General features: G+C 50.2%; 2 protein-coding genes and 1 long non-coding RNA gene across 7 annotated transcripts in view; all 3 read left to right on the top strand.

The window, feature by feature from the left end:
- LOC140717585 (mitogen-activated protein kinase kinase kinase kinase 5-like) overlaps nt 1-10,558 on the top strand; it is a 16,483-nt gene extending 5,925 nt beyond the window's left edge. The window contains exons 4-9 of the mRNA XM_073031159.1: nt 1,677-1,854; nt 4,802-4,870; nt 6,748-6,834; nt 8,127-8,197; nt 9,646-9,701; nt 10,321-10,558. Of these exons, the coding sequence (XP_072887260.1) occupies nt 1,677-1,854; nt 4,802-4,870; nt 6,748-6,834; nt 8,127-8,197; nt 9,646-9,701; nt 10,321-10,408 (549 nt within the window). The 3' untranslated portion in view covers nt 10,409-10,558. The remainder of the gene's footprint in view (nt 1-1,676; nt 1,855-4,801; nt 4,871-6,747; nt 6,835-8,126; nt 8,198-9,645; nt 9,702-10,320) is intronic.
- Nucleotides 10,559-20,276: 9,718 nt separating this feature from the next.
- Nucleotides 20,277-45,494, top strand: sf1 (splicing factor 1). 5 transcript variants are annotated; one of them, XM_073031250.1, is made up of 12 exons: nt 20,277-20,514; nt 23,273-23,404; nt 26,710-26,785; nt 33,000-33,152; nt 34,716-34,805; nt 35,963-36,146; nt 37,002-37,117; nt 37,610-37,717; nt 38,421-38,601; nt 41,061-41,280; nt 42,735-42,908; nt 43,811-45,202. In XM_073031250.1, exons 1-12 carry the CDS (start codon nt 20,454-20,456, stop codon nt 44,158-44,160), a joined length of 1,845 nt encoding a protein of 614 aa, XP_072887351.1. In that variant the 5' UTR covers nt 20,277-20,453; the 3' UTR covers nt 44,161-45,202. The 5 variants fall into 5 exon arrangements, with proteins under 5 accessions (XP_072887351.1, XP_072887350.1, XP_072887352.1 ...); XM_073031249.1 differs by having other exon boundaries at nt 42,735-42,912; XM_073031251.1 differs by lacking the exon at nt 42,735-42,908 and having other exon boundaries at nt 20,278-20,514.
- Nucleotides 45,495-68,089: 22,595 nt separating this feature from the next.
- LOC140717462 (uncharacterized) overlaps nt 68,090-70,936 on the top strand; it is a 12,660-nt gene continuing 9,813 nt past the window's right edge. Inside the window, exon 1 of the long non-coding RNA XR_012096554.1 lies at nt 68,090-69,513. This is a non-coding gene — a long non-coding RNA (uncharacterized lncRNA). The remainder of the gene's footprint in view (nt 69,514-70,936) is intronic.

Below are 70,936 nucleotides of genomic sequence, written 5' to 3'. Positions count from 1 at the left end.
TGGTCATTACAGATTAGAGGGAGCATTAGTCGCCACAAGGACGGAGGGTCTCGGCCCGAAACGTTGACTGCTCGTTTCCACAGATGCTGTCCGACCTGCTGAGTTCCTCCAGCTTGTTGTACGGGTCGTGACATACAGAACTCTAAGATTGGTTTTCCTGCAGCCGTGCTCAGCGAATCTATAGAATAGTAACTGTAAACAGGACCCATGAAAGTTCAACCAGGGTGCAGAAGACCACAAACTGTGCAAATGCAAATATAAATAAACAGCAATAAATGACGAGAGCGTGAGATGAAGAGTCCTTCAAGTGAGATCATTGGTTGTGGGAAGACCAGAAGTAGAATGAGTGTAGTTAACCTCTTTTGTTCAGGAGCCTGATGGTTGAGGGGTAGTAACTGTTCCTGAACCTGGTGGTGCGAGTCCTGAGGCTCCTGTACCTTCTACCTGATGGTTGAGGGGTAGTAACTGTTCCTGAACCTGGTGGTGCGAGTCCTGAGGCTCCTGTACCTTCTACCTGATGGTTGAGGGGTAGTAACTGTTCCTGAACATGGTGGTGCGAGTCCTGAGGCTCTTGTACCGTATACCTGACGGCAGCAGCGAGAAGAGAGCGCGGCCTGGGTGGTGGGGGTCCCTGACGATGGATGCTGCTTTCCTATGTCAGTGTTTCATGTGCTCAGTGATGTACTGGGTCGAATCCACTATCTTTTGTTGGATTTTCCGTTCAAAGCCATTGGTGTTCCCGTACCAGGCCATGATGCAGCCAGTCAATACACCAGTAATTATGGAGGCCAGGCAGCATCTATGGAAAAGAGTAAACAGTCGACGTTTCGGGCTGGGACTCTTATCAGGACTGGAGAAAAAGATGAAAAGATAACTGACTTTTCATCTTTTTTTTCCCAGTCCTCATGAAGGGTCTCTGCCAAAAACGTCAACTCTTTACTCTTCTCCACAGACTCTGCCTGACCTGCTGAGTTCCTCCAGCATTTTGTGTGTGTGTTGCTTTGGATTTCCAGCGTCTGCGGACTTTCCCGTGTTGGTGACACGAGTATTTATTATTGATATGTTGTATATTGGACATGTCGTATCATTGTGCGATTGCCTTATTGGATACAATGGGAAAGGCACAGTGGCATACTGGTCGGCGCCAGCAATCACCGGCCGGGGTCCGGTTCCTGCCAGGAGTTTGTATGTTGTACGAAACCCACGTGGGTTTCCTCCGGGTGCTCTGGTTTCCTCCCACGTTCCAAAGTCATACGGGTCAGGGTTAGTGGGTTGCGGGCGTGCTACATCGGCGCCGGAAGCACGGCGCCACTCGCGGGCTGCCCCCAGCACATCCTCAGACTGCGTCGGTCAATGACGCAAACAACGGGTTCCACTGCGTGTGACAAATACAGCTCATCTTCAGATCTCTGGACGTTTGTTACTAATCATGTGTTCAACAATTGAATTGTTATCAGTAGTTATTTTTACTAATGTCATATTTGCAATTATTACTAGACATAATTAATAAGTAATTGTATTGTTAATTATTAGAGATCAGTGGGGAAACAGTTACAATGAGCTGCCAGTTTATTATAGGATGGGTTAGCAGGCTGGAGGGCCTGAATGGCCTCACTCTGTTGCTGGCTATTGTCCTACCGCATTCCTGCAGTGAGCCAGCCCTCTCTTCCTTTCAGCAATTCAGCCTGAGCCTGCCGAACCCTCTGCACATCTTCGAGCTGCTGGTGTTCCCGGACGAGGAGTACCCCCGGGTGTGCCTGGGCGTTCGCGCCCCCACACTCCCCAGCCAGGTCCTGCAGTTCGAGACGGTCCAGCTCATGTCCTCCGGAACTCTCCTTCGCCACTCACGGCCAGGTGGGCGGCGCCGGCTTGCGCTGGGGTCGGAGTCGGAGGGCCGGCCGGTGGGGGGGGGGACGCCTCTCACTCCTTCGCCAAGTGGAGTGACCGCCTAGCTCAGCCTTACTTACTTACTTTATTGTCACCAAACAATTGATACTAGGGCGTACAATCATCACAGCGATATTTGATTCTGCGCTTCGCGCTCCCTGAAGTTCAAATCGAAGTAAATATAATAAAAATTTTAATTATAAATCATAATTAGAAAAGGGTAAGTAAGGTAGTGCAAGTCAGGTCCGGATATTTGGAAGGTACGGCCCAGATCCGGGTCAGGATCCGTTCCGCAGTCTTATCATAGTTGGAAAGAAGCTGTTCCCAAATCTGGCCGTACGAATCTTCATGCTCCTGAACCTTCTCTCGGAGGGAAGAGGGACAAAAAGTGTGTTGGCTGGGTGGGTCGTGTCCTTGATTATCCCGGCAGCACTGCTCCGACAGCGTGCGGTGTAAAGTGAGTCCAAGGATGGAAGATTGGTTTGTGTGATGTGCTGGGCTGTGTTCACGATCTTCTGCAGCTTCTTCCGGTCTTGGACAGGACAACTTCCATACCAGGATGTGATACACCCTAGAAGAATGCTTTCTACGGTGCATCTATAAAAATTAGTGAGGGTTTTAGGGGACAGGCCACATTTCTTCAGTTTTCTCAGGAAGTAAAGGTGCTGGTGGGCCTTCTTGGCAGTGGACTCTGCTCGGTTAGACCAAGTCAGGCCATTTGTGATATTCACCCCGAGGAATTTAAAGCTTTTGACCTGTTCCACCTGCGCACCACAGATATAGATGGGGTCATACGGTCCGCTACTCCTTCTGAAGTCAACAACCAATTCCTTTGTCTTGCTGATGTTGAGGGATAGGTTATTGTCTTCTCACCATGCCACCAGGTTCTTAATTTCCTCTCTGTACTCAGACTCATCATTACCCAAGATACGGCCTACAATTGTGGTGTCATCAGCAAACTTATATATTGAGTTTGATGGAAACTTGGCTACACGATCATGGGTGTACAGTGAGTACAGCAGGGGGCTGAGTACACAGCCTTGTGGGGCACCGGTGCTCAGAGTGATTGTAGAGGAGAGCTTGTCCCCTATTTTTACAGCCTGGGTCCTGTCTGTGAGGAAGTTGAAGATCCAACTGCAGATCTGAGGGCTGAGACCGAGGGTCTGGAGCTTAGGAATCAGTTTATTTGGAATGATCAAAGTTGAGTTTATTGTCGAATGCATCACGGCTCACAAACAAGCCCTTCAGCCCACAATACTAACCCTTTAACCTACTCCAACATTCAATCTAATGTCCATCATCAGAGATCCCCACCATCCGGGGCGGGCCACGTTCTCCCAGCTCCCATCGGGAGCTTGAAGTCCCACACCTCCAGGTTCTGAAACAGCTCCCACATAGCCCTGCATCTTTATTTCACCCTCATGCCCATCTGAGAGTCACTGAAATGTCCCAAATGTAGCTGCTTCTACCACCACCCCAGCAGCAGATCCCACATACACTGTGTGTGTGTGTGTGTGTGTGTGTGTGTGTGTGTGTGTGTGTGTGTGTGTGTGTGTGTGTGAGAGTGTGTGTGTGTGAGAGTGTGTGTGTGTGAGTGTGTGTGTGTGAGTGTGAGAGTGTGTGTGTGTGAGTGTGTGTGTGTGTGTGTGTATAAAAAGAAACACCTACCCCTCACCTACCTCCACCACTATGCTTTTCACCAAAGACCTCACAATTATGTCCCTCCAGATTAGCCACTTCCGCACTGGGAATAGCTCCCTGGCTGTCCACGTGATCATCTTGTACCTCTGTCGGGTGATGAAAATCTGTAAAAATTGCGATGAAAAGCCTCCTTGCAGCCGCGTCACATCCTCCAATTTCCCTCCTCCCGCTCCCTCAGTAGCCGGACTCTTCCCATCCCTTTGGAGTTCAAGACCCCCTCAGACCCAATGCAAAAATGAGGTTTGTGTGTGTGCGTGCGCCCGCCCCATGTCGGCTACCCCGCAGAGTGTTATACGGCCAGCTACCTCGTGGTCGACACTCAGCTGGAGAGTCGAAGAAGTGCTATAAGGATCAGATGAAGTGTGCTTTAAGGAAGTGCAAGATCGGACTGGAGGACGTTGCTGCTGACCGTATCACTTGGCGACGGCTGTGTAGGGTCGTGGTTCATATTCTGGAGATGGAAAGAACAACCAGAGGAGAGCCAGGAGAAATGCAGCCATGGTTGCCATCACCACCACCACCACCACCACATATACATGTCCCACCTGCAATAGAGCTTGTGGGTCTGGGTTAGGACTGTATAGTCACCAAAGATCTCACCGTTAAAGGAGTGGGCGTCGTCATCGGATGGACAACCGAAGAAGTGTGCATTCTGTTGCTGTAGCCCGTCCATTACAAATTTGTATGTTCTGCGTTCAGAGATACTCTTCTGCACACCGCTGTTGTAACACGTGATTATTCGAGTTACCGTCACCTTCCTGTCAGCTTGAACCAGCCTGACCTCTCTCATTGGCAAGGCACTGAACTGCCACTCTCTGGATGTCTTTTGTTTCTCATGCCATTCTCTGCAAACTCTAGAGGCTGTTGTGCGTGAAAGTACTGGGAGATTCTAAGATCCTCAAACCACCCCATCTGGCACCAACAATCACTCCACGGTCAAAGTCACTTGGATCACATTTCTTCCCCCATTCTGATGTTTGGCCTGAACTTCGTGACCGTGCCGACGTGCTTTGATGCATTGAGTTGCCGCCACGTGATTGGCTGATCTGATGCTTGCATTAACAAGCAGGCGTACCTGATGAGGTAGCCAGTGAATGAATATCTGTGGGTGACAGGGAAGTGGGGCTTTGCTGAGGGAGTGGGGTCTGGGGAAGTACTGATCTTACGGACAGTGCAGTTTGACTACTTTCTCTCCGCCGTTTTTTTTTTGCAGAGACGTCCCTACTGAACGCAACTCATGTATCTCAGCTCGACAGGGACAATGTTCTGGTCTGCATCGACAGTAAGTGCTTCACATCGCTGACTGCTCGGACTGGTACCGTTACTGGGAATGCCTTTACATTATCCCTGGCCAGGGACAGTTAAATAAAATACAGAATATCCCTTTAAGCATACTCACCGTAAAGAATGAAGCTCCCTCCACACCATCCCATCACACACTCCCGGGGTCAGACACAGAGTGAATCTCCCTCCACACCGTCCCATCACACACTCCCAGGGTCAAATAGAGAGTGAAGCTCCCTCCACACCGTCCCATCACACACTCCCGGGGTCAGACACAGAGTGAAGCTCCCTCCACACCGTCCCATCACACACTCCCGGGGTCAGACACAGAATGAAACCCCCTCCACACCGTCCCATCACACACTCTCGGGGTCAGACACAGAGTGAAGCCCTCTCCACACCGTCCCATCACACACTCCCGGGGTCAGACACAGAGTGAAGCCCCCTCCACACCGTCCCATCACACACTCCCGGGGTCAGACACAGAGTGAAGCTCCCTCCACACCGTCCCATCACACACTCCCGGGGTCAGACACAGAGTAAAACCCCCTCCACATCGTCCCATCACACACTCCCGGGGTCAGACACAGAGTGAAGCCTCCTCCACACCGTCCCATCACACACTCCCGGGGTCAGACACAGAGTGAATCCCCCTCCTCACCGTCCCATCACACACTCCCGGGATCAGACACGGAGTGAATCTCCCTCCACACCATCCCATCACACACTCCCGGGGTCAGACACAGAGTGAAGCTCCCTCCACATCGTCCTATCACACACTCCCGGGGTCAGACACAGAGTGAAGCCCCCTCCACACCGTCCCATCACACACTCCCGGGGTCAGACACAGAGTGAGGCTCTCTCCACACCATCCCATCACACACTCCCGGGGTCAGACACAGAGTGAAGCTCCCTCCGCACCGTCCCATCACACACTCCCGGGGTCAGACACAGAGTGAATCTCCCTCCGCACCGTCCCATCACACACTCCCGGGGTCAGACACAGAGTGAATCTCCCTCCGCACCGTCCCATCACACACTCCCGTGGTCAGACACAGAGTGAAGCTCCCTCCACACCGTCCCATCACACACTCCCGGGGTCAGACACAGAGTGAATCTCCCTCCACACCGTCCCATCACACACTCCCGTGGTCAGACACAGAGTGAATCTCCCTCCGCACAGTCCCATCACACACTCCCGGGGTCAGACACAGAGTGAATCTCCCTCCACACCGTCCCATCACACACTCCCGTGGTCAGACACAGAGTGAAGCTCCCTCCACACCATCCCATCACACACTCCCGGGGTCAGACACAGAGTGAAGCTCCCTCCGCACCGTCCCATCACACACTCCCGGGGTCAGACACAGAGTGAAGCTCCCTCCGCACCGTCCCATCACACACTCCCGGGGTCAGACACAGAGTGAATCTCCCTCCACACCGTCCCATCACACACTCCCGTGGTCAGACACAGAGTGAAGCTCCCTCCACACCATCCCATCACACATTCCCGGGGTCAGACACAGAGTGAAGCTCCCTCCACACTGTCCCATCACACACTCCCGGGGTCAGACACAGAGTGATGCTAAATTTGTGCTGCCCCAACAGTCACCCCCTAGATCCCTCGACATAAAGGCAGCACACTATATCAATTAACACAGTGTACAATTTCTCCTGAACTGTGGTGTCAAACACTCCCACAGCACAGTTTAAGATCCAGGTTTACTTATCGCATGTATGTCGAAAGATACAGTGGAATGTGGTGTTTGTGCCAAGAAAGTGCAAAGCTCCCCTGTGGTTCCAGTACAATTGTGTGGGATGGTCGGAGTCTCCGTATGCCCCGGTATCAGGTGGGATTGTGTTGTTCTCCCGCAGACTGTGTGAAGATTGTGAACTTGCAGGGAGAGAAGAGCCACAGGACGACGGCGGACCTGAGCTTCCAGTTCTTCGTCCAGACAGTGGGTGAGTTCGTGTGGGCAGCGTGCAACTTGCCCCCCATCCTCCGCTGAGGGCTGTTGCCTACTGCTGTTGGAGGAGTTCGCGGGCCGAGTGCAACTTTTTGTTCTGCAATCTCTGTCCCGCGGGGGGGTGGGGGGGGGGATATAATCCTACTATTATCGGTGGATGCTGCTGCAGTTCAAGTGTTTTGGATCAGTTTTATTTCTCACCTGCACGTCAGAACTTACAAGTCTGTTAGACACATGGGTTATGGCCAGAGGGAAAATGGGAGGAGCCACTTGACACCGTAGCGCAAAGCTGCTTATTAAGTGCATCAAAAGTGAATCTTAGAAAAATCCACGAAAATAGCAAAAGGAAAACTGCCAATATCTACAAAAAGGCATCGAACAGAAAACATAATAACAGCTCCAAACTTTGTCCCGTGTGAACACCTGGCAGCCCCGATCTCTCTCTCCCCTACCGAGAGCAATGAGCCCTGTTTAGGCACCAGGACGCACCATCTTTAATTACCAACAAAGTTAACTTCAGACTGCACAGGAATCAGACTGTGATGCACCCCACAATGTAGTTACAACCGTATCACACAACAAACAGAACTATCTGGAATACAGTATGCAATCAACATAGACACATCCTCAGTACTAAACAAATTGAATATTCTGCCATGTATGGCAGGAAAGCCACCGTACTGCCAAAACCAGCACATCAGCTTTGTTTCGGACCCATTTCGCGGAATATACTGGGGAGGACATTGAACTCCGCGCACTCAGAGCAAAGATGGCAGAATGATGTTTGCGTGTACGTGTGTCTGTAAGGAGTGCGCTTACTGTCGCACAACGAAATGCGTCAATGACTTAACACGGCCCAAGGGTCACCCAAGCTTCTGGTGCCGGCATACATACCAACAGCTTACTAACCGGTACGTCGTTGGAACATGGGAGGAAACCGGAGCACTGGCAGGAAACCCACGCGGTCATGTACAGGACCCCGGCGGGAATCGAACCCAGGTCGCTGGCGCTGTAAAGCATTTCGCCACTTCCCGTTCATTTCACAACTCCTCCCCCCTGCCCCCCACTACATCCCTGCACCAGGAATAATCCTCCTCTTGTCGGCAGACTCTGCTGCAGTTCGGGAACCGTCCCCACTAACTCCTGCCGCTTGTTCTCAGCTTCCTGCCCGGTCTTTAATGGCTGCGGCGATCCAGCCTCGAGGCAGAGGTCGGACTGAGTGTCAAAGGGAGAAGGGTAAGGGCAGGGACAGGAGGGCACGCTGACTGACTGGTCTCCATTGTGCAGTTTGTCTGCAGGACAGTGTGCTGGCGTTTTGGAGACATGGAATGCAAGGACAGAGCCTCCACACAAACGAGGTACAGTACCAGTGGGGCCAGGTCTGTCGCTGTGTAACACCAGGGTAAGGTACCGGTGGGGACGGGTCCGTCGCTGTGTGACACCGGGGTACGGTACCGGTGGGGATGGGTCTGTTGCTGTGTGACACCGGGGTACGGTACCGGTGGGGACGGGTCTGTCGCTGTGTGACACCGGGGTACGGTACCGGTGGGGACGGGTCCGTCGCTGTGACACCGGGGTGCGGTACCGGTGGGGACGGGAACACTGGGGTACGGTACCGGTGGGGCCAGGACTGTCGCTGTGTGACACCAGGGTAAGGTACCGGTGGGGACGGGTCTGTCGCTGTGTGACACCGTGGTACGGTACCGGTGGGGACGGGTCTGTCGCTGTGTGACACCGGGGTACGGTACCTGTGGGGGACAGGTCTGTCACTGTGTCACACCGGGGTATGGTACCGGTGGGGACGGGTCTGTCACTGTGTGACACCGGGGTATGGTACCGGTGGGGACGGGTCTGTCACTGTATAACACCGGGGTATGGTACCGGTGGGGATGGGTCCGTCGCTGTGTAACACCGGGGTACGGTACTGGTGGGGACGAGAACACCAGGGTATGGTACCGGTGGGGACGGGTCCGTCACTGTGTAACACCGGGGTACGGTACCGGTGGGGACGGGTCCGTCGCTGTGTAACACCGGGGTACGGTACCGGCGGGGACGGGTCTGTCACTGTGTAACACCGGGGTACGGTACCGGTGGGGATGGGTCCGTCACTGTGTAACACTGGAGTACGGTACCGGTGGGGATGGGTCTGTCGCTGTGTAACACCGGGGTACGGTACCGGTGGGGATGGGTCCGTCACTGTGTAACACTGGAGTACGGTACCGGTGGGGACGGGTCTGTCACTGTGTAACATCGGGGTACGGTACCGGTGGGGACGGGTCCGTCACTGTGTAACACCGGGGTACGGTACCGGTGGGGACGGGTCCGTCGCTGTGTAACACCGGGGTACGGTACCGGCGGGGACGGGTCTGTCACTGTGTAACACCGGGTTACGGTACCGGTGGGGATGGGTCCGTCACTGTGTAACACTGGAGTACGGTACCGGTGGGGATGGGTCTGTCGCTGTGTGACACCGGGGTACGGTACCGGTGGGGACGGGTCTGTCGCTGTGTAACACCGGGTTACGGTATCGGTGGGGACGGGTTGGGCGCTGTGTGACACCGGGGTACGGTACCGGTGGGGACGGGTCTGTCGCTGTGTAACACCGGGTTACGGTATCGGTGGGGACGGGTTGGGCGCTGTGTGACACTGGGGTATGGTACCGGTGGGGACGGGTCCGTCGCTGTGTGACACTGGGGTATGGTACCGGTGGGGATGGGTCTGTCACTGTGTGACACCAGGGTATGGTACTGGTGGGGACATGTCTGTCACTCTGTAACCACAATTGATTCGATGTGTCCTTTTACAGATAACTCAGGAGATCACGGATGAAACTCGGAAGTTCCGTGTACTGGGCACCCAACGGTGAGACTTGAGTGTGAGAGCGACAAAGCGCGCACATCCTCCTATGCCCCATCTATCCGTAGCTCATTCTGGCCCTTTCACCCCTCCCTGTGTCTGTAACCCACTCCAGCCCCTACTCTCCCCATCTCTGTAACCCCCTCCGGTCCCTACACTTCTCCCTGTCTCTGTAACTCCCTCTGACTCCTAAAACCCTCCCCATCTCTGTAACCCCCTCCTGCCCCTACACCCTTCTCTGTGCCTGTAACTCCCTCTGGCCCCTACACCCCACCATGTCTCTGTGACACCCTCAGGTCCCTAAATCCTTTCCTCTCTGTAATAAAATGCGATATTCCTGTTGTCGGGGCACTCTCCCCCCTACGCCACATCCATCCATGCCCGATAATTCCATTCAATCTGATTGGATTCCCCCATCAGATGGCCATTTAAACCACGGATCACCCGGAGTCCGTGTGCCGGTCCAAACCGCCATGTCTGCTGTGTCTGAGTGATTTGGACAGAGGGTGGTGGCGAGGCTCTTTCCGAGGGCTAGCAGGGGCCAGAGGGGCCAAGTGGCCTGCAACTTCTCTCGGATGATTGTGTGCTGTTGTTTGGTGACGCTGTCTTCCTTTGCCGCCTGCAGGGATATTATCTTGGAGAGCACGCCCACCGATCACCCGGAGGCACACAGTAACCTCTACATCCTGACGGGGCACGAAAGCAGCTACTGAGCCCGCCAGGCGGGGAAGTGGGGCTCGAACCCACCCCCACCCAGCCACACTCTGTACAATTCAGGAGAGAACCCCATGGAGTTTGCAGGAGATTGTTGTTAATTATTATTTAAGTGGAATTGTATAATAAAAGTTTCATTTTAATCAGAACGGTTATTGGTGGTTGGATCAAGCTAGTTTCAAAACATTTGCAATCCCCTCCACCTCTCCCTGTCTCTGTAACTCCCTCCAGCCCTCCCTACACTCCTCCCTGTCTCTGTAACCCCCTCCAGCCCCTCCACCCTTCCTTGTCTCTGTAACCCCCTCCAGCCCCTACACCCCTCCTTGTCTCTGTAACCCCCTCCAGCCCTTACACCTCTCCTTGTCTCTGTAACCTCCTCCAGCCCCTACACCCCTCCTTGTCTCTGTAACCCCCTCCAGCCCCGACACCCCTCCCCGTCTCTAACCTCCTCCAGCCCCTACACCCCTCCCCGTCTCTAACCTCCTCCAGCCCCTACACCCCTCCCCGTCTCTAACCTCCTCCAGCCCCGACACCCCTCCCCGTCTCTAACCTCCTCCAGCCCCTACACCCCTCCCCGTCTCTAACCTCCTCCAGCCCCTACACCCCTCCCCGTCTCTAACCTCCTCCAGCCCCTACACCCCTCCCCGTCTCTAACCCCCTCCAGCCCCGACACCCCTCCCCGTCTCTAACCCCCTCCAGCCCCGACACCCCTCCCCGTCTCTAACCTCCTCCAGCCCCTACACCTCTCCTTGTCTCTGTAACCCCCTCCAGCCCCTACACCCTTCCTTGTCTCTGTAACCCCCTCCAGCCCCTACACCCCTCCTTGTCTCTGTAACCCCCTCCAGCCCCTACACCTCTCCTTGTCTCTAACCTCTCCAGCCCCTACACCCCTCCTTGTCTCTGTAACCCCCTCCAGCCCCGACACCCCTCCCCGTCTCTAACCTCCTCCAGCCCCTACACCCCTCCCCGTCTCTGTGACTCCCTTCGGCCCCTACACCCCTCCCCGTCTCTAACCTCCTCCAGCCCCTACACCACTCCCCATCTCTGTGACTCCCTTCGGCCCCTACACCCCTCCCCGTCTCTAACCTCCTCCAGCCCCTACACCCCTCCCCGTCTCTAACCTCCTCCAGCCCCTACATCCCTCCCCGTCTCTAACCTCCTCCAGCCCCTACATCCCTCCCCGTCTCTAACCTCCTCCAGCCCCTACACCCCTCCCCGTCTCTAACCTCCTCCAGCCCCTACATCCCTCCCCGTCTCTAACCTCCTCCAGCCCCTACACCCTTCCTCATCTGTCTAGCTTTGTAGGGGAAGTTTTAAAAAGGTATTGGTAATTTTTGGTGATACAGTACTGATTAGGCCCTTCGACCCTTCGAGCCTCTCTGCCCAGCAACCCCATGACAACCGGAATCTAATCACAGGACGAGTTTACCAGGGCACTGCCTGGGTTAGAGGGCGTGAGGTTGGATAAACATGGGTTGTTTTATCTGCGGAGGGTGAGGGGAGAATCGATAGTGGTTTATTGAGAGTCTGAGATGCATAGGTGGGATAGTCAGACAGCAAATTGTTTTCCCAGAGGCAAAATGTCTTGTACGAGAGGGCAAGTATTGGCGAGAGGGGGGTAAATTCAAAGGATATGTGCGGGGGCAAGTTTCTTTTTACAGGGAGAGTGGTGGCTGCCCACATTGCGTTACTGGGAATGGCCAAGGAAGCAGGTACCGTAGAGATATGTGACTGTGCAGAGAATGGAGGGGTGGGGACATTGTGTAAACTGCAGGGATTAGTCTACCAGAGGTAGAAGGATTCTTCACTGCTGTTTCCATAACAGTTTTGTTTGACCAGTCAGGGTTGTTAGCCCTGAACTGAAACCCCCGATACTGGGAGACCGGTAGACAACTCTTAGTCTGGCCTCTGCCCTTTGACCCTGTCTGGCATGGGCGACCCTACCAAGAGCCACAGCACAAAGCCCTGACTCCAGCCAAAAATAGATCTCCGGGTCACTGAGGCACGCAAGCCTCCGAACGGCAAGGCTGTGGTCCTTTTGGAGGAGGGATTAGTTTAGTCAGGTGATTAGATTGGGAAAACATTGTGGGCCTGTTCTTACGCCGTACCGCCTTGTGTTCTGAGTTTGGGAGTCTTCTCTCAAACCCTCTGCCTCACAAAGTTCAGTGGTTAAAAATGGAATAGATTTAAGGGAGATTCCTGATAAGTAAGGGGGGGGGGGGGAGTTAAATGTCACTGGAGTGTCGATTGAAGTGTTTTTTAATATATTAATTTATTGGGGTACAGCACAGAACAGGCCCTTTTTGCCCCTCAAGACACACTACCCAGCAACCCCCCCTGATTTTATCCTAGCCCAAATCACAGGACAATGTACAATGGGCAAATAACCTACCGATCGGTAGATCGTTGGACCGTGGGAGGAAACCGGAGCACCCGGAGGAAACACGCGTGCTCACAGGGAGGACGTGCAAACTCCTTACAGAGGACGCTGGAATTGAACTATGAACTCCGATGCCCCCAAGCTGTAATAGCGTCGTGCTAAAGTTGAGGGTCCAATCAGATGGAGTAGGCCCGAAGGGGCTGAATGGCCTACTTCAGCTCCCAATTCGTACCGAGCATCAAGCCTCGTATCACACCGGTGTTTGCGGGATCTTGTTACAGCGTTTCACGCCTCGCTGTTCCCTCATGACTTGGCTGCCCCCCCCCAGTGGTGAAAAGTGAAAGACGCAGACTAGGTCGATTTGCTTCAGCGTATATCTTTCTCGAAGTGACACACTGAGGTCAGCAAATCAATAAAACTCTGATTATCTGTTAGACGTCCGAGGTGAAAGTCGGAACCTGCCGAGAAAACACTCAACGGGCTGGGGCGGCGCCTGCGGAGGGAGAATCAGTTAGTGGTTCATCGGACTGGAGGTGCTCCACACCGCCACCCGCTGGCCGGAGGCCCTCACTACGTGGCTGCAAAGGACCACAGCAACACACACACACACACACACACACACACAAATGCTGGAGGAACTCAGCAGGTCAGGCAGCATCTATGGAGGCGATTAAGCAGCCAATGTTTCGGGCCGAGACTCTTCTTCAGGAGTGGAACGGAAGGGGGAAGGGAAGGAGCGCAAGCTGGCAGGAGAGGGTCCTGTTGAAGATAGTGCCACCGACCAATGAGACTAATGGCGACACCCTGCAGACTCTTCACAAACTACTCCTCCTCCTTTTAAATATACTCTGACCGCTAACCTGTGTGTGATTGGACCCCGTAATTTACATTTTGATGGTGTGGTTGTGATCTGGTCCTTTTGTTGTCTCCAGGGGAATTCAATGTGGATGAGAAAGGCTGGTGCGGGCCTAATGGTGGAGCACGAACCCACAATCAGCTGATCAACGAGGATGAGAGTGGAAGGCGGGCAGGCGTTCGGTGGTGTCTGCCTGCGTCAACTGATCTCCCTCTCCCTTTCGCTCGCTCGCTGCCATTGGAAGATGCAGGAGCCTTGGGTCCTGGGCAAGGTTTGATAGTCCCGCTGTTCCCGTGTATAGTTGAATGCCAATCAAACATAACTTGAACAGCGCTGTAATGAGTAGATATTTCAGTTACAGTCGCCTTCCTGTCAGCTTGAACCAGTCCGGCCATTCAACTCTGACCTCTCCCATTAACAGGGCATTTTCGCCCACAGAACTGCCGCTCACTTGGATGTTTTATTTTGTTTTTCACACCATTCTCTGTAAACGCTAGAGACGGTCGTGCGTGAAAATCCCAGGAGATCAGCAGTTTGTGAGATACTCAAACCGCCCCATCTGGCACCAACAATCATTCCACAGTCAAATCACTCAGATCACATTTCTCCCCGCCCCCCCCCCCCCCCCATTCTGGTGTTTCATCTGAACAACAACTGAACCTCTTGACCGTGTCAGTGTGCTTTTATGCACTGAGTTGCTGCCACGTGATTGGCTGATTAGAGCAAGGGTACTAACAAAGTGGGCCCTGAGTGTAACCATTGAAAAGTAAATAGGAATAATATCCTATAGTCTGGGAAAATCAATGTTACAGTCACAAGCTTTGCCGGGGTTTGAGAGCTTTATTACAGTTGCTTTAACACAAGAGATTCTGCCAATGCTGGAATTTCAGAGTAACACGCACAAAACGCTGGAGGAACTTAGCAGGTCAGGCAGCGTCCATGGAGAGGAATAAACAGTCAGCGTTACTAGCCGAGACCCTTCATCAGGCCTGGAAAAGAAGGGAGGGGAAAGTGGTGTCGTTACAAGGATTTACCCCTTAGTGATAATGATCAGGGAGGCACAGAGAGAATCTATGTTTACCGACAAGTACCTTTATTGTCTTAACAGAAGAGAATGTGAATTTTCACAATCTGTGTGCACACCTACCAAGTTTTCCTGATGCCCTAGGAACAGTCGAAGAATAGAAAAGGTAATACCCGGAATAGGAGTCTACGTTGGCCGAGTGTTCCTTGTGGTCCTGATCTAACCTTGTCTGTGGGGTACTCCCCATCCGCAATGGTTGGTCTCCGGAGAGTTGCCGCTGCTTTGCATTCAAAGCCTCTGCTTTTGTACGCTTTCCTTACCAGATGAAATGTTACATTTTAGTCTTGTTGCCGGTGGGTAACCTATTGGATCTGGTCCAAGCCAGCATCTATTTATTGCCATTCTGCCATAAGTGACAACTGGTAATTTATGGCTCTTTGTTCTAATCAGTAACCAGCTTGAATCAGACACAGACCACTCCATTCACAAACCTACATGTTACATCTAACCAAAGAACGCTTCACAAATAACTTATTTGGAACTGATCTCCAGTCCAGCAGATTTCCTGGAGCATCAATGTGTCTACTTTAAATCACTGGTTCAGCCAAGCAAAACCAGTTCACAAAATGGAGGATGCAGAGCAGCTTCACAAAATGGCAGTCTCCATTCCTTTGACAATTGGTCTGCCTGCTTCCACTGTCCTGGATTCACCTGAATTCACTGATTTTAGACTGTAGTCTTTTCTCTAGCCAACAGTGTGAGAAGGAGTGCAAGCTAGTTCAGCTGAGGGGGATGGTAGGTGTGTGGGAGAATGGGGATGAAGTGATTGGTGGGAAGGCTAAAATGAAGGAGGAATCTTATAGGAGAGAATGGACCATGGGAGACTGGGAAAAGAGGAGGAGCCCCAAAAACAAAAGTCAGCTTAAGCGGAGTGGCCATTGTTGGACTGGACAGGGTTTGAGTGGGGAAATCAAGACTTCGGCTCAAAAGGCTTTGGTGAGTAGACTGGGAGGCCAAGGCTGTTGCTTATCTTTCTTCCTTTATTGCACAGCCAGACAAGTGAGTATAGATCCCAGGGCAGTAAAATGATCCTTTTGCATGATGTGGGATGTTACGGGAACTTTGTGTTCCCGATGAAACATAGAAAACCTACAGCACAATACAGGCTGAGCGGAACATGTGCTTACTTTAGAAATTACCTGGGGTTACCCATTGCCCTCTATTTTTCTAAGCTCTACGTACCCTTAAAAGACCCTATTGTATCCGCCTCCACCACCGTCACTGGCAGCCAATTCCATGCCCTCACCACCCTCTGCGTTTAAAAAAAAAATTACCCCTGTAAGTTACTAAAAGCTTCCTCTGTACCCACTTATAAGCACCTAAAACTGTGCCCTCTCATGTTAGCCATTTCAGCCCTGGGGAAAAGCCTCTGACTATCCACACGATCAATGACTCTCATCATCTTATACACCTCTATCAGGTTACCTGCCTATCCTCCCTCTCACACTGCCTACAAGTTTTCCTTTATATGTGAGCCAAAGCCAACTGCCCCTTCATCCATCTCTTCAGTTTGGTTCCCACCCCTGGCAATTCTAGTTTAAACACTCCCCATTAGCCTTAGCAAACCTCCCAGAGGGGGATATTGGTGTAACCCGTCCTTTTTGTACAGGTCACCCCTGCCCCAAAAGAGGTCCCAATGATCCAGAAATCTGAATCCCTGCCCCCTGCTCCAATCTCTCAGCCACACGTTTATCCTCCACCTCACTCTATTCCTATTCTCACTGTCCCGTAGCACAGGCAGTAATCCCAAGATTACTACCTTTGTGGTCCTGCTTCTCAACTTCCTTCCTAACTCCCTGTAGTCTGTTTTCAGGACCTCCTCCCTTTTCCTGCCTATGTCGTTGATACCGATATGTAAAAAAACATAGAGACATAGAAAATAGGTGCAGGAGTAGGCCACTCGGCCCTTCGAGCCTGCACCGCCATTCAGTATGATCATGGCTGATCATCCAACTCAGAACCCTGTACCTGCTTTCTCTCCATACCCCCTGATCCCTTTAGCCACAAGGGCCATATCTAACTTCCTCTTAAATATAGCCAATGGACCGGTCTCAACTGTTTCCTGTGGCAGAGAATTCCACAGATTCACCACTCTCTGTGTGAAGAAGTTCTTCCTCATCTCGGTCCATGTACCACGACCTCTGGCTGTTCTCCCTCCCACCACAGGGTATCTTGGACACGATCTAAAACATCCCGGACCCTGGCACCTGAGAGGCAAACTACCATCCGTGTTTCTTTCCTGCGTCCACAGAATCACCTATCTGACCCCCTAACTATAGAGCCCCCTATCACTGCTGCCATCCTCTTCTTTTCCCTACCCTTCTGAGCCACAGGGCCGGACTGTGCTGGAGGCACGGCCACTGTTGTTTCCCCCAGGTAGGCTGTCCCCCCCAACAGTACTCAAACAGGAGTACTTATTGTTAAAGGGGACAGCCACAGGGGTAATCTCTAGTACCTGACTCTTGCCTTCTCTCTCCTGACTGTTACCCACTTATGTCTCCTGAGTCCCCGGTGTGACTACCTGCCTATAGATCCCCTCTATCACTTCCTCACTCTCGCTGACCAGGCGGAGGTCATCGAGCTGCATCTCCAGTTCCCTAACATGGTCCGTAAGGAGCTGCAGCTCGACGCGCCTGGTGAAGTCTCCCGGACATCCCACATCTGACACCCAGTACAGAACACCGGCCTCACGGACATACTTCCTATTCCTATTCCTCACAGGTAACTTACCTCGCCTCGAGCCGTTATGGCCAGTAACGACCAATTATGACTGCACCTGCAAGAAGTGCATCTGGCTGCAGCTCCACGCGGGCTGTGTTAGTGAACTGGAGCTTGAGCTGGGTGGCCTACTGCTCATATGGGAGCCAAATGAGGCCACTTGGCCCATTGAGAATGCTCCACCATTCGATCACGCCTGATTTATTTCCCCTCTCAACCCCCATTCTCCTGTCTTCTCCCTTACGGATCAAGAAATTCCACTTTAAATATACCCCATGACTTGGCCTCCACAGTTACCTGTGGCAATGAAATGCAACCATCCTCAGCTAAGGAAATTCCTCCTCATCTCTCTTCTATTCTGAGGCTGTGTCCTCTGGTCCTAGACTCCCCCGCTACAGGAAACAGCTTCTCCACATCCACTCTATCTGTGCTCTCTGGTCCTAGACTCCCCCACTATAGGAAACATCCTCTCCACATCCACTCTATCTGTGCCCTCTGGTCCTAGACTCCCCCACTATAGGAAACATCCTCTCCACGTCCACTCTATCTGTGTCCTCTGGTCCTAGACTCCCCCGCTATAGGAAACATCCTCTCCACGTCCACTCTATCTGTGTCCTCTGGTCCTAGACTCCCCCGCTATAGGAAACATCCTCTCCACGTCCACTCTATCTGTGTCCTCTGGTCCTAGACTCCCCCGCTATAGGAAACATCCTCTCCACGTCCACTCTATCTGTGTCCTCTGGTCCTAGACTCCCCCACTATAGGAAACATCCTCTCCACATCCACTCTATCTGTGTCCTCTGGTCCTAGACTCCCCCACTATAGGAAACATCCTCTCCACATCCACTCTTATCTGTGTCCTCAGGTCCTAGACTCCCCCACTATAGGAAACAGCTTCTTCACATCCACTCTATCTAGGCCTTTCGATATTCCATATTTGTCAAGGAAATTCAATAGACAATAGACAATAGGTGCAGAAGTAGACCATTCGGCCCTTCGAGCCTGCACCACCATTTTGAGATCATGGCTGATCAATTCCTTATCAATACCCGGTTCCGGCCTTGTCCCCATATCCCTTGATTCCCCTATCCATAAGATACCTATCTAGCTCCTTCTTGAAAGCATCCAGAGAATTGGCCTCCACTACCTTCCGAGACAGTGCATTCCAGACCCCCACAACTCTCTGGGAGAAGAAGTTTTTCCTTAACTCTTTCCTAAATGACCTACCCCTTATTCTCAAACCATGCCCTCTGGTACTGGACTCTCCCAGCATCTGGAACATATTTCCTGCCTCTATCTTGTTCAATCCCTTAATAATCTTATATGTTTCAATCAGATCCCCTCTCAATCTCCTTAATTCCAGCGTGTACAAGCCCAGTCTCTGTAACCTCTCTGCGTAAGACATCCAAATCGTTAACGTAAATGGTAAACAGCTGTGGTCCCAATACCGAGCCCTGTGGCACCCCACTAGTCACCACCTGCCATTCCGAGAAACACCCATTCACCGCTACCCTTTGCTTTCTATCTACCAACCAGTTTTCTATCCATGTCAATGCCTTCCCCCCGATGCCCTGAGCTTTGATTTTACCCACCAATCTTCTATGTGGGACCTTATCAAATGCCTTCTGAAATTCGAGGTACACTACATCCACTGGATCTCCCCCATCTAACTTCCTGGTTACATCCCCCTTGTTTTTCTAACCGCAGCAAGTACAGGCCCAGAGCCATCAAACGCTCCTCATACATTTAACCTTTTCATTGCAAGGATCACTCTTGTGAACCTCCTCTGGACCGTCTCCAACGTCAGCGCGTCCTTTCTCAGATACGGGGCCCAAAACTGCTGACCGTATTCCAAGTGCGGTCTGACCGATACAGCAAAAAAAAACACACATCCTTGCTTTTTGTATTCCAGTTCTCACAAATCCAGTCCTCCTCCCCATCAAAAAAAAACCCACAGGGACATAATATCTGACGCTTGACATTCAAAAGCAAAAGAAAATTAGTTTTAAATGACTCAAAAAAGAACACAATAATACTAAATTTTAGTGGAAGGTGGTCATGAGGTTCAATAGGTACATTTAATGTCAGAGAAATGTATACAATATGGATCTTGAAATTCTTTTTCTTCACAAGCATCCATGAAAACAGAGGAGTGCACACCACCAGCTCCCCCATCCCATGCACAAGGGGATTGATGATAGATTTGGACACATACTGTACATGGACAGAAAAGTGTTTATAGCATGGACCCCTTGCTTAATAGTATTGGTCCCTGGCATAAAAACAATGTTGGGAACCCAACATTGATCAAGTACTGGGGTTAGATTGTCGTTTTGTTAAGATTCCAATCAATATTTCATATTAAAATTGGAATTAAGAATTATTTTTTTCAAATAAAGCTTTCGTCAACAGCATCAGACACCAGACTTAATTGTAGGTCACGGTCAAACTGACAATGACCTAATTAAATAGGGCCGGCCCCCTGCTTTGAGAACCTCGTCCTTTCATTGGCGGCTGCGGTGAGGGACGGGGGTCTAGGCCAATAGGAAATAGACACCTGAGGGAATGAACGTTTCAGGCGGCGAACCGGCAGAAGCCAATGAATGCGGAAGGTAGGCGCTGGGGCGGGGTGAATTTCTCTTACGTCATGGAGAATTGAGTGACCGGCAGCATGTGTAGCCAATGGGAGGGAAGGAGTAGGAAATGGACTAACTGTATTGGTCCAGAGTTTGACCGACGCGCAGAGTATCCAATCCCCCGCGGGAACCGACTTTCTCCCCCTTTGACCAATGAGTGGAAGGAGAGTGGGCGTTGATGCATAGGGAGCAGGAGTGCGCAGATGCAAGGTCTATTCTGACGTGCGCGGGGGCGCCAAGATGCTGAAGGCGCAGTGAGGAGAAGGCCGAGGCGGACAAACGTGCTCCGATTACTGGGCACTGTCGCAGTGATTCACGATTGCCGGAACTCGCGCCGTCAGTGCAGGCAGGACGACGACTCGACTCACCGATGGAGGAGCCGAGCCGTTTCTACATGATGTCTTCGTTCGGTCAGGCGCCGCGCGAGCGAGGTGGGGGGTGCTCCGAAGCCTTTTTTTTCCCCCTTTCTCCCCCTTCCTTCCGCCGCCTGAGTGATAGCGGCGCTGGCCAATCGGGGGCTGAATCGTCTTTGACTGACGTGGGTTCCACCAATCAGGATAGGCAAGCGGGGCGGGTGTAGTGGCTGTCCCTCCCATAGCCGCCATTTGTCTTTTTCTGGCCGCCATGATGAGACGGCGACGCCAGTTATTAATCAGATTCTCCATATCTTCAATAATGGGGCCGGGCCGCCTATTCCCCTCGATCCCGCCTCCTCTATCGCGCCCTTTGCCGCATAGGGAGGGGGAGCCGATTAAAATCGGCTTTTTTTCCCTGGTTCAGCGAGGGCCCCCGACATTCATGGTGCCCAGGAAACGCCGTGGATCGAACCAGCACACTAGGCCCCCACTTGTCTCCTCAGAGCTGGTTAAATGTCAAAGCTTGGCTTAAATCGGTGATGAGTCCTTCCCATTGTGACCCCCAGATATTTTCTAGTTAAAATTAAGTTGTTAAAATGAGGTCTGGCTGGGAATTAGGGATTATATCTTTTTGGGGGTGATAGCTGACCGGGGGGGGGGGGGGGTTGGGGTGAGATATAACTGGGTGGAGAGTTGGGGGGTGGGGTTGGAAATTTTATCTTGTTTGGGGTGAGATATGGCGGGGGAGGGATGTTGGGGGTGATATCTGACGGGGGGGGGTTTTGGGGATTATATTTTACTGGGGGTGATATATCTGGTGGAGGGGGAGTTGGGAGTGAGATTAGGGGAAGGTGTGGGTTGGTAAAATATGCAGTCTTTAAGATGTCCTTTATGAATTGGGAACTTTGGAGGACTTTTCAGTATGTTAGTGTTTCTTCTCCACCTGAGCCACCTCCATTCTGTATTCAAATGTTTGTCCTGTAGCCTTTCTCCCATTTCACTCATGTACCTTTCTATTTTACTCGGATATTTGCCCATAGCATTCTCACCACTAAAGACAGAGTTCTGAATTCCTTACAGCTATCTTACATCTTTGATCGTGCCCAAGTCTGGAAGCATTCCTTGCATTAATGATGGTAATAGTTAGGTTGTCCCTCTGCTGCCTGTCCTTAAATTCTTCCTTTCCTAATGTATTAGAACCCTGTAATGTGTAACCTTGGATGTAGCATTGCCTCATTACGGTTTTGTGATGTGACAATCTGAATTCCTTGTTGTGGCCAGCCAAGGTTCAAAAGTCAATTTAATGTCAGAGAAATGTGTACAATAGACATTCTGAAATGCTTCTCAGATAGCAACCATGTTCCAGAGCTACTAACAAATCCAGTTTATGTGCTTGTGCTTGCTCCATCCTCTTTTCAATAGCTAAAGTTATTGCAACTGTAGTCTCACAACTTCTTTCAGATGCGAAGGAGTAGGAAATCTTGTATCTTCCTTCTACCTGGTGACAGCAGCGAGGTACAGCACGGTCTAGGCAAGGATCTTTCATGATAGCTGCTGCTTTCCTATGGCAACGTTTCATGTAGATGTGCTCATTGGTTGGGAGGGCATGTACAGGGCTAGATGATCTACCTTTTGTAGGATTTTGGTGCTCCTGTGCCAGGCTGTAATAGAAGGGTCTTGGCCCGAAACGTTGACAGCGCTTCTTCTATAGATGCTGCCTGGCCTGCTGTGTTCTACCAGCATTTTGTGTGTTGTTTGAATTTCCAGCATCTGCAGATTTCCTCGTATTTGATCTACTGTAATTTCCAGTTTGCTAAGTATTGTGAAATGCTTATGCAGGATTTTGTCTGCAAGTCAAGTTATTGCATCATCAGTGTTTCATATTGAGGGAAGGGTGGTGAATCAAGGCTTCATTTTAGGAATTAATGCTCTGAGATTTAAGTTTTGAAATGTTGGAAACAATTTTTCAATTCAAAGTAAAATTTATCATCAGTACATACGACCCTGAGAATTTTTTTCCTGTGGGCATACTTAGCAAAGCTGTCGAACAGTAACTGTAAACAGGATCAATGGACAACAAACTGTACAAATGTAAATATAAACAAATAGCAATAAATAACAAGAATGTGAAATAACAAGATGAAGCATCCTTGGAGTGGGTGGTGATGCGAGTCCTGAGGGACCTGTACCTTCTACCTGGTGACAGCAGCGAGGTACAGCAGGGTCTAGGCAAGGATCTTTCCTGATAGCTGCTGCTTTCCTATGGCAACGTTTCATGTAGATGTGCTCATTGGTTGGGAGGGCATGTACAGGGCTAGATCTACTACCTTTTGTAGGATTTTCCACTCAAAGGTATTGGTGCTCCTGTGCCAGGCTGTAATATAGCCATCAGTACGCTTTCCACCACATGTCTATTGAAGTCTGCCAAGAGACAGTTGGATACATGTTTATGGCCAAGACCTTTTTATTGTATCATTGTTTTCAAACTTCCAATTTTAAACAAATCTAGTCTTGGGAATGTGGAATTGTGCATAACCTCATAAGCGAATTAGATTCTGCTCAGTTTAAACAGGCAGGAAACTCTCAGTAATGGCAAAAACATCTTTTTAATTGTGCTGAAGGCATCTTGGATCCACAAAAAAAGCTTAGTTGATTTATTTTTTCGACATGTTGCTAGCCATCATACTTGGAGAATTTAGGTAATTCCTGACTTTACAAGTTGTAGCTGACATCACGTCTTGTTGAGAGGAAGAACTGAAGATGATGCCAAGTATTCTGTCAGTGATTGCCAAGTCGTTATTCTGATCCATTTTTTCATATATCCCTTTTTAAGATGACTTTGGGCAGAAGAGGAGGAAGAGAAGTCGCTGGAGCAATGAGACATCTGATCAAAAGACGGTGATTCCTGGAATGCCGACTGTGATTCCACCAGGCCTTACCCGTGAGCAGGAGCGAGCTTATATCGGTAAGAATACCCACTAGCATCACTTCTGATAAACAGTTCGCGTCATAGGGAAAAGGAAATTAGCAGCATCTTGGACGGGCGTGTTTCGCAATGTTCATGTGCAAAACTTCATAGTTGGCGATATGTTTATTGCAATCTCTTAAAGTTATTGAATATATTGGGGGTGCCACAATAATTAGTTATATCTTGGTGAACTATATGTTTATTGAACATTTGCCTTCTCATCTTTACGCTCATGGCTTCTGCTTTTACAGACATTTTTAATATAACTTTGTAAATGAAGCTAGATTCTGTGCGATGTTCTGTTTGGATCGGCTCAGTAAACTTAAATGTGGTGGGTGTATGAGATGCTCACGTTCTATCTTACAATTACAAATTGCGTCTTGCCCAAAATTTGGCGAGGGCATTTCGGAGCTGTTTAACATGTAGCCTGCGTGCCTGCCGGGGCAGGTGGATCTGCATGCATGTCGGGACAGTGCAGCTCTTGGCAAGGTAAAATCCTGTACTGTACTGCTGTAAAGAAACGTGCAAAATGCAGCAGCGATTCATGTTAATCTGCAACTTTTGAATTCAGTACCTAGAGGTCCATTGCTGTAACATGTGGGTACTTGGCCAAGTAAATCAGTCAGCGTTTCACAATAACTCCAAATGTTTATTGAATTTTTCTTAATTGTATTAATGTTTTCCATTCCCCTCGCCTCCCTCCATGTCTCTTCAATTTGATTGCCATCGAAAACATTGATCAGCCTTGCATTTGGTTATTGTTTCGTGTGCATTTGCTTTTGCTTGCACAGGGACCTTTATTTCTGGCTGAGCAGACAAAACCAGGATCGGAGAAGTTGAGAGTCCATGAAGTGTTAGTTAGTTAATGAGCAAAGGCCGTTGTCTTACTTAACATTATATTTCCACTTTGGTAGAAAATTTCACATTGCCAGGAGTACGATTTCAAAAATTGATGAGTAGACTCTGAAAGCTCGAAGTTTGAAATAGTGCTGATTGTTTCTGCTTTGTATGTATTTTTTTGTAGTTGTACGTTGTCTGTAACTTTCATGATGTATTATCGAACAGATGCAATTCATAATTGGCTGTCATGGGCTTGATTGGATTATGCTAATTGGCATATCATTGATTAAGCTTGCTCAGTGTCCTGCCTTGTAACTAAACCCCGAGTCAGCTATCTTGTGGAGCCTTTATCTAGTGGTAAAAGTTTACAAACAACACCAGCAGGTGTTGTAGGTTCAGCCTCTGGAAAAAGTTGTCCCATCTGCTTCTGTGTAGCCCTATGGGTGTTGTTGCTTGATGTTTGTGCTATTCCCCAGGCTGTGGTTTGTGACACATTCCTGTGCTGTTAGCTCCTGTTTATATTGTAAATTCAAGTATGTTGTGTACTTGTGTACCAATGAGGTGACAAAGATCAGGAGGCCGGTGAATTCTTAAACAAAATTAAATCAGGAAACGACAATTTCCTCTTCCTTAAGAAGTCTGGTTGTTTCCTGTCTTGACAGTAACATGGCCTGCAGTTAGTTGAAGGTCACTTACTGTTTGTATGCAAGTATCACACGTGAAGAAAGAGAAGTTTATATTCCTGGGAGCAAGCTGCTTATAATGTGACTGCTGCCTACTGCAGTTCATGTTCCCTTTGCATTCACTTGAGGGATTTAGTTCATTTCTCTTCCCAATGTTGTAAGGGCAGCCAGGTTGCAGATTTGGAGCAGGAGTGGGCCTTCTATTTTTGTCCTTAAACCAGGGAGTATTTGTAGCCAGGTGTTTAATTTGTGTCGCACTACAGCTTAGCAAGATGGCTAAGGGGGTTTAGTGGAAAATTGTGGATCATATCCTGAGTGGTTTGGTCTACTTGACAGATGTTGATGCTTGCCTGTCTGGAAGATAACTATCATCAGATTTAGCAAAGCAATTTTTACTGAAAAGGAAATAAATTTTGGGTAATTGATGAGCACCAGGCCAAGATACTGGATAATAATTCTAGGTTTAGACAGTAACTGAACAAGTTACCATTCGAGTGTTTGAAGAGAATAGAGTGAGGCTCCAGAATACCATTTTTCTCTTAATCTGCAGATTTACTGACCATAGAGCAGGTGTTTCCCAGTGGAATAAAAAGGGTTGATGCCTAGTTTCTCAGAAAACTATTTCTGTGTTTCCTTACGTTTGCAGACTCTTGCCCTTGCTGTGTCCCATAATGCGTACCTCTACTGAGAAGTTTTTGCACACAACGAGCAATTCCTCTCCGTGTGAGGATTTGTGTAGCAGCAATGAATTGATCTTGTTAGCCAGCCGTTTAGCACTGCCCAGCCAAAGCTGAGGTGAAATGAGTTCTTCACTCTAAGCTGTGTTGTTCAGGGCTGTCGCTCTTCACTGGATCGAAAACAAGAAACTGCAAATTTCAGCACTTCATGACAGAGACTTCATTATTTGGGCTTGTAATACACTTTTCCACCTTCTTTCTTCCCCTGTCACCTTCTTCCCTTTTCTCCCATCACCCCAAAGGAAAATACATTTTATTCTCTGTAGGGTTTTGATTATTCTGTCTCGACTGCTGAGTCTGCAGATTTAACCTGTTAATTTGTTCAGTTCATTCTCCCTATTAAATCAGATATGTCCGTCTGTACCCGGACTTGAAATTGGGCCCAATAGAGTTCCATGGCCAGGTGTTAACATCAGCAGGGCTGGACGAATCACATGGCCCCTGAACTCAGACTAAATTACTAGTCTGGAATCTAGATTGGCCTACAAGTGCTAACTTCCAGCCTGTTCCAATTATGTTTGGAAAATTTTGTGATACAGAAATGGTTCTGTTTGAGGTTTGCGAATGTTTATTTTGAGCTTGTTGAAGTCCTGCTAAAAATGTAAAAAGGGTGGAAATTGGCTTCCCTTGATTGGATTAAGAAAAAGGCTGGTGACTTTTTAAATTAAATCAATTCTTCCAGCCCTGAAAGAGCACTTAAGCTGCCGACTTAAATCAAGCTTTTTAATTTAATGTTTTTTTTTTCATATTGTGGCAACCCTAATATTTACTAGTTGTAATGTTAATGTTTTCCTTTGACACAATTACAGAGCTCGTGTTTTAATGGTATCCATATTAGGATTGTGTTGCAACTTGGGCCAAGCCTCTGTTCAATGTTAATGAAATGCCTCATTTCTTGATTTTAATTTTTTTGACTAATATTCATGCTGTTGAAACGTTCATTGCACTGTCTCCAAGCTCCGTGCTGTGTGTTGATAACGATTTGAGAATTTATGTAACTTTTCTTTTCCGTCCTTTTTTTTCCTAACCTGGTTTCTTCCAGTGCAACTACAGATTGAAGACCTGACTCGCAAACTGCGTACCGGAGACCTTGGTATCCCCCCAAACCCTGAGGACAGGTTGGGAAAGTTTTAAACCAGCTGACAGTAACAATTTTCCTTTTCAATACTTGGTGTCATCGCATAAGAAATGTGTGATGTGGTTTTATTGGAATTGCTAATCTCACAATTGTGGTATCCTTTACCTGACGCTATTTTCAGTACAGGAATGGAAATGGTCACCTTTATTACTTTTTTAAATCTCTTGAAGTTAAACCATATTAACTTAAGTTGGATAGGGGACAGCTGTGGTCTAAATTCATATTTTTTGTTTTTCTGATGAAGGTTAGTTAAGAAGTAAGGCAGTGAGTTAATGTGATAAGCACAAGAATGAAGGTCTGGGAGCATCTTGTCAGTAACTACTGGCGGTAGTGGCAAAACTTTGATCAATGTGCCCTTGAATTCCAGTCCTGCTGTGGTTAATGTGAAGGCTCCACAGCTTTGCAGAGAGGTGTAATGTCCTTGTTCAGCCAATTGCATAGTCTTGCCTCCATTGCCGGGCTTGTGGCAGATAAGATCCGATGTCTTTTCTCTCCCCACCTGGTCCATCTCAGCCTTGCTCTATCCAGCTACCTCTTGATCCAGATCAGAGTTCTTCTTTCACTTCAACCGTGGCAGGTCTTCTCTCGCTGCGCCTGCTTTGCTTTTAACAAGTGGCCCCTATTTCTTCTGATGCTCAAAGTGCACAAGGAAGAAAATGTGTTTCATCACTACTCGACTTGTCCTTGCTCTGAAAAGGTGAAAATAATTCAGGCCATCTTTGCAATCTGCTGGAATTTGAAAGCCCATTGTTTGATTTATCCAAGCTAGTTAATTTTTATTTGTCAGAAGATTCGTCGTGTCCAATATATTTTTGCTCTCTTTTTCATTTCAAGAATCCCACTTCTTCCAGGTTGGTCATGAATATAGCAGACAAGCTGTCCCGAATGGCTGTTAACTGCATTTGTGCTTTAAACATGCCAGGTCCAGTTGGACAACTTGCCTCAAATTCGCTTGAGGCACTTTTGCCATGAAGTTTGCAATAAATTGGGTAATAATCTATTTCAATTAAACCTTTTAGCACCTACTATTTCCAGAGCACAGGTTGATGTGAACTTGCAACAATAAATGCTTTTAGTGCTGAACAGAGCAAGTCTTAACCATCACTGAGGTAAATCTTAGGGTGGAGTGCGGTGTGGTGCCTTGTTCATAGGCCATTTCTTAACATTACTCGAGTCTTGTTCAACAGGCTAATGTGAACTTCTCTTAATTCCATCACAGGAGGGGGAGGGGGATCTCTTTTTAAACTAATGTATATTATAGACAAGACTGATGTGGTTACAAAGCAGTACTCTTGTTGCTTGCCTGCTAGCACAAATGATCTAAGGTCTTCCCACATAGACTAGGAAGTGTGTGGCTTTTTAAATCAGTGATGTGGCCTGCCTATTCCTGCTGACTTGCCCTGGGAATGGTAATCATGAGGGTGTACGAGAGAGAAATTTTGAAATGACCGTCTTATTGTGTCCTTGCCCATCTCTTTATCCCACCCCTAAGCCAGCCAGAGTATGACTGAGAATCTTTGCTCATGCACAATGTTCTGACTAAAATGTAAGGTCGCCCTCTTAACAATTCTATTTTCTCCTGGAATTAGCTTTTACTGTGTTTAGTGACCGTAAAACCATCTTAATACACGTGTTCTACATTGGTGCATGGTTGCCAGGAGTTTACATTGGGACCTTTAAATGCTCTTTGTAACCAATATTCTTTTTTAATATGCTCCATTGCTTATTTAACCATTTTATTTTCCATTTAATAATTACGTCACAATTTGAATCCCATAGTTACATTCTTTCAGTTTGAACAGTTTAAGGTGCTGGTTTTGGTTGATCTTTTTAACCTGCTGAAATTTTTTTATTTAGAATACTTTCGGTTTGCTGCCTTTTTTTTAATGGTGACATTAGGAGGTGACCACAGCTGTCCTTCAGTAATTGTTAAAACTGTAAATAAGTATTTACTGAGTAACAAGCTTTTATTTTTATTGTAATGATGAGAGGAGAAACTTGCTTTCGTATCTGCATGCCGATAGTCGAAAATGTTCCATTTGATCAGGAAATCCACTGGTCCTGTCAGCCAAACATTTAGATACTAGTGTTGGAAGTAGTGACTCATTTGATGGAAAAACTCAGCTGCTGGGACAGCCAGCTTAGCACATGTTCAGTAGTACAGATATTGAGGCAAACACTTGCAATAGTAATGCACCAGAAAGGTTTTCACTTCTGGGAGGTAGCAGGTGCAGGATAATCGGTTGGGAGCCTTTATCGTTGCACGGAAAGACCCAGGAAATGGCGAACTTCAAACTATTCTATGGCATCTTGGGCACGGAGGACCTTTGGGTTCCATCGTTGAAGTGATGGGGCTGATGCACTGGGGTGTAGAGACCTGGCTGGAATCTGACGATCCAGAATTTCTTTTTTAATTATAAAAGCCTGGAGATACAGATTACATTGAGCCATAGTGCAAAAAATGGAATGTCACTGCAGAGAATTGTTCATAGGAAATGGAGAAAAGTTAGTAGTTCTAAATAATTACTTTCTTTTTCTGCTAACAATAGTAGGTGAGGGGTTAGAGGTGGGCAGGGGCATAAGATATAGGAGCAGTATTAGGCTATCTGCCCCATTGAGTCTTTGCTATTCCACCATGGTTCGTGTATTTTCCCAAATTCTCTGCCTTCGCCCTGTAACCCTTGATGGCCTCTACCACCACTTTAAATATACCCAATGTTTTGACCTCCCCAGCAGTAAATTCCACAGTTCACCGCCCTCTGACTAAAGAAATTCCTCCTCGTCTCTGTTCTAAAGTGCATTAACCAACTTTAATGACTGATGCTAGAGATCTGAGGGAGGCAAATGGCAAATTAAAAGTAATTTCTATCACTAGAGTTAAATGTAGCAGCTGACTGCCCTGATGGTCTGCTCACTCTGGTTTCAGTGAAGTACTGCAGAAAATGTTGAATGCATTGTTTGTAATCTATCAAAATTCTGCAGAAATGGCAACTAACGTCAAGACAGACTGAGAGGCAATAGATAACATCTGTATTTAGGATATTTCTTAACCAAAATCAAGTAGAGTTAATGTTCTATGAAAGGGAAGTTGTATTTTTACAAATTTACTATAATCCTTTGAGGGTGTGACAGACGAGGTCTGTAATGTGGATTTCTGGATGGTATGAGCACAAGGGTTGGGGCACGAATAACTAACGGAAGTGGTTTGGATAAATGTAATACTAGGGTTGGAGCATGTGCGAACGAGACTGAGTGACAAGATACAGTGAAACGAGGAGGTGAGAATGGAGTTGCCACCCTAGAGAGTAAATGAGGTGGAATCTATTCAAGGTGGAGATTGAGCGATAAGAATAAATAGCCCATAATCAAAATGGTGCAGCTGCTCGACGGGAATAGTTGAGCTGACTAGGATTTGTCCTCTAGTAAGAAAGGAGCCACACACCACTTCATTAAAGTTTTCTGTCAGCGCTCACACATTAAGTGGCCGCCATTAAGTGAAGAGGGGACAATTCACCTCAAATCTTGTGTGCAATTCCCTGTCAACAGCTTTAATTTGGTGATCACGACTTTAATTCTTTATAGAGTAATTACTTGTGTTTTTGTTGGGGTTAAAACTAATTTACATCTGGCCTTTAATTTAAATTTGAGAGCACCAAGATGAGGCCCTTAGTTTTAATTGGGACTTGTGTTTTCTATCCTGTCAGATCAGACAAGTGAGTGTTTGTAGTGAGGAGCAGAGGACTGAAATGGCTGCAGGACCAGTTGCTTTCTATTGGCTGTTTGCAGCACAGGGCAGACTGATTATGTTTTCTGTTCTGCATTATGTCGCTGCTGTCCAATTAGTAATTAGGTGGTCTCAATCATTTAAAAGCATGTTTGGATTCTGTGGGCTGAAGCTGCACAGGCTGACTTGTGAAAGTATTTGTCCTTGAGCCTTCAGCACATGGTGTCTAATTAGCCAAAGTAACTAGTATTGAAAAATGTGCCTCCGAGTTCGTAGGGTTGTAACGATGTGGATCGCAGCAGATTCATTCTGCTTGCGCGCTCACAAAAGGAATGATTGAATTCCCGATTTTTCTGACTGAATCCTTACGAAAAAATGGATGTGAACAACTGAAACAATTGATTCCATTTCGAAACTCCCCATCTTCCATTTGGATGTTGTATGTGTTCAGATTAATCTTACAAGACTTGTTACAACCCTAGCAACGACGAGGCCTGTGTTTATAAGAATGAAATGTTTAATTCTACGTATATTGACCTACAAACCCCTGATTTCCTTTTAACCAAAATCCCCCTTTGACTCCTTTCTAAAACAAAACTTTTAAAATTTATATTTAGACAAACTAATAGCAGGGTTTACAGGTGCACTGCGTGGGACCCAACCTGCAATTCATGGTTTGGAGAGAAGCTGAGCTTTTCCTGACCATTTTTTTTCTTCATTTACTTCTATACAAAACAAACAAAAAGAGGGGCCAGAGAGCAGCCTGGGACTGCCAGTAAGGCTTAACACGTCTCTTTAGTACCGATCTCAGAAGTAGCAGCTTTAGTTCAGTAGGTGCAGGAGAGCTACATTCGACATCTGAAGAAACCGGAAAAAGGCCATTCTATCTTGATTAACTGCCGATGGTACCAACCACCAGACAGCTCCCACCCCCCATCTTCTCCCACCCCAACCCTCCCACAAATCTGTTTAGTGCATAACTTACCTTGAGTTCTATGCAGGTTAATGTTTTTTTTTGCTCAAAAGGTTTGTAAGATGATAGCTGAAAGTACAATCTTACAACGTCACCATAGAATAAGAAAGAACACGCTTTTACAATTAATGAGCTGTGTGGTAAATCAGTTTCCAAAATCCCCTTTCCTTGTAGGGGCTGGGAGGGAAAGCACCTCTTGTTGACTGAGTCTGCGTTCAAAGTTCAGAAGACATTCAGTGGGACAACACAATGTATTGGGGGTCAAACTCGCACAGAAACTGTGCCAGTGGCAGATGTAGAGTGTAGAAATCCCTCGTTCGATGCATCGAGTGGTTTGTGGAGACCAGAAAGGATATTGTTGTTTATTAGTAGAAGGCAGATGCCTTTGCAGTCTGGGCTTTGCTCCTCTGCACAGAGTGCAGCCGTGCCCCCTGAGGATGTTCCTACTGGGACTCCTCATCCCACGCCTTGAAAATGTTATCTCCGTGTACCTGTTATTTGGGTTGATGCAGTTAAAGCCTTTGGCGTTGGGCATCTGTGTTTTCTCTCTGCGGTTGGATTTACTTTAACAAGTTCTCCATTTTATAGAATAATGGGACTTGAACTTGAGATTAGGTTACAGTAGGAATAAAGAAAATGGGTACTGGCACGTTGCACGCTTTGAGTTTGTGCCACAGACCCTTGGAAGATTCTTGACCATTTATCAGTTTATGCCTCTTAAAGAGCTGAGGCAGCAACATCTCACCGAAACTGGTCAGGTCCACCCTCAGCTATGATGCATGATTGAATGGACTAGAACAGAAGGGCTTTCGAGAGCGCTGCTCTTCACGTGCCACTTTACTCTCAAAGGGAATGAAACTAGAAGGTTGGTCACTGGAATGAGCAAAGGATTTGTCCGATTCAGAGCATCTCCAAAGCATTGCTAAGCCCAGTTCCACTTTGCTCTGTTGCTGTCACAGTTGTGCACGGGTGGGCCAAGTCTCGGGGCATACAGAACTTGTTTGTCTGGGTGGGGGACTAGATGGTATTTTTCTGTTTGAATGCAGTCTGCTTAGTCAACAAGAGTGCTGGCCCTGAGTGCTCACGTGACCTCAAGCTTGTTCTATAGTGTAAAATGTTATTTGATATTTTCCTAAAACTGTCTCATTAAATCCCTGTTCACAGCCTTAGCACACTTCCAAATGACTAGCTAACCTAGCTACTGCCTCTTCAGTCAAAGGCGTGACCACTGAGTGTTCATTGTGTTCCAAGTGCAGACAGTGACGCTAACCAGATTAACTGTTCAGGAACCATAATCAGCTCAGGTTAACAACTTTCCTCATCTTGGCGCCTCCAATCAATTGCGATAGCCATGGTAACACACTTTTGAGAATAAGGTGTTTCAGTGAACTAGGAAAATGCAGGAGAGGTGTTCTTAATTAAAAGATGCAATAGAGCTACTAAGGTGAACCGGTAACTAGTGAGGTGAACGTGACATGTTTGTGATTTCCTGCACAGGTCTCCTTCTCCTGAGCCCATTTACAACAGTGAGGGCAAGAGGCTGAACACCCGCGAGTTCCGAACTCGGAAGAAGTTAGAAGAGGAGAGACACAATCTTATTCAGGAGATGATTGCCCTGAATCCTGATTTTAAACCCCCAGCGGACTACAAGTACGTTAAAATCATTTAGTAGGTACAGAGAAAGCGCATTTAAAAAGTCCATTATAAATTTAAAACGTTCCTCCAATGATCTAAAGCCAAAGGTTCTTTAGGAGAGCAGGAAAAATCAGAAAGGCCTCGTGTGGAACTGAACGTGAGAAAGGGTGGTGAATGCGTTGCCCCAGTGGTTCTGAAAGGAACACAAGCCCGTAAAGATGCCAGGCAGCACTTGTTTATTGATGAGCAGGTGTGCTTAAGCAATCAGGTAGTGTACCACATTACAGCGCCAGCAGCCCCTGTTCGATTCCAGCCCCACATTCTCCCCAATTCTGCATGGGCTTCCTCCGGCATCCTGAAGATGTACTGTTTGTAGGGGAATTGGACACATGGGTATAACTGGGTGGTGTGGGTCTGTTATCCAGCTGTATCCCTAAATAAGTAACAAATAAAGGGGGGGGCAAGATCTTGAACTGTCCCTTAACAACTTGAAAACTGTAATTAATTGAATGAAACTGTTGCAGTGTTGCTGCCTGGATTTGCTAAATGCTCCATATCACCCCTTGTTTGAAATACCCACAAAAAGGTGCAGTTCCTACCTTGTTCAGAATAACCCTGAAGCGGCTGGCGTGACTATTGTTACTGGGACCTTTTTTTGGCTGCAGGTTGAGGAACAACAGTGACAGCAGTTCATGTCAGGCAGCGTAATGCCAGTGCCCTGGGTTCAGCTCTGCTGCAGTATGTGTGGAGTTTTTAATCCTCCACAAAGGTAATCCTCTACATAGCACCATCCAGAGACAGAGAAGCAGTTTCAGCGACAGGTTACTATCGATGCAATGCTCCTCAGACAGGATGAAGAGGTCAATACTCCCCAATGCCATTAGGCTTTACAATTCAACCGCCAGGACTTAAGAACTTTTTAAAAGCTATTATTAATGCTTTTTGAGATAGTGATTTAGATGCATATCATTTTTTACTGAGTTAAGTATTGTATGTAATTAGTTTTGCTACAACAAGTGTATGGGACATTGGAAAAAAGTTGAATTTCCCCATGGGGATGAATAAAGTATCTATCTGTCTATCTATCTAATGTTCTCCCCCTAGTCACATGGGTTTCCTCTGAGCGCACTGGTGTCCTCCCACGTTCCAGAGATGTACGGGTTAGGGTTAGTGAGTCGTGGCATGTTCTGTTAGCGCCCAGAGCGTGCTGGTACTTGGGGGCTGCTCCCAGAACGGCCTTGGATTGTAAGTGTTGGTTGTTGAGGCAAGTGGGCGTAGTTCACTGTGTGTTTCGATGTTTATGTGACACTCAAGCTAATCTTTGATGCAGAGATGTGCATCATCACATTGAATGTTAGGGTCAGCTTGAGGGGCTAAGTGGCCCACCCTTGCTCCAATTTCAGATGAAAAGTGGCGGGCGGCTCCAGGCCAGGTATCAGATCAGCACATGAATGTGCAGCTGGTCTGACCCATTACTGCTCCCTGCCATCCTGATCCCACAGACCCGCCCACCCGCTCGCTGCAGCGGCAGCTTTTGCGTGCTGGGTTTTAACTCACGCTCCGTTTTACTTTCCTCAGGCCACCAGCCACGCGTGTAAGCGACAAAGTGATGATACCGCAGGACGAGTACCCGGAGATCAACTTCGTCGGATTGCTGATTGGACCCAGGTAAGGAGCTCCCCCGGGATGAGTACACCCTTGTGGTGTAATGGGCTGATTGATGCTTCTGTGTTCTATATGGAAGCGCCAAGCCGTCGGTTGTGAGGTATGGGTGCTACCTGTGCACTCCGACACTCACCACCTTGTCATGGTGGAGATGCTTGTGAATTCTGAGGTCCTGGGAGTAATGCTGTCTGGGGCTTAGCTCCTGCTACAGTCACCCATGGCAGTAAGGTCAAGGGGGACGTTGCAGACAAAGAGTGATCTAATCTTTTGGAACTGTAGTTGCTGTTGCGGAGACCAAGGTGACAGTTGAGCAGTTTGCCTGGTTGTGGTGATGTTGTTTGAAATGTAACCAAGGCTCTAGGAAATTACTGGCGGCTCCTGTTATTAGAAGTCCCAGCAGTAGAGATTCTGCAGATGCTGGAAATCTAGAGCAATGTGCAAAAAATGCTGGAGGAACTCAGCAGGTCAGGCACTGTTTATGGACACAAGTAAACAGTTGACGTTTTGGGCAGAGCCACTTCATCCGTCCTTGGCCTGAAACGTCAACTGTTTATTCCTCTCCATTGATACTGCCTGACCTGCTGAGCTCCTCCTGTATTTTGTGTGTGCGTTGCCTCAGCAACAAGGTGGTTTAGCCTTTCCCCATTGAATTGACTTTATTACTTACATCATTTATAAACATGAGTAAAAATCTTTACGTTACGTCTCCATCTCAATGTGCAATTTATAGTCATTTATAATAGACAGTATGTACAATATAACAGAAGTACAGTTGTGTCAGCATGATTTAATCAGTCTGATGGCCTGGTGGAAGAAGCTGTCCCGGAGCCTGTTGGTTCTGGCTTTTATGCTGCGGTACCGTTTCCCCGGATGGCAGCAGCTGGAACAGTTAGGGTCGGGGTGACTCAGGTTCCCAACAATCCTTCAGGCCCTCTTCAGCACTGGCTTGTATTATAGTCTCATCCTGATTGAAACAACTAAAATCTTGTTTTGGACAAAGGGTTTTGGTACTGAGGCACTTTCAGCTTTGAACTTCCCACCATGCAGGTGACATTGGTTTCCCTCTTCAAGCCTAAACGTTTTGTGCATGTTGTAACTTAGTATGCCTCGGCCTGGGTGTCCTGGCTTGTTTCTGAGCCCTCTCTCGCTCTCTCTATCAGGGGCAACACGTTGAAAAATATTGAGAAGGAGTGCAACGCCAAGATCATGATCCGAGGGAAAGGCTCAGTGAAGGAAGGGAAGGTGGGTCGGAAAGATGGACAGATGCTCCCCGGCGAAGATGAGCCACTGCACGCGCTGGTCACGGCAAACACCATGGAGAATGTGAAGAAGGCAGTGGAGCAGGTAAAGCACCCCCCTCAAATTGCCCTTTCCCCTTGCCTGCTTATCCACATTCAAGCAGAGATGAGAGCCCATTGGGTGATTGGATTCACTATAGCCCATTTTACAACATAGGTCAAGGGCTGGTCATCAGTAGTGGTTCGAAACCGGCTGGCTCCTTTCCATCCACGCTAGGTTGAGCGTTGAGCTAGCAACTCGGCCTTTTAATAAAAGAACAAACAAATGGCCCAATCAGTGCTGTTGCCCACCCGGTTTGCGATTGGGAAGGCTTGAGTGCTGCATTTGCTGAAGTGACAGTAAAGCAGCTGCTTGTCGATTTGGTAGCTTAAATTCCAACTACAGGATTAAAGTTTTTGAGTCACTGCTCTAAACAAGGGATGATGACCCTCTATTTGATAAATAGGATTTGCTAAAAGATCAGAGTCGGTTCACTTTGATGTACAGCCATTCTCTTGTTCAAACTGCAACTTGCGTTGGAAAATTAGAGTGGTTTGATGTACGTTGACAAAGTTAATTTTTTAACATGCTTCACAACGTCTGGCAGAGTCTACAAGGACTCATTAGGAAAGTGACTAAAATCTTGTGAAGCACACCGAAAGAGATGGAGGAGTTCACAAGAAAATTCTGGAGCTTGGGGTCACAGTCAGCTTGCTGAAGGTGCACAGGAAATTAGAATGATGGAATTGAAATGAGTCCTCTTGTCCCACCTCATCCATGCCAACCAGGACTCCTGTCTTAGTTCGTCCATCTTTCCGCTCTGTGGATATGCCTGGGATCGCGGTAATGTGATCTCATACCAGCCGGCTGGCGTAGGGAAGGGTGCGGCTCTGACTGAAGCTGCTGCTTGTTTCTGTGCAGATCCGAGGTATCCTGAAGCAGGGGATTGAAACTCCCGAGGACCAGAATGACCTGCGGAAGATGCAGCTGAGGGAACTGGCTCGACTCAATGGCACCCTGCGGGAGGACGACAACAGGTACCGCTTTCTGCATGGATGTAGTTAGCAATTACGGTGAGAGGGCGATAATGATGGAGCAGACTCAACGGGTCAAATGGCCTATCTGCTTCTCTTCTTGGCATCAACAGCACTATCTATGTTCACTATCTTAATGCTCAGCAGCATATTGAGACAGACTCCATTTTCATTTAAAAGAAAAACACACTCACTTCTAACTGGTACCTCAAAGCCTGGAGACAAGGTCATAGAGCCTAGAGGACTACAGCTCGGAAACAGGCCCTTTGGCCCATTTATTCTGTGCTGAACTATTAGTCTGCCTAGTCCCATTGACCTGAACCTGAACCATAGCCCTCTGCACCACCCCCTCAGGTTCATCTTAACTATTGCACCTAGCTGATAGGAAAGTGGCTTTAACAGAGTGAGGGGTCTGTGCTTTCTGTGTGAGCTCCTGGGTTTGTGTCTTCCAAGATGAAACGACGACTTCATTGTGCTTCCTGTTTTCCTGAGCAGGATCCTGCGGCCCTGGCAGAGCACGGAGCCCCGAAGCATCACCAACACGACGTTGTGTACGAAGTGCGGTGGGGCTGGACACATTGCATCTGACTGCAAGTTCTCCAGGTGGGTAACTGTTGCTCTGAACTCGCGGAAACTGGGGGTGGTTGTCTTAAACTGGTGTTACAGATGGTGTTGCTTGTCTGTCCTACCCAACAGTGACAGGAAGCAGGTGCTGTTGAGTTTTTAAAAGTGGAAAAGCTGTTGCACTGGGGCGGGTTCACTCTCTCCACTTTGGAAATCTGGATCACTGGTACGATTAGTCGTAACTGCGGTCTTCCTTAGTTGCAATGGGTGACCGTGACGTCTTCTGTGTCTTGTCACATCCTTCACTCTCCACGCAGCATTACAGAAGTACCTTCCCGGTTGTTGGATCTGCATGGAGCTGATTTTACATGCTAGGACGGGTATGTCCTTAATCTCCCCGGGTTATGAGACCCGCCAGCTCCCCTCAGCTGGTTTAGCCCACCTTTCAAAGTGTTGTACTGGGCTGGAGCCAATATCACCTGTAAACAGCTACTTCAGGCCACTGCTGAGAGTTGACTGGGGAGCCACCCTAAGTTGACCCTCCCTGGACAACTTAAAACGCCCCTACAGAAGGTAAAGATACAAGATTTCTATGGTGCGCACCTCCCATTTTGTGAAGATTGAACATTGATTGAGAGTTGAGGTGGGGGGGTTGTAGAGTGATTTGTTGCATTAGTATTGTGAACACTTTGCCTCCGTTTGGCATCTAGTTACCTTGTCTCTTCTTGTTGGCCTTCAACAGGCCAGGCGACCCACAGTCAGCTCAAGACAAGGCGCGGATGGACAAGGAGTATCTCTCGCTAATGGCTGAACTGGGAGAAGCGCCGGTTCCAACATCGTCGACATCAGTGGGACATCCAAGCACATCGCAGCCCAGCGTCCCGCGCACCACAGTCCCCAATAACACCCAGCCGCAGATTCCAGTGAGTCCCAGCATTTCCTTCTCCTTGGTGTGTGGTCTCATTACCTTTCCCGTTTCTCCTCCTCTTGGATAATAAAAGGGGACATGGGTAATTGGAGGAAAAAATGGGGGAGGGGTGGGTGGGTCTTTTACAGAGAGTGGTGGGTGCGTAGAACACCCTACTAGGGGTCATTATAAAGGTAGGTGGATAAAGGACACTTGAGTACGTGGATGATGGCAAAATGGAGGGCTGTGTGGAAGGGAAGGGTGAGATTGATCTTAGAGTAGGAGAAAGGGTTAGTATTACATTGTGGGCTGAAGGGTACAGTACTGTGCTGTACTGTTTTATGTTCTTAAAACCTCACTGATCCTCGACCCCATCTTAAAGAGATGACCCTTCTCTCTTTAAGCGGAACCTGGCTGTTCTCTATCCCTCTTTCCATTGCTTGTTCTTACCCACTCATTATAATTTATGAATTTACATGATCCTGTTTCCAAAGTATAGTCTAGATCATCAGTCATTCTGGGTGCAAAATGAGCCCAGTGTCAAACAGCCTACATACCCGAGAGCCAATGTTCCCTCTAATTTGTAATGACCAGTGTGCGCAAAAAATCTTGCGCTATGTGATTTTTATTTTTTGCCCTGTGACTATGCATGCTGAATAATTTCTTCAGTAAAAACGGTCTAAATAAGCTAGTTCTAAACTCTGCAGACAAATCACCGGAAACTCCACATTGTCAACACCGTCCGCGTCAGAAACCGGATAAGGAAATGTGACTGTACGATTGTGAAATATACTTAACATGCCAACGAGGCAGAGGGTGTCAACCTTCTGTGCGTAGTTTGAATTCCTTTGTGCACTAGTAGTGAGAGGTGTGTGTGCATGCACAGCTTAGAGGGAATATTGCAAACAGCCCACCCACCCCAGGAGTCCAGGAGGCCTGTAATGATAGTCTCATAGCACAAAAGCTGGCCCTTTAGCTTAACTCGTCCATGCTGACCCAGATACCCACTTAGGCCCAGAACCCTCTAAACCTTTCCATTCCACCTAGCTCCCAAATGTCTTCTGAATGCTGTTATGATTCCTGCCTCAACCACTTCCCCTGGCAGCTCGTTCCATGTATGCACCCTCTACATGAAGAAGTTGCCTCTTGGGTCTGCTTTAAATCTTTTTCTCTAGTAATTCTCTTGTATTCTCTAGTTTTTGGTTTCTTTTCCTTGGAAAGTAAGTTGAGCATGATTGAATGGCAGAGCAGATTAGGTGGGCAGAATAGCCTAATTCTGCTTCTATGTCTAATGGTTTAAAAAAACAACATTGTGCACGTTCACCTGTGTGTCTCTTGATTTTTTTCCACCTCTCAGACCCACACACTCCCAGGAAAAATAGTCCGAGCCTGCCCAAGCTCTTCCCAGTAGCTCAGGCCCTTGAATCCTGTCACCATTCCTGCAAATCAGTGATTCCACTTAAAATCAGAGAAATGTATATCCTGAAATTCTTCTTCTTTGCAAACAATCATGAACACATGAGATCCCCAGAGACCTCCCTACTCCCCCCACGCACAAAGCACAGCAACGACCCTCCCCTTTCCCTACTCACTTCCACAAAAAAGCATCAGCACCCTCCACACAGCAAGCAGTAGCAAAGCCCCCAAGAAAGACCACGATCTGCAGAATAAAAACTAATCTTTTCCCCCAATAATTTGATGTAGCACAGGCTCGCTCGCTCTCTCTCACCCCATAATAAAAGGAAAAAGGGGTATCCCTTTCACAACGAGAGGGGAGACGTACCAAAACAACTCACTATACAGCGCTGAAGGTCTGTCGCGCCAGTGTTTTCCAAGTTCTCTGCCCGGAGAATCAGCAACAATCATTCCCCCACCAACTAGAGAGAGCGCACAATTTGCCAAGTACACAGGGCTCTGACAGCAGATCCGCTGTTCCCTATGTTCCGCTTTCTCCCGCGACGTTTCAGTCAGCGGCATAGGCCTGGAATCAGGGCTGCAAGACCTTGGAACCCTGAAGGCGTGCTCCTCTTCTCGGCCACATCCTTGGGATATGGTCAGGTGGTTGCTCATGAGCCCCCAGGAGCGGGTGCCACCACTAACCCCAGGTCAGGGTCTTCAGAACCCAGTCCACCCTGAAAAGGACAAAGAAAGACATGAAAGGTAGAAGTAAGGCTACGTCCACAGATGGACACAAAGTAGTTGCCATTGTAACTCCGACTCCAACTTCTGCTCTTACTCCATTTTACCAGGGTGGCAAAACTATATGATTTTATGGCCCTCCTCCGCCACCTCACTGCTTTAACGTGGGGTGGATTCTGAGCCGAGCGGGAGGGTTGGGGGGTGCTGTGGATCGCATGTCAGGTCTGCACACACTGGGAGCTCGTAGCTGACTATCCGAGGCTTAAAAACGAGTTAGCTGGACAACCTACGATGTGGGGGTGGGTCAGAGGGTGACGTTCCTCTCCCGTTTTACAGAGCAGACCTCCGTGGATGAACTCTGGCCCCTCAGACAGCTCTAGACCTTACCACGGGATGCACGGCGGCCCAGGAGGGCCGCACCCTGGCTTCCCGCCCCCGATGCCCAGCATGAGTGGACATCCGATCCCGCACAACCCCAACGGGCCTCCGCCGCCTTGGATGCAGCCGCCGCCACCGCCGATGAACCAGGGTCACCCACCCGTGCACCCACCTATGAGTAAGTGTGAATCTCCTTGGCTGCGTGAATCCTGGGCCATGTTCAGAGGGCCCAGGCGGGGGGTGGGAGGGGTGGTTGGTGGGTTCTTTGTTCCAAGTCAGAACTGGAGCCTTTGACCAAGCTGGTTCAAAGGACAAGGCTGCTATCACTTAAGTAATGCAAATAAAACGAGCATACTGTGCAACTCGGTCAATAAACATAAAAGTAACGCGTAGAATACAAAACTGACACACAGATAACTGCTTGCTGCCATCCTCTCGCCTGTGTTTAGTGGGCAGCGGAGGCAATTGGTGTGGATAATGTCGGTACCCTGCGCGGTACTGCTTTTATGAGCAAGACTCCTCCAGCAGTGGGAGAGAGGACGGGCAAGCAGTTGGGTGATGTGTGGCTTGGAGAGAAGAGACTGAGAGTGTGTGTGTGTGGGTCGGGGTGGGAGGTGGTACCGCGGGTCTCAACGGCAAACCGTGTTGCTGTGGCTGTGATTCGTGCTGCTTGGCGTGGCGTGGGGAGCACTGAACAGTTCTAACCTGGAACCAAGACACAGGCACTGTGCGGATTTGCAATGACGTGGCCACAAGTGAGAGGTTTGAACCGACGGGGAAGGCTGAGCAGGCTAGAACAGGAGAGGGTGAGGAGGTGAACAGGCAGATCTTTAAAATAATGAAAGGATCTGGTCTGTTAATAAGGCAAAGCCAAAAGAATGAGCTGGCAATGTAAGTGGTCCCGGATAAACCGGGGCCTGAATTCAGGAGAAATTTCTTCACTCCAAGATTAGGGTGAGAAAATGTAATAAATTTAATCACGGGTTGGTCTGTTGGCCTCTCAAACCTGCTGCTGCCCTGCACAAGATCAGCTTGCCATTTCCCTCGTCCGCCTTCCCACCTCGCCTCCGGATTTTATAAAAGAACACTTCTCCACAAGTCTCTGCTGTGAGCGTAACAGCCGCTGGGCATCCACGGCCCCGTGGGTGTGGCGGAACTGAACAGCCAAGGAGTGTTTCGGCGGAGGGGTGGGGTGGGGGAGCCATGGGCGGTGTTGCGGTGCTGGGGGGGGGGGGTGCGCGGAGGCTGGTGTGGTTTGTACTTCGGCTGCATGAGCTGTGGTTCCCTTCGTCAGTGTGGTGGGAGGGCAGGATTGCCCCTCCATCACCCCCTGCCCCACCCCTACCCACCTCTCTGCCGACAGCGTGGGTCACCAGCTCCACTACCGCATCTCCCCTTGCAGGAAGTCAGGCAAAGCTAATGTAGCGAGAAGTAAACTCGTATTCCGCTCCCGCCCTCTTCGCCACTCCCTTTTTTTTAGAATGTAAGGGAGTTGACAGTCATTTCTGCGCTGAGACCGTGAGCCAGTGACTTTATTTCTGTACAGGCGACTCCTTGTCGTGTCTGTTTGCAAGGGTTTAGTGAAGCCTGCGCCTCCACCTCATCACAACCTCCTTTCTGTTTCTGTGACAGACATGATGCCCCATCCGATGGGGATGATGCCTCCACCTCCCCCACCGCCAGCCAGCCAGCCTCCGCCCCCGCCCACCGGCCCCGTCCCCCCTTGGCAGCAGCAGCAGCAGCAGCCACCGCCGCCACCTCCCAGCAGCAGCATGGCCTCCAGCGCACCCTTACCCTGGCAACAGAGTGAGTAAGGATGCATTTCTACACTTCGTTTGTTATTTTGGAAAGCCTTCAGTAAATGCTTGTTGATGGGCAGTGTCATCAAAAGAATCGTTCACTCTCAAATCACGCTGGATCGCTTGCTCCCTGTGTCTAGTTGTTGAGCTCCGTCCCTGTGTCTCTGTCCAGTTGTCCAGCTCTGTCCCTGTGTCTCTACCTAGTTGTCCAGCTCTGTCCCTGTGTCTCTGTCCAGTTGTCCAGCTCTGTCCCTGTGTGTCTGTCCAGTTGTCCATCTCTGTCCCTGTGTCTCTGTCCAGTTGTCCAGCTCTGTCCCTGTGTCTCTACCTAGTTGTCCAGCTCTGTCCCTGTGTCTCTGTCCAGTTGTCCAGCTCTGTCCCTGTGTGTCTGTCCAGTTGTCCAGCTCTGTTCCTGTGTCTCTGCCCAGTTGTCTAGCTTCCTCCGTGTCTCTTAGTTGTCGTTCTCTTTGTGTTTCTGTCCAGTTATTTAGCTCCCTCCGTATATCTGTCTAGTTGGTGAGCTCCCTCCCCGTGTCTGTCTAATTGTTTAGCTTCTTCCCTGTGTCTGTGTGTCGTCCCTTCCCTGTCACTCTTCTCTCCGCCCCCCCCCCCCCCACCACTCCTTGCTCTTGTCTCTGCTTGTCCCAGTTTCACCTCCGCCTCTTCTCTCTGTCCCCTGTGCTTCAGCTTGGCGAACTCCATGCTGACCCCCGACTGACTCAGCCGCCCTCCCCCGGTGCCGGCCCTGGGCCGCACGCACCCTGTGAAGATCTCCCGGGCAGCTCCGCTCAGTGCAGGCGGGATCGACCTGCCTCAGTAACAGGCCTGTCCTGGAGCTGAATGCCCAGTTTGTGCGTAGCACTCACTTTCCAAGTGACTGCCTCTGTGCCTCTCTTGCTTCTCTTGCAGATACCAACACCACGACGACTACTGCGGCGACAGTCCCTCCGTGGCAGCAGCAGCAGCAGCAGCAGCCGCCTCAGGCCCAGCCCACGCCGGCCTCCAGTGCGGCCCCTCCTCCGCCGATGCCTGCCGCCCCTTCTATGGTTCCCCCTCCCCCTGGGGTCCAGCCTCCCCTCCCCCCCGGAGCCCCACCTCCACCACCCCCTCCTCCACCCGGCACGGCCGGTATGATGTACGCTCCCCCACCCCCTCCCCCCATCGACCCCGGCAACTTTGTGATGATGGGGGTAGGCGTCCCGGCAATGCCCCCCTTTGGAATGCCCCCCGCTCCGCCCCCTCCCCCTCCCCAGACTTAAAAGACCCCTTCCTTAATAACCCGTACCCTCGAAACATGTACAGATAAGGACATTCACTCTAAAGCCAGTGTCATGACTGACGCAGGAACTCGCCAAGACACGCTTTTTGTGGAATTTTTTTAAAGATTTTAGAACAAAACAAATAGTAGGCACAACTGTAAATGCTAGAGAGCAGCCTCTGTGTCTCAAGGGGACAGAGAGCCTGCCATTGTGTCCGGCTCGGGGAAGTATGGGAGTGCAGTTGGTTGTCGATGAGGGGGTGGAGTGAGAGGGAGGATGGTAACGCCGCAAGCAGTTTCTCATAAATACACCAAGTCTCTGAACTGCGTCCGGCTGTGGCCAGCTCATGATCAGGCGAAGGGGTCGGAGTGACTCTTCCCCTCCCCTTACCCCCTCCTTTTCCCTTTTATTGAGGGCTTGCGTGCGTGCGAGTGCCTGTGTCTTGTGCATTCCTGAATCTGCCAGAAGCTGCATCAGTATTCTGGAGGTTAACAGGCTCAGCGTCTGCTGGAGGAAGTTGCCTCCGGTTGAACCAATGCCCACTACAAACTGGTTGTTTGGGGAGGGGAGCGGGGAAAACAGGGATCAAGAATTTGCATTGTTAAAGGCAGCAGTATCACCTGCGGTTCTCTCCATGGTACAATGATCAGTTCAGAAATGAGAAAGTTCCACTTGCGAAATGGCTTCCTGGCTGTTTCCAGCAAGAGTACCATATTGGTAGCTCGCGCTGGGCCCCCGGGGCTTTTGGCAGTGGCTTGTTTCGGAATGCGTAATGCTAGTAAATGTTGCACAGCGGTCGGGGGTTGTTTTTCTTTTAATTGTTGTTACGCCAACCAATGATCTTTCCTGGTGTTCCTCGTCCCCCCCCCATCCTCTCACCTGATCTTTGGTGCTACAAGCAAGAGATATACGAGGAGGAGGAAGAGGTCTGTGCCTTCCTCCAAACCCCAAATTCAGAATTATCAAGCACCCTCCTGCTGCAAGAAGGTGGATGGGGCCTCTTGCTCCCTGCCAGATCCTGAACCAGAGAGTTCGTGGGCCGTTGGTGCAGCCGTCGCTACCTCGGTTGCCTCCTGCTCTGCTCTACTCCCGTTCTCCAGGACCTCGTCCCTGCCAGACTTGGGGGGTGGGGTTGTCCCTTTAAGCTGTCGACTGTTGTCTTGGGGGTTTCGCTCTGTAAAATGTTCTCGCAGGAATGGTGTGTAAAACTTTTTATTTTAGCTCAAGGTTGGAAGCCTGGAGCACTTCCACAATTTGTTCCCTTGTGCTCTGTCTCAATGTGAAGCATTTAAACAGAGGAAGATTAGCAAAATAAACTCCTGTGTTTTCTTACAGTTTGTCAATTCTTGTGCTTTTCATGGCCTGGTCTCTTGTGTATATTTTCTCTTGCATCCTCGGGAAATGGCTATTGTTACTTCTACAATAACACACACAAAATGCTAGAGGAACTCAGCATGTCAGGAAGCATCTATGGAGAGGAATAACCAAGATGTTTTGGAAAGAAACGGGGCAGAGTAAGGTGGGGGAGAGAGGAGTACAAACTGGAAGGTGATACGTTACCTTTCCAGAGGTGTGTTGGTTGGCAGTTCCTTATTGTGTAATGGACACAAGCCGCTGATACAGGTGTGACTGTGTCTTACGCATTCCTGAACCTTGAGAAGCTCCGATGGTGATGGGGAGTTGACTTAGTGAATCTCTTTACGACTGCCTCCAATGGTAAGGGGAATATCCAGACTCCTTACAGACAGAATTGAACCTCAGTTGCTGCCATTATGCTACCTTGCTGCCCTGCGCTGATTTCCCCATATTTATGTATATATAATGATCTGGCTCTCACTCCTCTTGAGGGCAGAGAACCTCATTCATTGTCCTCTGAAAAGTTTTAAATGGCCAGTCTCTTATCCTGTAGCAGCAGCATTCACCCCACTGGGCCCCCTTAGGATCTAGGATATCCAAAGAGTTCAACCCTCAACTTCAAGTGTATTTTGTCTCAATAGGACACTTCACTTTTACAATTGTTCACTTTGTTTTTTTAGATAAGGGGACCAGCACTGCCCATTTTTCCAGGTATGCCCTGTATGGCTGTAACAAAGCTACACTATTAAACCACAACTGTATTAGTTTCCACACCCCTGTTGGATCTGTCTGCTAACTTTGTGATTCATGCACTATTAAATCTAGATCTCAGAAATCATTGCAGTTTCTTTCCATTCACATGGACAACAAATTCTTGAAATTTTTTTGCAAACACAAATTTCAGACTACTTGTGTCACGTAGGATTTTGGAGAAACAAATTAACTTCAATAAAATGCATTCAATTGCATAACAGTACTGATGCTTAGCAATATTTTAAAGTTGAAAATGTTTTATAATTTTTGTTTGTGCTTGGTGTTTGAGGCTTCTCACATAAGTGGCCATCAGTAATCAGACAGCACTGATGGATTCCAGTTGCCCTGATAATTATTTCTCAGTGACTGCACTGTCCTGGTGAAGGCTTTCACCGTGCTCGTCACTGACAGTGCCTGAGATTTGCCTGGAAGAAGTCTAAATGGGAATGCAGAAAATAAATCTTTAATGACATAAATAGATGTTTTATTGACTTCAGTGGTGTCACAGTAGCACTACAAGTGCACAGATATACGAATGCTAGGAGAGAAGAAAGAAAATTTAAAAAACGAAGTTACCTCAGTCTAACAGGAGGGGGCCATCACTTCCCCAGCTATAGCTTGGCACATTATAGAGCGTAATGGCCAAGGGTAAGAACGATGTTTTGGAGCAGCACATTTGTCCTAGTCTATTACTAAAAATGTTCTGTTCAGTCAAGGTAGCAAGCAGAGGGAGAGAAACATTGTTCAGAATTGCCAAGATTGTTCTATAGTTTAACTCCTGTAACAGCCAGCCTTTCTAATCAGTTTGTTGAGCCTGTTGGCCTCACCCGTGTTGATGCCATTGCACTGCACTACAGAGACGATTGTACAGGCAACAGCAGATGGGTAGAACATGTGAAGTAGGGGTGACTCTGGCCTTGCACACAGCCTCTGTGTTGGTGCTCCCTCGAGTCTGTCATCCAGGTGCACCCCCCAGGTACTTGTAGGTCCTCACCATTACTAGTGACTGACAGAGCAGTGCAGTGTATAAAGAATATAGGCCATTTTTAAAACGGGTGTGTGATGGGGAAATCTCTTGCTGATTTTCATGATCAGCAGCCCAAAATCCATAAGATACTCAAGTATTCAGGAAGCAAAAATCTTTGCATATTACTTCATACTGAAAAACCGTGACCTTGTACGTCCATGTGTTTATTGCCAGTTTTGCCCCCATTCGCGATATAAATTGTTTGATGGTGAACCTTCTGCTGGCAGTGTGGCGTGTAGAAGATTCACGGCGGGTAAGACTGAAATATCACTGGGAGGGGGCCCGGACCCACCTGCTTCATCAGTGACCCTCAAAATCAGCACAGTGGCACAAGTATTTCAACGCCAGCTACGCGGCATCAGTTCCCACCCCTGTAACGGGTCTGTACGTTCTCTGCATGACCGTGTAGGTTTCTTCCCACGTTCCAGAGGCGAATGGGTTAGGTTAATTGGGCAGCACGGGCTCTTTGGGTGGGAAAGTCACCTTGTATCTCTTGTTAGTAACCAGGATATTCTTGAACGGTCATGTCAGAAAATGCTGCAGTTAGCAAGAGTTATATTCAGACTTGGGCTGAAATCTGCAGGTAATGATCTAGCCCGACAAGTGGATCCAGTCAGCTAACGTTACTGGGGCTGATGGATCCATTGGGCCTTCGGAAGGCAAGCTACAGCCCGAAGAGTTTTCTCCCACCGTCCCTGCCCAAATGCAACTCCAACCAACACTAAAGCAGCTTGGTGCCTCCCAGGGAAGAACAGCCTGTGTGATTAGTGCTCAGGTCACGGTGTGCGCTGTGACTTGTGGAAGCATTCACATCGCTGAGGTCGGAGCCTTTGCAGAGGTTGCTCTCGCGCACTGACCGGCAAGACCTAGGAGCAGAATTCAGCTCATTGAGTCTGTTCTTGATCAATCACAGCTGATTTATTATTCTGCTCAATCTCATTTCCCCTGCCTTTTATGCACTTACCCCCCACCACCTGTTTAAATATGGCCATTGACTTGAGCTCCACAGCTGACTCATTGAATTATTCATATTAATGCCCTCTAGCTAAAGAAATTCTTCCATCTTTGTTCCAGAGGGATGACCTTTAGAGGTTGAGACTACGTCCTCTAGTTCTAAACTGCTCCACTATTGGAAACATCACATGCAAACTATCTAAGCTTTTAAATATTTTGTAGGTTTCAATGTGATCTCCCCTCATTCTTCTAAACTCTGGATAAATCTGTTTCTGTACCGGTTCTAATCAGCTGGATTTGGCAAATTGGAAGTCTAGTTGAAAAGAAAGGCCGACTTTGATCTCTCTGCCCTCCTGAGCTTTCTCGGCTGTGAGGTCACTGCACCCCCAAGTAGCGTGCACAGAACTAAGCAAAGACGGAGGAAAATCATGTTGCACCACCCACAGATTCCCCAGGAGGACTGCAAGTGGCACAACTGTAGAGCTACTTCCTCACCGCTCCAGGGACCCGGGGTAGATCCCAGCCTCCTAAGCAGCCCGTGTGGATTTTGCACATTTCCCCCCGGGTTCCCCTTACATTCCCAAAGAAATGAGAGCCAGTAGGTTCACTGGCCCTGGTGTGTGTGGGGGAGTGTTGAAGAGGATGCAGGGAGAACAGGAGAAGATTACGAATGGCATGGTAAAGGTTGGTGTAACACAATTACAGTGCCAGCAACCTGGGTTCAATTATGCCATCTGTAGCCACAAGTTCACCACTCTCTGGCTAAAGAAAAATCTTGTCTCTGGTCTAAATGGTCTTCCTTTTCGGAGGTTGTGTCCTCTGGTCCTAGACTCCCCCACTATAGGAAACATCCTCTCCATGTCCACTCTGGTCCTAGACTCCCCCACTATAGGAAACATCCTCTCCACGTCCACTCAATCTGTGTCCTCTGGTCCTAGACTCCCCCACTATAGGAAACATCCTCTCCACATCTATTCTATACTTGATAAGATTCCTTCCCCCCCCACCCCAATTCATCTAAACTTAAGTACAGGCTCAGAGCCTCTTCTCTTAAATGCCAGCAATCCTTTAGAACATTACATAAGGCAGGGGCTTTGACACATGAAATTTGAGACTTTTAACCTATTGTAAGATCAATCTAACCATCCCCTCCATCATAACACTCCATTTTTCTATTTATTATTCATGTGTCTTAAATGCCCATTATGTAACTGCCTCTACCACCATCTGGTGGCAGTGTCCCTCCCTTTTCTCCGATCACCTAAAAAATTTCCCCCCACTGTGTTTACCATTTTCACTCTGGGAATCGCACACAAAATGCCGGGAGGAATTCTGCAGGTCAGGCAGCATCTACGGAGAGGAATGAAGGGTCTCGGCCTGAAATGTCAACAGTTTATTCCTTTCCATAGATGCTGCCTGGCCTCCTGAGTTCCTCTGGCATTTGTTTACGACTCCCTGGGGAAGAAGTCCACTCTATCCGCCTCCTAATCAGATCGTACACTCCTCACCCTCCCTTGCTCCCAGGTGAAAAGCCCTAGCTCGCTTAATAAGGCATGCTCTCTAATCTGGTAAATCTCTGCACCCGCTCTAAAGCTTCCACGCCCTTCCTATAATGAGGTGAATTGTCAACCAGAGCTCTTTAGAGCTGCAACATTACCTTGTAGCTCTTCAACTCAGTGCCCCAACACCGTACACATTAAGGACCTTTACAGGGATCCTTTACTAAATACAGGCCCAAAACTTCTCACAAACGAGGTCTGACCGACACCTTTAAAAAACCTCAGCGTTACATCAATGCTTTTATTTAAGGGGCGGGGGGGAAACGACTGTTACAGCACCAGTGACCCAGGCTCAATTCCCTCTGCTGTCTGTAAGGAGTTTGTATGTTCTCCCCATGATTGTGTGGGTTTCCTCCCATTATGGCCCATGAGTGTAATTGGGCAGTGCCGGCTCAGCCTGTAAGAACCTGTTATCGTGCGTCTACCCCACTCCCAAGGCCGATTAGGCTGAGCAATGAATACTGGCCCTTACCCAGAACACCCATAAACTGAAAAATTAAAAGCCACCACACACAAGGATCTGAACTTCACTGCACAGTGAGTGTGTAGATTAAACAAAGATTTATTGACTTTTAAACAGTACAATTGCTTAATCGCAAGCCATTTTTTTTAAAAATCCTTGGTTTGGGAGAGAGAATACACCACTTCATCACACAAACATTTCATGAAACTGGATATTATGTTTTTCCGTGGAGTTTATGAGGTTATATCTGTGAACACAGTGTCTGCAGATGCTGGAAATTTTGAGCAACACACAGAAAATGCTGGAGGACCTCAGCAAGTCAATATTGTGTCCCCTGACGTAGTGGGCGTGCTTTATATGTCACTAGCCGAGCAGTTGGTGTGCGGGAGCCGTGCTGTGGCTCGATTGGAACTGTGAAGCGTCAAGTGTCCCTGTCGACCTGGGGTGCACCAACCCCTCAGTTAACAGCAGGGTTTTGATGGCACAAAAAGGAAGATCAGGAACCCTGCTAAAGCCAACTCGCCCGAGATTCAAATTTATTTGTCGAGCATACATCAGCACGTACAGTGAAGTGTCCAGTGAGACAATTAACAGTCTGAGGGCGTGCCGGTGGAGGGGAGGGGCAGCCCACAAGTGTCAGCACCCTACCCTAATACCAACCCCCCGCCAAACAGGCAGCGTCTGCTTAGACTGACCGCGGTGTCCACTGCGAGGCTGGGGAAGACTTTATAGCTGGAAGTCAGCTCTAAAAGGTTTACCAAACCAGAATGTTTACCCAAGTATTAAAGGTTCACCAAACCCACCCGTGGAATTAAAAATGGTGCACAGTAAAAATCGGCATGCAACTTCATGCAGGAGAAAAACAAGGTGTATTTTTAAAAAATATTACTAAAATATGTCTCCGGTTATGCACAGCTCCGGTCTCCGGGTCCCACACCGGAGTTACCGGGCACAGTTCCCCTCTCCGGGTCCCACACCGAGAGTTACCGTGCCCAGTTCCCCTCTCCGGGTCCCACACCATGAGTACCGTGCTCAGTTCCCCTCTCCGTATCCCACACCGGGAGTTACCGTGCACAGTTCCCCTCTCCGTATCCCACACAGGGAGTTACCGTGCCCAGTTCCCCTCTCCGGGTCCCACACCATGAGTTACCGTGCCCAGTTCCCCTCTCCGGGTCCCACACCGGTGTTACCGTGCCCAGTTCCCCTCTCCGGGGTCCCACACCGGGAGTTACTGTGCACAGTTCCCCTCTCCGGTCCCACACCGTGAGTTACCATGCAGTTCCCCTCTCCGTATCCCACACCAGGAGTTACCGTGCACAGTTCCTACCTCTGTATCCTGTACATCCCTGCGGTGTGCGATAGAGATTCTTGATGGGACACTTATGGGGAGTGGGGCTGAGTAGGGCAGACTCAATGGGCCAAATGGCCTAATTCTGTTCCTGTATTTTATGGTCTTATAAAAAAATGCATTACCGAAGACTAAAATAGATTCAAGGGGAAAGATTCTAAGTTATCGTCCTTTAGAGAACTTTCCCAAGCCCTCGCTCCACGAGCGACTCCTGACCACCTCGTTGCCAAGTTAATATCGCCCCTTGAAATGGGCTGGTGAGGCCGCAGGAGAGATCCTGGTGGTGCGGATTTTGCAGATCCAGTTCTGTCCATCCGGCTTGGGAACGGACACCAAAGAACTTACGTCGAGTGTTCTGGTTCCTCAGACATGGATCCCGCCCCCCTTACTGCGGGGGTGGGGGGGGGGGATCAGAGGCCGAGCCCAGAAGTTGGGCGGGAACCGGGGCGCGGGATGCTTACTGGTGTAATCGGAGTATTCCGTCAAGAACTGCCGCTGGCCTTCCTGCTTTGGGGGAAGTAGGTCGTCACCCTCTGGTAGACTTGGCTGACAATCGCCCCGGCGCTCCTCGAGAGTCGTAGCTTCTGCCGAGAGACAAGGGCAGAGTTTTCACCCAAGTTAGGAGGCGGGCAGCGGAGAGGGCGAGGGGTTTGCCCGCCAGGCAAAATAAACAGAAGGACGTTTAACCTGCCCACGCCAACAGCTGGCAAAGGTGGTTGTACGGTTTGCTCATCATAATCGGTAGGGGCACAGAGTACAGAGGCCAGAAATCACATATAAAAGCACAGATTCCTCCCACATCCCATTGATGCACAACCAAAACACACACACACACAAGATTTTGCAGATGCTGAAATCCAGAGTAACACACACACACACGCACACACAATGCTGGAGGACTTCGTCAGGCCAGGCAGCTTCTATGGAGAGGAATAAACCCATTTTAGGCTGAGACCCTTCCTCAGGGATGGTCCCTGATCTCGCCGCCCCCCCCCCCCCACCCCCCACGCATTAGGGTATCACGACAGCAGCAAAGTGCAGCTCTCCCACTCTCGGTCGTTCCGGGAGAGCGACCTCTCTCCCCCCCCGATGGAGGAGGGCAGGTGCTGGGTCGTGGACGGTAGCTTTTGATCAACTTGAGGTCAAGGGCTCTTTGGGGGCTTTGTATTGCCGGCGTGGTGGGGGTCAGAGCAAGTAGCAGGAGGGGGAGGGTTTATGCTGGGGGGGGGGGGGAGAGAGAGTCATTCATTCTTTGTGGTTCTTGTTTTGTGGGATGTCTGTAAAGAGTAAGAATTTTAGGCTGTACTCAGTCACTGATTAAGTTGAACCATCTGAAACCCGCTCGCCCCACCAGGTCAAGAGGTCAGCATAGCGCAGTGTGGGCCAAAGTGGACATGCCTTTTAGGAAGGGGTTCCTGAACTGGGGTCCATAGACCCCATGGGTTAATGGTAGGCTTCATGGCATAAAAAAAAGGGTTGGGAGCCTGCCTTAGGGTGAGCGGGGTCTGAATTCAGCAGCTAGGACCTGGAGGCATAGAGGGGTGACCATTTAGAATGGAGGCGAGGAAGAATTTCTTTCGTCAGATATGTGGAATCTGTTGCCACAGGCGGGCTGTGGAGGCCGAGTCACTTGGTACATTTAAAGGGGAGGGTGATTGACTCTTGATTAGCCAGGGCTGGTCAGAGAAGAATGGGGTCGGGGGGAGAGATAAATCAGCCATGATGGAATGGTGTAGCAGACTCGATGGGCTGAACGGCCCCGGTTCAGCACCTATGCAGAAAATGGGGCGATGTGGATCGTGCAGGCAGAGGTTTAGCGCGGACTCTCTGGGCCCAGAGGGTCTGGGGTGTGGTTTCCCCTACGCCTTGCCCAAACGCTGCGTGATCAAAGGGGGACGCAGTGGAGGGAGAGCTGCTTCTGGGGGGGGGGGGGGGGGGGCGATTCCGTTCTCTCAGATCACTCCTTTGATGTGGGGAAACATGCACCCCGCCGCTCACGGTCGACGTCCCACTCGCCCACCGGGGGGGGAGGGGGGTGGGGGTGCAAGTACGACCTGCCCGAGCCCACCAACCTTCCTCTCGGCGAAGGTGGAGACGAACTCGTCGCTCATCCTCCGCAGCTCCCGCCCGTACTGCAGGGGCGCACGTGAAGTTCGCCGGCTCCGATCGGGTCCGCGACCGGAACGACGTGGCCTCTACCTCGGGCAGAGGACAGCTTGCGAGGCTGGGAGACCCCATCCCTGAACACGTCCGAATCAGAATCTGTGGGAGAATGCAGAGGGGTCTGAGAGAGAGAAAATGGGGGGGGGGGGGGAGGATATGAGAGGAGAAGGTGGGGAGGGAAGGGGGGAATAGTAATGTTAGAGCAATGAGAGGCATTGATCGTGTCGATGATCAGAAACATAGAAAACCTACACACAATACAGGCCCTTCGGCCCACAAACCTGTGCCGAACATGTCCCCACCTTAGAAATTACTAGGCTTACCCATAGCCCTCTATTTTTCTGAGCTCCAGTACCTGTCCAAGGACCCTATCGTATCCGCCTCCACCACCGTTGCCGGCAGCCCATTCCACGCACTCACCACTCTGCGTAAAAAAACTTACCCCTGACATCTCCTCTGTACCTACTCCCCAGCACCTTAAACCTGTGTCCTCTTGTAGCAACCATTTCAGCCCTGGGAAAAAGCCTCTGACTATCCACACGATCAATGCCTCTCATCATCTTGTACACACCTCTATCAGGTCACCTCTCATCCTCCGTTGCTCCAAGGAGAAAAGGCCGAGTTCACTCAAGCTATTCTCATAAGGCATGCTCCCCAATCCAGGCGACGTCCTTGTAAATCTCCTCTGCACCCTTTCTATGGCTTCCACATCCTTCCTGTAGTGAGGTGACCAGAACTGAGCACAGAACTCCAAGTGGGGTCTGACCAGGATCCTATATAGCTGCAACATTACCTCTCAGCTCCTAAACTCAATCCCACGATTGATGAAGGCCAATGCACCATATGCCTTCTTAACCACAGAGTCAACCTGTGCAGGAGCTTTGAGTGTCCTATGGACTCGGACCCCAAGATCCCTCTGATCCTCCACACTGCTAAGAGTTTTACCATTAATACTATATTCTGCCATCATATTTGACCTACCAAAATGAACCACCTCACACTTATCTGGGTTGAACTCCATCTGCCACTTCTCAGCCCAGTTTTGCATCCTATTAATGTCCCACTGTAACCTCTGACAGCCTTCCACACTATCCACAACACCCCCAACTTTTGTGTCATCAGCAAACTTACTAACCCATCCCTCCACTTCCTCATCCAGGTCATTTATAAAAATCGGGAAGAGTAGGGGTCCCAGAACAGATCCCTGAGTCACTCCACTGGCCACCGACCTCCATGTAGAATATGACCCATCTACAACCACTCTTTGCCTTCTGTGGGCAAGCCAGTTCTGGATCCATCTGCCCATAACTCCTCTCTATCATCTGCTCGCTCTCCCTGACCAGGTGAAGATCATTGAGCTGCCTCTCCAGTTCTTTAACACGGTCCCTTAGGAGCTGCAGCTCGACACACCGGGTGCAGATATGGCCGTCCGAGAGGCTGGGAGACCCCAGGACCTCCCACGTCTGACCACCGAGCACAGAACACCGGCCTCACACACACACACACACTTCCTTCTCTCCGCCGTTGACACCAGTAAGCCCGCCTCACCTCGTCCGTTTACCGCCGAAGCTCTATCGCTCCGCTGCCGCTGGATGCGGCGGACTTCCTTTCAAACCTTTGGGCGCTCTACGGGCCGACATCACGCACCTGCGCAGTCTCGCCTCTCTTTTACCCTGTGTAGTAAAAACTGCCTTCACTCCCGAAATCAGCCGTTCACTCGTGGCCTTCTGGGCTTTTTCCCAGGCTTGAAATGGCTAACACGAGAGGGCACAGGTTTAAGGTGCTGGGGGGTAGGTACAGAGGAGATGTCAGGGGTAAGTTTTTTACTCAGAGAGTGGTGAGTGTGTGGAATGGGCTGCCGGCGACGGTGGTGGAGGCAGATACAATAGGGTCTTTCAAGAGACTCCTGGACAGGTACATGGAGCTTCAAAAAATAGCTATGGGTAACCCTAGGTAATTTCTAAGTTACGAATATGTTTGGCACAGCTTTGTGGGCCGAAGGGCCTGTATTGTGCTGTAGATTTTCTATGTTACTATATAAATAACACACAAAAACAGGCTTTTCTCCACCTTACCCCCGACCAAGACCTGATTTTGTCTCGTCTGCCACACTTGGGCCATATCCGTCTATCTGTCAAAATACTTCCTTAAATAAAATGTTATTGTAAATGCCTCAACCACTTCCTCTAGTAATTGGCTCCATATACCGACCGTCCCCTGGGTGAAAAGCGTGCCTCTGGGGTCCCTTTTAAATCTCACCTTAAACCTGTGGCCTCTAGTTTAAGACGCCCCCTACTCAGGGGAAAAGACAGCGAGGGTAAGCCCCTCTCCATTTTATCAACCTCTGTGTCAGGGGTAAGCTTTTTTATGCAGAGTGGTGGGCAGCAAGCAGTAGCGATGGTGGATACAACAGGGTCTTTTAAGAGTTTACTGAATAGTTACATGGAGCTTAGAAAAATAGAGGGCTATGGGTAAGACTAGGTAGCTCTAAGGTAAGGACGTGTTCGGCACAACTTTGTGGGCTGAAGGGCCTGTATTGTGCTGTAGGGTTTCTATAAGATTTCCCCTCAGCCTCCTCCACCGCAGGAAGGCAGTCCCAGATGAGCGTTCCGACAACCATCTGGCACGGTGGGGCTACGGGACACGGCACCGGAAAAGCTGCAGAGAGTTGTAAACTCTGTCAGCTCCATCGTGGGCACCAGCCTTTGTAGAATCCAGGGCATCTTCAAGGAGCGATGCCTCAGAAAGGCAGCGTCCATCATTACGGACCCCCACCACCCAGGACATGCCCTCTTCTCATCGCTACCATCAGGGAGGAGGTACAGGAGCCTGAAGGCACACACTCAGCGATTCAGGAACAGCTTCTGCAGTCTGCCATCAGGGAGGAGGTACAGGAGCCTGAAGACACACACTCAACGATTCAGGAACAGCTTCTTCCCCTCTGCCATCAGGGAGGAGGTACAGGAGCCTGAAGGCACACACTCAACGATTCAGGAACAGCTTCTTCCCCTCTGCCATCAGGGAGGAGGTACAGGAGCCTGAAGACGCAAACTCAGCGATTCAGGAACAGCTTCTTCCCCTCTGCCATCAGGGAGGGGGTACAGGAGCCTGAAGACACACACTCAACGATTCAGGAACAGCTTCTTCCCCTCTGCCATCAGGGAGGGGGTACAGGAGCCTGAAGACACACACTCAACGATTCAGGAACAGCTTCTTCCCCTCTGCCATCAGGGAGGAGGTACAGGAGCCTGAAGACACACACTCAGCAATTCAGGAACAGCTTCTTCCCCTCTGCCATCAGGGAGGAGGTACAGGAGCCTGAAGACACACACTCAGCAATTCAGGAACAGCTTCTTCCCCTCTGCCATCGGGGAGGAGGTACAGGAGCCTGAAGACACACTCTCAGCGATTCAGGAACAGCTTCTTCCCCTCTGCCATCAGGGAGGAGGTACAGGAGCCTGAAGACACACACTCAGCAATTCAGGAACAGCTTCTTCCCCTCTGCCATCAGGGAGGAGGTACAGGAGCCTGAAGACACACACTCAGCAATTCAGGAACAGCTTCTTCCCCTCTGCCATCAGGGAGGAGGTACAGGAGCCTGAAGACACACACTCAGCAATTCAGGAACAGCTTCTTCCCCTCTGCCATCAGGGAGGAGGTACAGGAGCCTGAAGGCACACGCTCAGCGATTCAGGAACAGCTTCTTCCCCTCTGCCATCAGGGAGGAGGTACAGGAGCCTGAAGACACACACTCAGCGATTCAGGAACAGCTTCTTCCCCTCTGCCATCAGGGAGGAGGTACAGGAGCCTGAAGACACACACTCAGCAATTCAGGAACAGCTTCTTCCCCTCTGCCATCAGGGAGGAGGTACAGGAGCCTGAAGACACACGCTCAGCGATTCAGGAACAGCTTCTTCCCCTCTGCCATCAGGGAGGAGGTACAGGAGCCTGAAGATACACACTCAACGATTCAGGAACAGCTTCTTCCCCTCTGCCATCAGGGAGGAGGTACAGGAGCCTGAAGGCACACACTCAGCGATTCAGGAACAGCTTCTTCCCTTCTGCCATCAGGGAGGAGGTACAGGAGCCTGAAGGCACACCCTCAGCGATTCAGGAACAGCTTCTTCCCCTCTGCCATCAGGGAGGAGGTACAGGAGCCTGAAGACACACACTCAGCAATTCAGGAACAGCTTCTTCCCCTCTGCCATCAGGGAGGAGGTACAGGAGCCTGAAGGCACACACTCAGCGATTCAGGAACAGCTTCTTCCCCTCTGCCATCAGGGAGGAGGTACAGGAGCCTGAAGACACACACTCAACGATTCAGGAACAGCTTCTTCCCCTCTGCCATCAGGGAGGAGGTACAGGAGCCTGAAGACACACACTCAACGATTCAGGAACAGCTTCTTCCCCTCTGCCATCAGGGAGGAGGTACAGGAGCCTGAAGACACACACTCAGCAATTCAGGAACAGCTTCTTCCCCTCTGCCATCAAGGAGGAGGTACAGGAGCCTGAAGGCACACACTCAACGATTCAGGAACAGCTTCTTCCCCTCTGCCATCAGGGAGGAGGTACAGGAGCCTGAAGACACACACTCAACGATTCAGGAACAGCTTCTTCCCCTCTGCCATCAGGGAGGAGGTACAGGAGCCTGAAGGCACACACTCAACGATTCAGGAACAGCTTCTTCCCCTCTGCCATCAGGGAGGAGGTACAGGAGCCTGAAGACGCAAACTCAGCGATTCAGGAACAGCTTCTTCCCCTCTGCCATCAGGGAGGGGGTACAGGAGCCTGAAGACACACACTCAACGATTCAGGAACAGCTTCTTCCCCTCTGCCATCAGGGAGGGGGTACAGGAGCCTGAAGACACACACTCAACGATTCAGGAACAGCTTCTTCCCCTCTGCCATCAGGGAGGAGGTACAGGAGCCTGAAGACACACACTCAGCAATTCAGGAACAGCTTCTTCCCCTCTGCCATCAGGGAGGAGGTACAGGAGCCTGAAGACACACACTCAGCAATTCAGGAACAGCTTCTTCCCCTCTGCCATCGGGGAGGAGGTACAGGAGCCTGAAGACACACTCTCAGCGATTCAGGAACAGCTTCTTCCCCTCTGCCATCAGGGAGGAGGTACAGGAGCCTGAAGACACACACTCAGCAATTCAGGAACAGCTTCTTCCCCTCTGCCATCAGGGAGGAGGTACAGGAGCCTGAAGACACACACTCAGCAATTCAGGAACAGCTTCTTCCCCTCTGCCATCAGGGAGGAGGTACAGGAGCCTGAAGACACACACTCAGCAATTCAGGAACAGCTTCTTCCCCTCTGCCATCAGGGAGGAGGTACAGGAGCCTGAAGGCACACGCTCAGCGATTCAGGAACAGCTTCTTCCCCTCTGCCATCAGGGAGGAGGTACAGGAGCCTGAAGACACACACTCAGCGATTCAGGAACAGCTTCTTCCCCTCTGCCATCAGGGAGGAGGTACAGGAGCCTGAAGACACACACTCAGCAATTCAGGAACAGCTTCTTCCCCTCTGCCATCAGGGAGGAGGTACAGGAGCCTGAAGACACACGCTCAGCGATTCAGGAACAGCTTCTTCCCCTCTGCCATCAGGGAGGAGGTACAGGAGCCTGAAGATACACACTCAACGATTCAGGAACAGCTTCTTCCCCTCTGCCATCAGGGAGGAGGTACAGGAGCCTGAAGGCACACACTCAGCGATTCAGGAACAGCTTCTTCCCTTCTGCCATCAGGGAGGAGGTACAGGAGCCTGAAGGCACACCCTCAGCGATTCAGGAACAGCTTCTTCCCCTCTGCCATCAGGGAGGAGGTACAGGAGCCTGAAGACACACACTCAGCAATTCAGGAACAGCTTCTTCCCCTCTGCCATCAGGGAGGAGGTACAGGAGCCTGAAGGCACACACTCAGCGATTCAGGAACAGCTTCTTCCCCTCTGCCATCAGGGAGGAGGTACAGGAGCCTGAAGACACACACTCAACGATTCAGGAACAGCTTCTTCCCCTCTGCCATCAGGGAGGAGGTACAGGAGCCTGAAGACACACACTCAACGATTCAGGAACAGCTTCTTCCCCTCTGCCATCAGGGAGGAGGTACAGGAGCCTGAAGACACACACTCAGCAATTCAGGAACAGCTTCTTCCCCTCTGCCATCAAGGAGGAGGTACAGGAGCCTGAAGGCACACACTCAACGATTCAGGAACAGCTTCTTCCCCTCTGCCATCAGGGAGGAGGTACAGGAGCCTGAAGGCACACACTCAACGATTCAGGAACAGCTTCTTCCCCTCTGCCATCAGGGAGGAGGTACAGGAGCCTGAAGACACACACTCAGCAATTCAGGAACAGCTTCTTCCCCTCTGCCATCAGGGAGGAGGTACAGGAGCCTGAAGACACACACTCAGCGATTCAGGAACAGCTTCTTCCCCTCTGCCATCAGGGAGGAGGTACAGGAGCCTGAAGACACACACTCAGCGATTCAGGAACAGCTTCTTCCCCTCTGCCATCAGGGAGGAGGTACAGGAGCCTGAAGACACACACTCAACGATTCAGGAACAGCTTCTTCCCTCTGCCATCAGGGAGGAGGTACAGGAGCCTGAAGACACACACTCAGCAATTCAGGAACAGCTTCTTCCCCTCTGCCATCAAGGAGGAGGTACAGGAGCCTGAAGGCACACACTCAACGATTCAGGAACAGCTTCTTCCCCTCTGCCATCAGGGAGGAGGTACAGGAGCCTGAAGGCACACACTCAACGATTCAGGAACAGCTTCTTCCCCTCTGCCATCAGGGAGGAGGTACAGGAGCCTGAAGACACACACTCAGCAATTCAGGAACAGCTTCTTCCCCTCTGCCATCAGGGAGGAGGTACAGGAGCCTGAAGACACACACTCAGCGATTCAGGAACAGCTTCTTCCCCTCTGCCATCAGGGAGGAGGTACAGGAGCCTGAAGGCACACACTCAACGATTCAGGAACAGCTTCTTCCCCTCTGCCATCAGGGAGGAGGTACAGGAGCCTGAAGGCACACACTCAACGATTCAGGAACAGCTTCTTCCCCTCTGCCATCAGGGAGGAGGTACAGGAGCCTGAAGATACACACTCAACGATTCAGGAACAGCTTCTTCCCCTCTGCCATCAGGGAGGAGGTACAGGAGCCTGAAGACACACACTCAGCGATTCAGGAACAGCTTCTTCCCCTCTGCCATCAGGGAGGAGGTACAGGAGCCTGAAGATACACACTCAACGATTCAGGAACAGCTTCTTCCCCTCTGCCATCAGGGAGGAGGTACAGGAGCCTGAAGGGCCACACTCAACGATTCAGGAACAGCTTCTTCCCCTCTGCCATCAGGGAGGAGGTACAGGGGCCTGAAGACACACACTCAACGATTCAGGAACAGCTTCTTCCCCTCTGCCATCAGGGAGGAGGTACAGGAGCCTGAAGGCACACACTCAGCGATTCAGGAACAGCTTCTTCCCCTCTGCCATCAGGGAGGAGGTACAGGAGCCTGAAGACACACACTGAACGATTCAGGAACAGCTTCCTCCCCTCTGCCATCCGATTTCTGAACGGACATTGAACCCACGAACACCACCTCACTATTACCTTTGCTTTCTTTTTACTCAACTTAGCTTTCATATCCTTTTATTTATAATTTTTTAAATGTAATTGCGCACCGTACTGCCGCAGCAAAACAACAAATTTCATGGCACTCGTCGGCGATAATCAACCTGATTCTGACGATGAAATGCAATGCTTTGCGTTAGCAACCAACACGTCGAAGGACGTGCTGGAGGCAGCCCGCAACTGGAGTACTTGGAGCACTGGGTGCAGTTCTGGGTCACCTCCCTACAGGAAAGACGTATGTAAGGTTGAAAGAGTACAGGGAAAATTTACCGGGATGTTGCCGGCTCTGGGGGACCTGAATTATAAGGAAAGATTGAATTGGTTAGGGCTTTATTCCTGGGAATGTCGAAGATTGCGGGGAGATTTGACAAAGCTATGCAAAATGATGAGGGGTACAGATCGGGTAAATGCAAGCAGGCATTTTCCACTGAGGTGGGGTGGGACTACAACCAGAGGTCATGGGTTAAGGGTGAAAGGTGAAAAGTTTCAGGGGAACGTGAGGGGAAACTTCTTCACTCGGAGGGTGGTGGGAGTGAGGGACGAGCTGCCAGAGCAAGTGGTGCATGTGAGCTCGATTTCAATGTTTAAGAGGAGTTTGGACAGGGACGAGGATGGGAGGGCTGTGGTGCCGGTGCAGGTCGAGGGGAATCGGCAGTTTAAATGGTTCGGTATAGACTAGATGGGCCAAAGGGCCAGTTTCTGTACCGTGGCCGACATTCTGGCGCCAGCGGAGCGCAGCAGGACAACACAAGATTCGGGTTTTACTTGCCAGAGCGCACAGTGTCGTGCGCCGTTTGCGTTTAACAAGCAACGCAACCGTCGCCAACAGAGCCCGTGCACGGCGTCGGGCGGAGCAACAGGGAACATTACCGGCAACAGAAGAGTGACCCATTCCTCCTTCCCATCCACGTGTCCCCCAACCCCAACCCAAGCCCCCTTTCAGACATTCATGCCCCCCCACCCCCCGTCCAGGCCATTTGGCCCACCAGACCCCAACTTCGGACTTCGCCGGCCTCGACTGGCGCCGAACCCACGAGCCGGGGCTTCGAAGAGAAGGGAGGTGCCCACGAATCTCCCCTCCAGGGAGCGCCTACCTCCAGGCTGCCTGCCTCGCTCCTCTGGGAACGGATCCGACGGGTATTCCGCAATCTGGAAGTGTTTTGCCATCACATCCCGGGGTGGGGGGGGGGGGCGCGCTGGAAGGCAGAGAGGGCAGGAGGTCAGTGGTGATGGGGAGCCAGGGGCACGTGAGAGAGGGGCTCTGAATCTCAGAATGGGGGAAGAGGCTAAATGGGGAAATCAGCAGGACAGAAGGGACGATCAGGAACGAGGGGGTGGGGAAAAAGAGGTGGGGGGGGTCATCGAAGAGCTCTGAGGGATGGGAATAAGGAGTGGAGGTCAGAGATCGAGGGGGATCAGGGGAGAAAAGACCGAGACAGGAAGGGCACTGGGGAGAGCAGAGTGAGGGGGGGGGGGGGGAGTCAGACGCAGGGGAACCGAGAGCAGAATGAGAAGGGACTCAGAGACAAGGGTTCGAAGGGGGCGTTTCAGGGGGAGGAGGAACGGAGACGGCAAATAGGGAGGTTAAGGTAAAGGAAGAATGATTTGTTCCTTTGGAGACAATGATCATATTATGAGTGAATTTGAGAGGGAGAAGCACAAGTCAGATGTATCAGTATCGCAACGGAATAGAGGGAATTTCAGAGGCATGAGAGAGGAGTTTTCCCAGGTGGACTGGAGGATACCGATGGGGGTGACAGCAGAACAGAAATGGCTGAAGTTTCTGGGAATAGTTCACAAGGTGCAGGATAGATATGTCCCACAGAAGTCGTTCTCAAAATGGCAGGGGTAGGCAACCGTGGCTGACAGAGGAAGTTGGGGGACTGCATAAGAGCCAAGGAACGGGCATATAAGGTAGCAAAAGTGAGTGGGAAGTTGGATGATTGGGAAGATTTTAAAACCCAACAAAAGGCAACTAAAAAAGCTACAAGAAGGGAAAAGATGAAATATGAGAGTGGACTAGCCAATAATGTAAAGCAGGATTTGAATTTTTTTTTCATTTATATGAAGAGTAAAAGGGAGGTGTGAGTTGATATTGGACCACTGGAAAATGATGCTGGTGAGGTAGTAATGGGGGACAAAGTAATGGCAGATGAACTTAATGGGTACTTTGCATCAGTCTTCACTGTGGAAGACACTAGCAGTGTGCCAGAGGTCCGTGAGTGTCAGGGAGCAGGAGTGAGTGTTGTTGCTATTACAGAGGAAAAAGTGCCAGGCAAACTCAAAGGTCTTGAGGTGGATAAGTCACCTGGGACAGATGGACAACATCCCCGAGTCTGGAGAGAGGTTGCTGAACTGACGCATTGGTCGTGATCTTCCAAGAATCACTTGACTCTGGCACGGTCCTGGAGGACTGGAAGATTGCAAACGTCCCTCCGCTCTTTAAGAAGGGAGGAGAGAGAGGACATTACAGGCCAGTGAGCCTAACCTCAGTGGTTGGGAAGGTGTTGGAGTCTATTATTAAGGGTGAGGTTTGGGGGAACCTGGAGACTAATGATAAAATAAGTCAAAGTCAGCATGGTTTTTGTAAAGGGGAATCTTCCCTGACAAATCTGTTGGAGTCCTTCGAGGAAGTAACAAGCAAAGGAGAGGCGGTGGATGCGTTCAATCGGATTTTCAGAAAGCTTTTGATAAGGTGCCACACACGAGGCTGCTTAACAAGATAAAATCCTATGGTGTTACAGGACAGATACTGGCATGTCCAGCAGATTGGCTGACAGGCAGGAGGCAGTGAGTGGGAATAAGAAATACCTTTTCTGATTGGCTGCCGGTGACTAGTGGTGTTCCTCAGGGGTCAGTATTGGGAACACTGCTTTTCACAATGTCTGTCAGTGATTTGGATAATGGAATTGGTGGCTTTGTGGCAAAGTTTGTGGACGATATGAAGATAGTTGGAGGGGTAGGTCGTGCTGAGGAAGCAACGCGATTGCAGCAGGACTTGGACAAATTGAAGAATGGGGAAAAAGCGACAGATGGAATACGTTGTTGGGAAATGTACGATAATGCATTTTGGTAAAAGGAACAATAGTGCGGACTGTTATCTAAACGGGGAGAAGGTTCAAACATCAGAGGTGCAGAGGGACTTGGGGGTCCTCGCGCAAGACTCCCAGAAGGTTGGGTCTGTGGTAAAGAAGGCAGATGCAATGTTGGCATTTATTTCAAGGGGAATAGAATATAAAAGCAGGGAGATAATGCTGAGTCTTTATAAGACACTAGTCAGGCCGCACTGGGAGTATCGTCAACAGTTTTGAGCACCGTATGTCGGAAGGGATGTGTTGTCATTGGAGAGAGTCCAGAGGGGGTTCTTGAGGATGATTCCAGGGGATGAAGGGGTTAACATGTGAGGAGTGTTTGGCAGCTTTGGGCCTGAACTCACTGGAATTTAGAAGAATGTGGGGGTGGGGTGGGGGGGAATCTCATTGAAACCTACCGAATGCTGAAAGGACTAGATGGGGTGGGTGTGGAGAGGATGTTTCCTCTGGTGGGGGTATCCAGAACTAGAGAGCACAGCCTCAAAATTGAGGGGTGACCCTTTAGAACAGAGGTAAGAAGATGTTTATCTAGCCAGAGAGCAGTGAGTCTGTGGGATGCTCTGCCACAGACTGTGGTGGAGGCCAAGTCCGTGGGTATATTTAAGGCGGAAATTGATCTTTTACTGAACAGTCAGGGCATCAAAGGATATGGGGTTGAGTGGGATCCAGGATCAGCCATGATGGAATGGCGGTACAGACTCGATGGGCTGAATGGCCTAATTATGTTCCTATCTCTCATAGTTTTATAAGGTGGGAGAAAAGGAGGTGGCGTGGGAGAGGGGAGATGAGGTGAGGATATTCGATGGGGTGGGCACAGAACGAGAGATTGAATCAGTGGGGTCGGAAGAGGAGGGAGTAAGAGGGTGGGGGTAAATAGAAGTGGGGGGAGGAGATGAGAAATTGGGGTTCAACCCCCCAATCTCGTGTCAGAAAACTCATTCCCCCGATCGCTGTCCGAGCCGCTCCCCCTCCCGGGACACACGGACTCATCGAGCCGTTCGGCTGCCCCCGGGACCCAAGCACTCACACAGGTGCCCCGCTCCTCCCCGGGACACGAACACTGACCGAGACGCCCCGCTCCCCCCGGGACACGGACACTGACCGAGACGCCTCGTTCCCCCCGGGACATGGTCACTGACCGAGACGCCCCGCTCCCCCCGGGACACGGACACTGACCGAGACGCCTCGTTCCCCCCAGGACACGGACAGCGACCGAGACGCCCCCCTCCCCCCGGGACACGGACACTGACCGAGACGCCCCCCTCCCCCCGGGACACGGACACTGACCGAGATGCCTCGCTTCCCCCGGGACACGGACAGCGACCGAGACGCCCCGCTCCCCCCGGGACACGGACACTGACCGAGATGCCCACTCCCCCCGGGGACACGAACGCTGACCGAGACACCCCGCTCCTCCCCGGGACACGAACACTGACCGAGACACCCCGCTCCTCCCCGGGACACGAACGCTGACCGAGACGCCCCCACTCCCCCGGGACACGAACACTGACCGAGACGCCCCGCTCCTCCCCGGGACACGAACACTGACCGAGACACCCCGCTCCCCCCGGGACACGAACACTGACCGAAACGCCTCGCTCCTCCCCGGGACACGAACGCTGACCGAGACGCCCCGCTCCTCCCCGGGACACGAACACTGACCGAGACGCCCCACTCCCCCGGGACACGAACACTGACCGAGACGCCCCGCTCCCCCGGGACACGAACACTGACCGAGACGCCCCCGCTCCCCCCGGGACACGAACAGTGACCGAGACGCTCCCCCCGGGACACGAACACTGACCGAGACTCCCACTTCCCCCGGGACACGAACACTGACCGAGACGCCCCGCTCCTCCCCGGGACACGAACGCTGACCGAGACGCCCCGCTCCTCCCCGGGACACGAACACTGACCGAGACACCCCGCTCCCCCCGGGACACGAACACTGACCGAAACGCCTCGCTCCTCCCCGGGACACGGACAGCGACCGAGACGCCTCGCTCCTCCCCGGGACACGGACAGCGACCGAGACGCCTCGCTCCTCCCCGGGACACGGACAGCGACCGAGACACCCCGCTCCTCCCCGGGACACGGACACTGACGGAGACGCTCCGCTCCTCCCCGGGACACGAACACTGACCGAGACGCCCACTCCCCCCGGGACACGAACACTGACCGAGACGCCCCGCTCCTCCCCGGGACACGGACAGCGTCCGAGACGCCCCGCTCCTCCCCGGGACACGGACACTGACCGAGACGCCCCGCTCCTCCCCGGGACACGGACGCTGACCGAGACACCCCGCTCCCCCCGGACACGGGCCGAGCCGCCCCGCTCCCCCGGAGTTCACGCACCTCCCACCGATCACGAATCGGCCTGGCGCCCTCTGACTGCCGCGCTTCCGGGATTGACGTCACGTGCTCCCGGCCAATGGCGAAACGGCACAGGAAGTGACGCAATGACTCTAAACGGCGGGAGGGACAGGGCGACGGGGAGGGCGGTGGAGTGTGGTGGGAGGGGAAAGGGGGAGTGTGAGGGGAGGGTAGAGTGAGGGATAGGTGAGGGAAGGAAGGGGCGAGGGAAGTGTAAAGAGGAGGGGAGAGGTAGGGGTGGGAGGAAAGAAGCGGGAGTGGGATAGGAAGGGGGTGTGAGAGGAGAGGGAAGGTGTGAGGGGGAGAGAGGTGGGAAGTGAGGGGAGAGGTAGGGGAAGGAGGGAGGGGTTGGGAGGAGAGGGAAGGTGATGGAAAGAGGGTGTGAGAGGGGAGGGGGAGTGAGTCAGGAGGGGTAAGAGTGGAGAGGAGGGAGCAGATGAGTGTGAGGTGAGTGGACAAGAGGGGAGGATGATGGGGAGGGGATCAGAGGGTGACGGGAGAAAGGTGGTGAGGGGAAGCAGTGAGGAGGAAGGGAGGGGATGAAGGGATTGTGTCTCAAACAGCTTCTGACAACCAAGTCCGTCTCCCGGCCTTCCCGTGTGGTTTAGCTACTAAGCCCGGCAGCTCTGTTCCTACTGACTAGCTTGTGATAGTGTGTGGGGCGGGGTGTTGTTTCAGAAGGTGTGAGGGGTCTGTGAAGGAGGGGGAAGGGTGTGGAGAGGGATCAGGGTGGGTTGGGTTACGAGGGTGAAGGGAGTGAGTGACTGTGGGAGTTGTGGGGCAGTGTGAGGGGTTGCTGCGGGGGGAGGGGTGCTCTCTGTGTGTATGGTTGTGGGAGGAGTGGAGCTGTGTGAGATGAGGTGAGTGGGACTGAGGGGGCACTGAGTGAAGGTAGTACAGCGGGAAGGAGCCCGAGGGAATAAGATTCAGAAGGAACAGAGAGTGGGGGAGAAAGAAATGGATGGGGGGGGGGGGAGGGAAAGGGAAGGGACTTCATCAGTCCTGATGAAGGGTCTCAGCCTGAAACGTTGACTCTTTATTCCCCTCCGCAGATGCTGCCTGACCTGCTGAATTCCTCCAGCATTTTGTGTGAGGGGAAGGGAGGAGTAGGGTGTAGAATGGAGTGAATGAGGAACGGGGAAGGTTCAGGCAGGGAGGCAGAGGGGGTGGGATAACTTTACTGGTTAAAACAAATCATATCCTTAGAAAGAGGTGACATAGGAACGGAATCCTGTGAGCAGAGTTAAGAAACTGCGACGGGAGTTATTTACAGGCCTCTGAACAGCAGCGAGGAAGCGGGGTACAAATTACTTTGGGAGGTAGAAAATGCGTATCAAAAGGGCAAAGCTGTGATAATCATGGGGGACTTCTATATGCAGTTAGATGTGGAAAATCAGGCTGGTCCTGGATCCCGAGAGAGGGAATTTGTAGAATGCCTACAAGGTGGCTTTCTAATGGTTGAGTATAGTAGCGGAAAGGCATTTCTGGATTAGGTCTTATGTAATGAACCAGTTTTGATTAGTGAGCTTAAGGTGAAGGAACCCTTAGGAGGCAGCGATCATAATGTGATAGAATTCACCCTGTGGTTTGAGAGGGGGAAACTAAAACTGCAGTGGAGTAAAGGGATTTACAGTCATGACAGAGGAGCTTGCTAAGTTGATTGGAAGGGAACACTAGCAGGGATGACGGCAGAACAACGGGGATTGTGGCTGGAGGTAATTCGGAAGACGCAGAATTGGTTCATTGCAAAGAGGAGGAAGAAGCCTTCTAAAGCCAGGATGAGGCTTCAAAAATTGGACTTGGGGGGTCCTCGTGCAGGATACCCTAAAGGTTAACCACCAGGTTGGATCAGCAGTAAGGAAAGCGAATGCTATGTTGGCATTCATTTCAAGAGGAATAGTGTATAAGAGTAAGGAGGTGTTGATGAGGCTCTATGGGGCACTGGTCAGACCCCATTTGGAATACTGTGTGCAGTTTTGGACCCCCTATCTTAGAAAGGATGCGCTGGTGTTGGAAAGAGTTCAGAGAAGATTTACGAGGATGATCCCTGGAATGCAGTGACTAACATATGAGGAGCGTTTGTCAGCTCTTGGACTGTATTCATTAAGAGTATAGAAGAATGAGAGGGGATCTCATAGAAACATTTCGAATGTCGAAAGGGTTGGACAGAGCAGATGTGGAAAGGCTGTTTCCCTTGGTGGGTGAGTCCAGGACAAGAGGCCACAGTCTTAGGATGAGAGGGTACCCATTTAAAACAGAGATAAGGAGAATATATTTTAGCCAGGGGGTCGTGGATTTATGGAATTCGTTGCCACATACAGCTGTGGAGGCCCGATCATTGAGGGTGTTTAAGGAGAAGATTGATAGGTATCTAATTAGTCAGGGTATCAAGGGATATGCGGACATTGGAACTAGATGGGAGAATAGTTTAGCTCATGGTGGAGTGGCGGCGCAGACTCGATGGGCCGAATGGCCTACTTCTGCTCCCTTGTCTTGTGATGAGGCGACGAGACTGCCCAAAGAGAGGCCATACAATGTGGCCAAAATCAGTGGGGAGCTCGAAGTTGGGGAAGCCTTTAAAAGCCAATAGAAGGCAATTAAAAATGCAGAGAAGAGATTAAATGTGAAGGTAAGATAGCCAATAATAAAAAGGAGGACGCCAATGCTTTTTCAGATATTTAAAGAGTAAAAGAGGAGTAGGTTCCTTAATATTGTTATAGTTGGGGGTGGTAATGGGGATAAGCTCCCATTACTTATTAAAAGCTCCCAATAGCGACTCAAATAGCCTCTGACAACCAAGTCCAGCTCCTGGCCTTCACGTGTGGCTTAGCCACTAAGCCCGGCGGGACCGTTGCTACTGACGGGAGAAGGGGCGAAGGGGGCCTTAAAACCAGTCGCTTCAGACAGATAGGGGCTCGTCAGCCGTGGTTGGCAGACGACAGGAGAATGGGGGTCGGGGGGGATAATAAATCAGCCCCGATGGAAAGGTAGAGCATACTCGATGGGCCGAATGGCCTATTTAAGCTCATAGAATGATGGAGCTGGTTGGTAGAGAACGAGAGATGGGGGCATGAGGGCAGCACAAAGGGTCAGAGTGTGAGATAAGACCGTCCGATATAGGAGCAGAATGAGGCCATTTGGCCAATCGAGTCTGCTCCGCCATTTCACCATGGCTGATCCAATTCCCCTCTCAGCCCCAATATCCTGCCTTCTCCCCGTATCCCTTCATACCCTGACCAATCAAGATTCTATCAACCTATGTCTGAGCGTCATAGGAAGTCATTCCTACCTGTGGCCATCAAACTTTACAACTCCTCCCTCGGAGTGTCGGACACCCTGAGCCAATAGGCTGGTCTTGGACTTATTTCCACTTGGTGTAATTTACTTATTATTATTTAATTATTTATGGTTTTATATTGCTATATTTCTACGCTATTCTTGGTTGGTGCGACTGTAACGAAACCCAGTTACCCTTGGGATCAATAAAGTATGTCTGCCTTGAATATACATAAAAGACTCGGCCTCCACAGCTGCCTATGGCAAAAAATTTCAGACTCACCCCTCTCTGGCTAAAGAAATTCCTTCTCATCTCCATTCTAAAAGGACGCCCCTCTATTCTGAGGCTGTGTCCTCTGGTCCTAGACTCCCCCCACTATAGGAAACATCCTCTCCACATCCACTCTATCTGTGTCCTCTGGTCCTAGACTCCCCCACTATAGGAAACATCCTCTCCACATCCACTCTATCTGTGTCCTCTGGTCCTAGACTCCCCCACTATAGGAAACATCCTCTCCACATCCACTCTATCTGTGTCCTCTGGTCCTAGACTCCCCCACTATAGGAAACATCCTCTCCACATCCACTCTATCTGTGTCCTCTGGTCCTGGACTCTCCCACTATAGGAAACATCCTCTCCACATCCACTCTATCTGTGTCCTCTGGTCCTAGACTCTCCCACTATAGGAAACATCCTCTCCATATCCACTCTATCTGTGTCCTCTGGTCCTGGACTCCCCCACTATAGGAAACATCCTCTCCACATCCACTCTATC

This window comes from Hemitrygon akajei, chromosome 28, assembly GCF_048418815.1.
Source record: "Hemitrygon akajei chromosome 28, sHemAka1.3, whole genome shotgun sequence".
Classification (NCBI taxonomy): Eukaryota; Metazoa; Chordata; class Chondrichthyes; order Myliobatiformes; family Dasyatidae; genus Hemitrygon; species Hemitrygon akajei.
This window is presented reverse-complemented; position numbering and strand designations above follow the sequence as displayed.

Bases quoted from the DNA above. Each gene is read 5' to 3' on its own strand.
- sf1 (XM_073031249.1), top strand. From the start codon at position 20,454: ATGGAGGAGCCGAGCCGTTTCTACATGATGTCTTCGTTCGGTCAGGCG. The intron at 34,806-35,962 runs GTAAGGAGCTCC...TCTCTCTATCAG, and splicing joins GGATTGCTGATTGGACCCAG to GGGCAACACGTTGAAAAATA. The intron at 42,913-43,810 runs GTAAGGATGCAT...CTTCTCTTGCAG, and splicing joins TTACCCTGGCAACAGAGTGA to ATACCAACACCACGACGACT.